The following is a 71,764-nucleotide window of genomic DNA, read 5'->3' on the forward strand; positions in this document are numbered from 1 at the left end:
TAGATGTTTCTCCTGTGCAGAAATACAAATATCAATGTCTTTGAGTAGGGATTTAAATGCCTGGCCTACTGGGCAGGAAATTACTAGAGATATCTAAGGTTCTTAATACAAAAAAACAATCTGGGAAATTGAGGAAGTGAGAGCCAGATGAATCAATGGGCTACTCTGGAGACTTGAATGGGCTGCAGCAGATCCAGCTGTGGATGTGCTCCTTGTTGCATCACATCTGAGCCTGCAGAAGAGCTGAGCATCCAAAGTACCAGCTCACACAGAAATCACTATTTACCCCTGCAAAATAAGGAAGGACCAGGGATTAAAATATAACTTGAAGTCCCCATATGCCACTGATGAGTCAGTTGGCTTCCAGATGCTTCAGCTCTTAACCTTCAGTGACACTGGCCTGTGAAGAGGGATGCTTGAAGGACTGGAAAGTGCTAATTATAAAAGCACTGTGTAAAAGTTTGCTATTGTTTTCCAATCTATTTAGGTATTGATTATGTTGGATTTATCCCAACAGCATTGTGGAAATAGTAGATCCACCCTGGGAAGTTCTGTTTTCAGGAACACTTTGATGTTTAAGCTATGGAAATGGAATCCCTACTCAGTCTTGTGAGTGCTAATTTGAATGGCAGCGGGGTGACAGGAATGGTGCAAGTTACTGGTAGTTATTTGCATCTTACATCACATCTTCACATTTCTGCCCTGTGCATTTCTCACCCTTTGCAAGGTTTAACATATCTAAAGGCTGGCTTCAAGCCAGACAGAGTATATACATTTGTGTACAGCTTTAGTGTTAATGAGCAAAGAAAGAGCAGGCATAATTAAGGATTGAACTTAGAGCTAATTTTCATTTGGATGGGCTGTAACTGTTATGGGATTTCAAAAGATTTTTCCATTTCAGATACATCTTGGCCTGATACCAAGCACTTTTGATTTCAGTGACAATGAGCTGTGCCTCTCAACACTCATCACTCAGTCAGACCATGACTGGATGCATGAGGAGTTCCACACTCCAGTCATGCCACAGATCTGGCCACACTGCCCTCTGCAATGGCTTGTCATCCACACTAACATTGCTCTCCCATGAAAAAGTCCTTAGGGAAATGGATCAGGCTGGGTCAGCCAAATTTGAGTGGTGACAGAGGGATCTTCGCTTTGCACTTTTGGTATGTGGAACAAGTGAAATAATGTCACTTTTGAACCCCCTGTGCTGAGGTGCAGCTCTCCCATGACAGCCCAAGCCTGAGGCAGAGGGGATGGGAGAGCCTCAGACCTATCTTTGTCACACAACCAGCTTGTGCTTTTCTTCTGGAACACAATTTCTGAATCAAGAGTGAGCCTTTCCAAACTAGTGAAAACTTCCTGCTGTTCTTTTTCCATTCTGCAAGCCATTTCTCACAAGCCATCTGCCTCAACTTTGGCATGAGGATAATCTGGTTAGGTCTGGGTTGGCACCAAGCCGGTTCATTAAACCGGTGCTCTCTCAAAAATTGGTCTGCCCAAAAGGCACTTTCCTGGACCATCCATAATTCAGGTTTCTTTTGCACACCTAAATTGCATTAGTTACTATATAGAAGTCACATCCAAAGACAGATGTACGACTACACCCTGGGACAAACTCCACCCTGTCACAACTACATGAACTTGGAGTAACTGAACATAGAAAAATGGACTGGGTTATAAAAGTTTGGGTTCACTGATTCCTCTGGAGAAATGGAGGATGGGATATACACCTGCCTACTGTGGCAGCTTCAGCAAGTATTTACCTTTTTAGCAGACCTTTTCAGGACAAGAGGATCCACAGGTAGCTGTACCTTCACCATTCATTAAACTCAGTGGGATTAATGCACACAACTAACTTCAGTCTTATGAATGTGCTCAACTTGCTTTTCATGAGATTGCTCACACCCATGCAATTTCAATAACTGAAAGACATCCCAGACATCAGAGACAAATAAAAATAAAATAAAATAACATTGTTATTACAAGTACTTCACTCTTCACACATGCTTACAAATTTAAAAGGTATAGAATTAAAAAATTACTCATTTCCTGTAGTTTTTATTTGTCACAAATTAATATGTTTGCTTTTATTTTCATTCTGAGCCCTTTACTCCCCTTAGCAGAACACAAATCTGTACAAAGGTTTCATGGACACATAAGGAGCATTGAAGCTCCCTCAGCCTTTTAGGATTAGATAATCAATTAAATACCTACTTAATAAAGATCAAAGCAACAGAAGTTTCTTTTTTTAAAAAAAGAGAATATTTGCTTATTTTTTTCAAGTTTCTCAGTTGCTCATCTAAACAAGACACGTGTCAAAAAGTAATGAGGAAAGGTGTGAAAAGAGACTATCTTGACCTCTACATTTTTCACAACCAAGAGATGTGCTGAACAAATTTTATCCGTGGAGCTGCAGCAATTACATATGAACTCACAAGAAGTGTGCTCTGCTCCCATTTATTTGACCCCAAAGCAGCTGAAGTGGAGGCTTAAAGCAACATCCCACACTGATACAACCTGGCCCCATTCTCAGCAGCTACACCAGGGACTGCCCCCATGACAGCAAAGAAAGATTAGGATCCTGTGTCCAGCCTGCCCTTGGCAAAGGCACATAGCACACTGAGAAAGAAGAGAAAAATGAACATAGGGGCAGATCCATGAAACATCTTTCTGATATTTATCCCACCCATATTCTTCTGCCTCATTTTATCTGGAAAACACTCTCCTCTGGCAGCCATGCACACAATCCCACACTTTCTCTGAGCCAAAAGGAACGAGCTGGAGACAGAAGAGTTGAGCCAAAGGGTGCTTACTGTGTGATCTGGGCATGCAGCAACTGCTGGCTGCCTAAGCCAGAGCTCTTTCCAGCTCCCCTTCACACACAGCCTCCATCTGTGCTCAGGGGAGCCAACAGGGGCAGCACCAAACCTACAGCTGGCAACACCTCTGGCTTCTTGGGCTGCTGCGGGGAGGTAGGAGAGTGTGAACAGAGCAACAATGAAAGGAGTAGGAAAGGATGCTGTGTGGGAGCTGGAAATAGGGAGGAAAAATCGAGTCCCCTACATGTCTCAGGGTGGCAGTGCCTGTTAGCCAGGCAGTGAACATTCAGGGAGAGCTCCCTGAGCCTTAGGGATCTGCTCCTCTGGGCACCTTGGGCTGGCAGGGCCAGGGCAGGAGAGGTGGGCCTGAAGAGAGCTGAAGTGTGCCAAGGCTTTCTCTGCTGGTACAAATGCCTTTTGGGGGAACAGGAAGCTCTTACAACCCAGAGGAGGCCAAGGGATGGGATCTGAAGCACATTAGGGAATACACTGCTGAGAGGCTGTACATGGGAGAACACAGCTCCAGAAAGCCAGTGGGACATCCCAAATTAACTTATAAAAGTAGACAATTACTCCAAATCCAAACAAGTAAATAATCAGAAGCACTGCACTAAGATATCATCTGTGGCCCTTCCCCACCTCATTGGGCTATGGTGATGTGAGCCACCATCTGAGGACTCGATTTCAGTCTCCTTTGGCTGGTATTCAAACAAGACTGGCCCTGGTGAGCCTGACAAAACACTTCCTTTCATCCACAGTAGGCTAAGCTCAGTGGGAGAGCAAGAGTGTGTTCTGATGAGAAAACAAGTCAAGAAGTGTTCCAGAGACAGCAGGTAGAGCACACATCTCAGAAGGACATTAGCAATTACAGTACATAACAGAGAAACACAATAAAGCCACAGCAGCAAAGACCTCTCAGTTAATCTGAATCAGAAATTGTAGAGGAAAAAAAAAAGAAAAGCAAGCAAAAGTTATAGCAAACTATAAAACATAAGAAAAATTACCTCTTACCTTCCTTTACTCCAGGCAGCAGCATGCAGGTGCTCAAGCCCCAACCAAGAGCTGCACCACTCATCTGGAAGGTGGAAGACACAAATCCAAGCCCCCTCTGATCAGGAAAGGCACCAAACCCAGGCTCCCTTCCCCTTCCAGGCAGCAGCATTTCTGCCCTTTGTGGAAGCTCTTTAAAAGAAAAGGATGAGTTTGCAAGGATTTTCTCCTCCCAAATGATAGGTGTAGTGCTTTGCAGCTCTGCATCCTGAATGGATGCAGCTGTTTGCCTCCAGGAGCCCAGCTCCAGGGTGAGCTGGGCTTCATATTCCTGCCTCTGCCCAGAGCTCCCTGGCTGACCTGGATGGCTCCTTATACAGTTTGCATGACTTGGGATTGCTTTTTTGGTGGGGTTTCATTCCCTCCATGAGCTTTACCAAGATGGTTACAGACCAAACCTTGGAGATGGGAGCTGATGCTGCAGTGGTTGGAGAGGTAACAGCCAGGCAGAGAATTTTGGTATCAGCCCCAGCTCTTCAGCCTCAGGTTGCTGTTGTCTTCTGCAAACACATCACAGCTAAGCCCAGGTACGAAATGAAATAATTTGGGTCAGTCATCTCCTGGAGTTGTTCCCAAGCATTACACTAACTCCTTATCCAAACCAGTGAAACATTACTGAAAAGAAAAAAAGCAATAAATGAATAGAAAAAAAGAGGCATATGAGGCTAATTACAAGCAAACCAAAAGTGCCTATCATTTAGATCTTGATTTCAATCTCACTTCATGTTGGTGTAAATCAAAATGTCTTCTTCTTGAATCTCTGCCAGCAATCATTAAAAGGTTTTACAGAATAGTCTTTCTTTAGGGCTACTGGGCTTATATTCAGGGAGATAATCTGGTTGACAAGATGGTTGAAAGCATTAATCTTTCTGGATTCTGGCCCGACAATACAACACACACATCTCCTCCAAAAACATAATATCTGCTCTAGCTCATTACCTAAACAGCTGACAGACTCCCATTAATTTGACATTGAGTTGGGAAAAAAAGAGCTGTATGCTTTGTAAGTTATATAAGGGCAAGCAGAAATCATTCCTACATGCTGTATCATTATTAATGCATTTTCTGACTGATGGCCAATTACACAAGGTCCTGCACCCTTGGAGAGGATCACCCTTGGAAATATTGACCTTGAAATAATGTAAGCCTCTTGGATGTCAGGGGAAGAGGTAAGAAAGTTAACAAGCTGAAGATGGGTAACACAACTACTTTTTGAAATGAGCACCAAGACTTGAAATTATTCTCCCTTGTAAGTCTACATATCTTTGTCTAACTCCAGAACTTCTATTTTAATGCAGTCCCAGGAAAAACAGAAGTGTTAACTGCTTTCCAAACCATTTAATAATATTACCAAAAAGAAAAAAAATTTTAATCAATATAGTACAGGCATTTCTGATTTTTATCAACAGTTTGTGAGCTATTATTTTTATGTAATGAACTTGTATTGACTATTAAACCAATATTTAATTATTGAAATCACTGCAGTCTTTTTAGACTGTCCCCTGTCCATCTCTGCATTGTCAGAATCTCACAAGCTGGCCTGCCTTATGTAGAAATTGAAACACAATGTAATTGCAGCCCTTTTGAACCTGAAAGTCCATGAAATACTTGAACCAAAATCTCAGGATCTAGGCAGCATGCCATTTTTTTTTTTTTCATTCAGTATCCAAATATCACGAGAATGGCAAAGTAACTCAGTGGAATTTTACCAATCTGGTCACATCTACTGATAGAATAAAAAACACCCTTTCTGACTAGGAACATTAAAAAGAGATCAAATGTGCCACAGGTATTTTTGTCCAAGGTGGCATCCCACAGCACAGAGCTTACATATGTAAGATTAACAAGGTTGGGTGCAAAACTCCCTTCTTACCTCATGAACTTTTTTTATTTCATTTGCAGCAATGGTAATCCAGAGTTCAATCAAATTCAAATTTATGCCATTACAAACATGAGCAGAATTTGGCTCTTAAATTATAGCAGCTAAGCACAACAGATTTTGTTTCCCTTGCAGTGTTTTTAAGCTCCTGATACAGAGACAGCTTTCATGTCTTTCATAATTCCTTCTTCCTGAATGCAACAAGGTAAGCATCAAACACAACCCAGAAAGAGCATGGCTCCCTTAATTTCTCATGATGGCTTTAATTTATTTTAAAATAGTTTTTAGATCAGTGCATAATATGTGCTAAAAGACACATATTATGTCTTATAGCCTGATAAGAATCAGGCTCAGACCTCACTGTGAATGGCTTGAAGCTCTGCAAAAGGCTGTACCACCCCCTTTTGACATTTTGAGATAGCAGACAAAAAAATAAATAAAAAGGTGAAAGAAAGTCTTAGGAAGAGTCTGTAAGACTATGCTGGCCGTAATTATTGGATTTATCATCCGACTGACACCTGGATCACCGGATCAAAGACACGGGGGTTTGTCATCTAGTGAATAAAGCTTACAACTCATCCTGCTTCAAAGCTTACCCAGCCTTTAGGCTTTGCTGTGTAACTGTACCTGTATGAATTCACAGCCTTCCCTTTCTGTTCAGTGCCCCTTTCAGGCACTCACACATTGGTACAGACGAGGAGCCCCGCTGGCCTCACTTAACACCTGCAAGTGTAGCTCACACACAGGTCCAGAAAAGCCAGACTTAACTGATGGCTCAGTCAGAGGACCAATACTAGGGCCCAAGTGGGAAGAACCCCACTCCCCTGACTCTGTTATTTACCCTCCCCTGCAGAGCTGGTCCCACTGCTGAGAGCCCAGGGTTTTCTCCCCAGTAACACAGCCTCCACAGAAGGATGCAGAACACCCACAAAATAGTCACAGTCCCCTAATTCATAAAGACATGAGCACTAATCCTGTCATGATATTCATGAAGAACCAACAGCTCTGGCATTACACTGAAAGCACACACAGTGAAGCCCTGAGGCACAGTAACAATTGTACACAGAGACCTGACCAGATTCAGATTATTTTCCAATTGCTTATAGACGAGCCACAGGCTTCTTTCTCTCTCAGCATCCTTCCTCCAGCCTTTACTGGAGGTAAATCACTGATTTACATTCCCAGGCCAAAGCCCTTCCCAAAAATTCAATATTATTTTGGTAGGGAAATGCCACAAATCACAGCTCAATGCTGCCAGACAAACTGGGAAGAAGGAGTCGATCATTAAGTAATTGGCTAAATAACAGAGACCCACTTTCTGTAAACAAACCCCCCATTAATCAGTACTCAGGAGGATGGATGTGGTCCAAAGTTACTTACTGCTCGGTGCTTTGTGTCTGTACTGACATATTTTTAACAGCACCTTTACAAACGCGTTTCTTTTTGTAGTTCTGGGCCTGGTTAAAGCCAAAGACAGTGAATTGTTAAAAATGTGATAAAAAAATTCAAGCAATGGAAAGGAACTGAAGGTTTGTGTTAAATGGGAAGCAGTACTTTACTAAGCTGGTTCAATCATTGTCAGCTCTAATTCACCTGTAATTAACACAGCTCAGCACATTGAGTGGTATTTTAGCAGCGCTTTATCAACTATTCTGGTCAAGTTAATCTATAGGACAGAAAAATAATGAGGCACTTTAGGTTTATTTCACTAAACAGTACACAGGAAAGCACTTCATCTTTCCAGCACCACAGCGAAAAAAGAGAGCTTCACACAGAAAGCAGTGAGCACAAACTCCTGTGATGTGCCACGCTGCCTGTTACCTCTGTGCTGCTCTTGGTGTGACACCGGCCCTTAGGATGAAGTGTGCACTCAGGAATGATGGGATCTGAATCACCACTGCATCTTCATAGGTCTGTCTGCATGTAGGAGACTGAAGCCAAAAAAACCCACCATAATTCCTCCTGACAGATGTACTCAGCATCAGACGTCTCTAACAGAGTCTGGGTAGAAGAAATACTGGAGCATCTGCGGGCTGCTCAGCTTTTCAGGCAGAAAGCACAGTCCATGGCAGCCTACACGCTCACTGTTATCTTCTGGAAACTAGAAAAGCATATGTTACAGCAGATGCTGCACTATGATTTCCCCCCTTGGACTCTGTTAAGGGCATTCAGCTAATTGTAGCACTGTAATTAGCTGTGTTCTGTACCTCAGAAGCAATTTTTTCTACACAGGAGTATTCCACTGGCACCACTTCTCCGAGGAACTGTAAAAAGGCACGTTATGGTTAATAAATGGGGAAAGAGAAGGAAAGATAGTAAATTAGAATAACTGGCCTAAACTGGGTCTACAATGACTGCAAGGTCTGGGTTACTCATGAACAAAGTGAGCTGACAGACTGCAGCCCTGAGTGAGAAACCTTGTAGCAGCTCCTCCAAGCCGGATCTGCCAGTCCTTACTCCATCAACCCCACATTTCAGGTCAGAGGCAGATCCAAAGGAGTATGGACTGAGGGGGTTTTCCTGTTTGCATTTTTTGCCTGTGCAGAGAAAACCTACAACCTACAGCTGCAGCTCTGGCAGCTGTTATCACTCCTACAATTCCTCTGTGCAGAAAGGCTCACGTACACTTCTGCACAGCGGCCTTGAGGCAAGGATCCGGGAGAGCACTCCAACATGTGTAAAGCAATCCCTGCCTCTGCCAGCACTTGAGCAGAAGAATAACATCAGGCATATCTTTAATTCCCTGTAACTTCAGCAAATCTTCAACCCATCGAACTCGAGCTCCCACTTAAGTACTGCCAGAATAAAGATGGTTCCTTGAACTATAAAATACATATATTGCCATTCATTATGATTATATAGCCATGTAAGAATGTAGGTGTGAAAATCTTTGTAGCAGTTTTGTAGTGTTTACAGGGCTGTAGAAGGCTCCTCCACGTAGAAACTGCTGTTACTCCTGAATCTGTCAGTTTAGGTTAAACACCTGAACACCTACACATGAATATATGCCTATACTACAGATAATCTCATGCTTCATCTTGAATAGATATTAGCTCAGGAACAGATGTGCAAGCAGCATGATTAATGATCGTGTCTTTCCATCAGAAATAAAGTTTTTGCTTACAATTCTAATTTACATATGTTAAAAAAAATTGGCACCAGAACATTTTGATATATATGGGTAACATTTCTCAGTTTCAGGGGGCACGGTGTCCAGGGATAGGTGCACCTTCAGGGGGTAAAAGTGGGATGAATGCAAGTCAGTGGGTTGAATGCAATTAAGTATGTTTTTCATATTACTACATGGCTTTTGCATTTAATCACAAGATATATACTCTTACACACATGGGCATAACAACACATATATTACAAATACAAGATTTATAATTACGCTGCTGACTGTGGTGCTCTGTCAAACCTGCTGAATGGGCAGGAGGAGGCTCAGAGATCTGAAATGTCTTGATATCAGCACAAACCCAGCCCTCAGTGAGCCTTACGTTACAAAACACCTCACAGCCACTGGTACTTTACTTGGAGATCAAAATGCTGAAGGCAAAAGAGAAGAAAGTAAGGACAGAGAAATTCCCCTGCAGCCTGTGCTACGTTGGCATTGTTGCCAAAGACAAGGGTGCAGCTCATACCGGAACCAGCTTGGGCTAACCAGCTCTCATACGGCTGCAGCACACAAAACCACCTTTGCCCAAAATGGTTACATCTCAGCGAGGCCAGGCTGTCCCTACAACTCACATCACAACCCAACAGCAAGCCCTGAAGGTCACAGAGGCTACTCACAGTGCCTTGTCTCCCAGCAGTGCCACCTCTCCTGGCAGGGACTCGGCTGAGGAAAGTAGTCATGTCCTCAAACACCACACACTGCTCTAACACCCTCAGTCAAAATATCCTCAAAGGCATCTGAGCACCAGTGAAACCCTGCAAACCATCAAATGTTGTGCATCATGGGGACGACCCATGACACCTGCCAGGCAAAGAGTGACAGCAGGTGTCACTCAGCCGTGCTGCTGCCCCATGCTCTTCCAGGATGGCTTGTCAAACAAATTTTCTTTTTCATTTTGTTGGGTTTGGGGTATTTTTTTTGATGATGCACTACTTTGCCTGACTTTGAGAGTATAGGCAGTTTTGTGGACAGGCAAACTGTCCAGCAGAAGAGAGTTTGTTTCTTCACATCAAGTGCATGTGCAGTCAGTCAGTAACCAAGCTCCTCCTTGGGACCCAAGGACTTGGTAGAAGAAGTCTGGAGATGGGACTTTCTTTCCTGCCCCCGACTGTCTCCTCCCCAAATCAATGTATGTGGGCACATGTAAATAATGCAAGAGTATAACCAGATTTTTCCTCATGGATTATTCCTCCTGTAGGAAACCAAGCTTCAGGAACCCAGAAACCTGCTACTTTCAGCCCTGGCAGCTGAGTGTGGGTAAAGAGTCAGCAGTGCCACACAGACAGGTCTCAAGGAAATTGCAGGTCCTCACAAGGGCACAACGCTATCCTACCTTTGCCAGCTGGCACAGTTCAGTTGATCCCTTGATTTCACAACCCCATCACTTTCTCTGATTTCAAAGATGATGGGGAGGTGGGGGGGAGGTGGAGGAGAGATCATTACAAAGGGAAGTGCTAGCTGGAATTAGGTAGACCGTCCATCAGAATAAGCCTTCTGCAGTGTTGGATGAAAGGGAGTGCCAAGCATAGAGGAATAAAGTGTCAGAGTGCACCTCATAACCATTGCAAGGTCAGGATAAAAGCTGACATCCCTATCAGCTAAAGTGGAGCAGATGACACTGAAGGAAGAGAGTTGAGTGGGTGGTGGGGCTCTTGGAAGGGAGAGCAAAGCAGGGCTTTGCCACCCTACCCTCCTGTGCAAGATTTGGTTCCGGCTCCTGCTCCAGATGGACACAGGTCACACTGTTGAGGCCGGTCCAGGCGAGTTCTTAGCAGTTGCTAGCTATTCCCCACGACTCAGTCCCTGCTGAGAGCACAGGGATGCCCTGAATCACACACGTCTCACACCTCCTTCCTCTCTCACATTTTATTCCTGAAATGTATAAGGCCTTATTATTTGATTCCATTATTTTAAAGTTGGAAAAACTGTTGTCAGGCAAATCCCCCGTGGTGCTGGGTCATTCCCTCCTTGACTCTGTCTTTTCCTGGATAAACTTGAAGAGAGGGATAGGATGATGTACCCATACCCTTATTTTACAAAGCCTGCTCTGGGGAGCAATTATCTTTTTGGTGGCTTGCTCCATCACTCGCCATAAATAAGAATAAAGTCCTGATTTCTAACTAGCTTCTAACTAGCTTCTTTCTAGGTTCTCGAAGCTACAGGTGTAGCAATAAACAATAATAACAAAAACAGCAATAATGATAGTTACGTGGAAAACAGTCCTTTACAAAATGGATGGACCTTTGTGAAGAGAAGTAGTGCTGAGAACATGATTGCTGCTTCCACACAAAAGGTATAATCGATCACAAAGTAACAAGTCACACACTCAGAAATGCCTCTCAGATCACCCAGCAGGCAAATTATAATCCTTCATCAGCGATACAGCTACTGTGTGTGGAGCCGTAAGAGAGAGTTTGACACGGACATTTGTATCCCAAACACTTCCATCTTCTAACGAGGCTGCTCTATCAGCACAGTATTTGACCCGTTAAGGGAAATGCGGCATTTTTCCTCCTGGCACGAACTCTCAAAGATGTTCACAGCCTGATAAATGGGTGCTAGCAAGGCCCACACCTCCTCACAGCTAGGAAGGGGGGTACTGGGGAGCTTTCCGCTAGGAACGGGCAGCATCGCTCGTGGTCCCTCCTAGGCAGCACCGAAGGGACCAGAACTTCTGACAATCCATGGAAACCTTCTGCCAGCCACCTGTAGGCTTTGCAGCCAACTTTCCCAGTCAGAGCAGCCGAGGAAGGGCGCTCCCCGGGGGCCGGAGCGCGGCATCCCCGCGGCGGCGGGCGGCGATCCCGCCCCGGGGCGGGCGGAGGAGGCGGGGGCGCGGGGCCGCGTCCCGCGGGCTGCGGGCGGCCAGAGGCGAGCGAGAGGCGGCGGGAGGCGAGCGGGGCCGGCCATGGTGCCCTGGCTGCTGCCGCTGCCGCTGCCGCTGCTGCTGCTGGCGGGCTGGGCGGGCGCGGGCGGGCGCTGCCCGCTGCGCTGTGCCTGCACGCACGGAGCGCTGCGCTGCCCGCCGCCGCCGCACGGAGCGCTGCCCGCGCCCGCCCGCGCGTAAGTACCGCGGGGGGCTCGGGTGGGAGCGCCGAGGGGGGACGGGGCTGCCCTGACAGCCGCCGCGCCGGCTTGGAGCATCCCTGGCCGCGCGGAGGTGCGGAACGTGGGGATGAAGTTTTCAAACTTTCCAAGTTCAGACAAACCCGGAGGCAGAGCTTTCCCCTTGGGAAGGAGACGCGCATCCTTTCGGGGCTTTTTCTCAAGGGGCGAACCGTCTCACGCTCCAGTAGCCTCAGTGACAGAGGAGCGGGGTGCAGGTGTCGGGGCTTTCTGTGCTCTCTCGCTGTGGCAGGATGCATAAACCGCCTTTCCTAACGCCTTGTGGTGGCATGGTTGGGTTTAAAGAAACCTGATTAAAATCTTGAGAAGTCACCTTGAACCTCCTGTGAGTTCTAGGGTTTGTTTTTTTGTTTCTCTGTTGGACTTCCTGTAACCTCTTCTCCCAAAGTATGTATGATTATTTTTTTCTCTATCCTAAAGCATCAAAATCCTTTCCACTGTGTTCATTGCATCTTCTTGAGGTTCAGCTCATTGACAAGTTATTGACTAGTTTGTTTTTCCCCTCTTTTAGTAAAAAACCTGCTGTGAGTTTGACAGCTGTTCAGATGTCTGCAGGGTGAGAGGTCCATCATAACCTTCTGCTTAATGCTTTTCTGAGAATTAGGATTAAATTAAAATAACAAGGCATCTTGGACATTCCCTTTCCCCACTCACACACCACAGTCCAAGCTCAAGATCTAGGAGACCAGACCAAATACTTGATACATGTAGGTATTCAAGTGTTGTGTTGTTTATGGGCTGTTACAGCCCTGATCTAAACAACCATGGCGTCAAAATACGGGATTAGAGGAGCAGCCGATAGGATGGTTGCCATTTCCAGGATCCCTTGGTTATCTCTGCATGAGTTGAGCTGGGGTTTTCACATTATGACCCTTTTGGTAACAAGCCTGTGTTTTCCATTTTCATCTGTCTTGTTTGTAAATTTAACTTGCTCTTGAAATTCCCTAGGGATGATACTAACCCTGATCTCCCCTTTCTCCCTCGCTCAAGAATGAAAATGAGCAAGAAAACCTAATTTGTAATAATCTAGAGCCATGTAAACCATTCTTCCAAAGGAAGAGATTTTAGAAAAATCTGTGCCTTGGATTTGTTCCCTCTCTATTTCCCTGTGTTACCTTACTGTCAGAGAAAGCAGAGCCCATGGGAGCAGAGACTCTCCCATCACATTTCTTCCCCAGTATTCACAGCACATGCAGAGCAGGCAGTGGACCAAGCATGGTTATTAGAACAATGCACATCACAGCCCAGAGAGGTTATCAAGAGCCCTAAATGTACGTGATTTTATTCTTTCTCTGTTTTGGCTTCATCTTTTATTTCTCCTTTTTCCATCTGTCACCCCAGGAAGAAACCACATCTCAACCTCAGTGATCACGTTAGGACAGATAATGGGTTTATGGCTGCTGCCAGTTCTGCCTCACTGAGAGCAACAGGGCTAGGTAATGGACAAAAAGAAGAGAAAAACATTTCCTTTCTACCTTCAATAGAACATTTAATCCTGATGATTGTACACAAAGTCCCACTATTAGGCTGGCTGTAGAAACCAACTTTACAGTCAGAAAAGGGTTCAACCAAGATTTAGCTCAATACTCCTATAGAGAAAATATTTACAATTAGAGATTAAAAAAAAAAAAAAATCCCTGTCTTTCACAGACACACTCAGCTCCTTCTGCTTCCAACCTGATTTATATTGAACCTGAACCTATTTGATTAAAACTTCCACTTCTTTGTATTTTTTTAATAGAAAGTTTGCATTCATCATACAATTACAAAGCTGCACATATGAATGTAGTCGCTGACCTTACAGGTGTACACTCTTTTGTTCAGTTGTTATTCAACCTCTTTTATTTTTCTTTCATCTCTGCCTTTGGTTTTCATACCAGTTTCTTCTTATACATTTAGCTGTTGTCTTCCCCTCTCTTACTCTTTCCCCTCTTTCTTATTCATACAGTTTTTGGAGCTTTGTTAGTGCCGGCTGCCTCTTTCCACTCTCCCTGTCCTCCTAGTTCTCTTCTTCCCCTGCACAGCTCTGTGTATGAGAGAAAGCAAGAGAATGTTGATTTGTCCCCTCATAGCCAGATCTGTACCCCTGTGCACCAGGGGAATTGCAGTGTGATGTTTGTGAGTGCATTAATAATTTGGTGGGGGGCAAATGCTGGTTTAGGTTTTTCCAGCACCATTCCTGGGATGCCCATATCCTTCCATCAGTGTCACTGTAACACAGAAACCAGACCTCAGAAAAGTCCTTCTTAATTGTATGGTCAGTCAAGAAAATAAGCTCCAGTATGTAACTCCAGCTATATCTGAGCAAAGTCTGATGCTGTAATGATCTGTGCTTCCAAACGTACTTTTGATACTTTGTTATAGCCATAGTATATACCCCATAGGGAAATTTCAGTCCTTTTTTTTACCAGAGTTATCCTTGCCATGTCACATTATTGCTTTAAAACTTCTTTCAAAATTATTAGGCCTCTGTCTGGTTGCAGAATGATGGGATTTATATAGTCCTGAATTGATTATATTTTTCTCAAATTCCCATTCTTAGTTTGGACATTACACAAACAATATAGAACCTCCACTATTCAGACACCTTTGAATGCCCTTTGGCTACATCAGCTATATGTCCTCTTAGTCTCAGCAGAAAAATAATCTTTAATACACCATTATATTTTGAAACAAAACACGATTTTCCTTCTTTTGAAACCTCACATGTACTTTTGGGTTTTTAAGCAAAGTCTGGTTGGATAGGCACCCAACTCCAGCTGTGCAGCAATGGGCATTGGATACCTTAAGAATTTTTGCTCCTTCAAAAACTTCATTTCACGGTAAGTTCCCTTTGCTGTACCTGAATGTGTACCCCTGTGCGCAGAGCTTCTGCAGTTGGGTGAGTGACATGTGGTGAGGCAACAAATTACAAAATATCAAATACAAAACTTTGTGGCAAAAGCCTGAAGAAGCAGACAGTTCTACCCTGTCTTCTTGGGGCATATTTGTCAAAAGAATTCAGTTTCAGGGAGAAAGTGTCACCCATAAAAGGAGATTATATCACCCATCATCAGCTAGTGACAAATGCTGTTTGGCTGCCTGTGTGATATCTCAGTTAACATTTCAGGTAGGTAATGCCCAATATGCAGGGCTTTAAAAATCAATGCCAACCCTTAACACTGCCCCCCAGAAGCTGATAAAAATCCTAGGAAAATAGTGGGTTTTCAGCTGTAGTTTCAATCAATATTCCAAATCCTCCCAAGCTTAAGGATGCTAAAGATTAAAATGCTTGCCAGCAAGAGTCTACCTTAGGCATTCACTTTCTGGGCATTAAAAATACAAGTAATCCTATAAAATAGACATATTAAAATACAGCAGCCAATCCAGCTACCATAACTCATTCATACCTATTGCTATTGGACCTCTGCCTTTTATGTTATTATTATTATTATTGATCAGTTCAACTAAACACTTTTTTGCAAAAGGTCAGTTCTGTAATACAGCAATTTCCTCCAGTGGTGTGAGTGGGCTTGGGCTTTGACTCCTCCTCAGCAGGACTGCAAGTGGTCCTGAGATCTTGGGGCACCCAGAGCTCTCAAAAGCTTTTCTTGGGGCTCAAGTCTATGTGGTGGCAGTTCCTGTCTTTCCCAGTCTTCCTGGATAGCCTTAAATGCATTTAGCTTGGCCATTTCAAACCTTACTGCCTAGAATTATGTAACCTGAAAACCAATCTTGATAACATAGAAATGCCAAGGGCTGCTGAATGCCAGGAAGTCTGTCTGGCTCTCCACTTCTTTCTGTATTTTTCCAAGGATGAGAAGTCCTGCAATTCTGTGGAGCTGCAGCATTGTCAGTGCTGAATGACAGCAACGAGTACAAGAATACAAGTTAGGATGCATTAGATATGACAGAAACTTCACAGGTTTTCTTAAAAGTGCAAACATTCATCCTTTAATAGTCTTCAAAACAGTGCAGGCAACTTGTATTAAAGATGAGTGCATCCATCCTTTCATGGGCTACAGAAGTCAATGTGGGCAAGTTAGATGCATAAAAGCTTTGTAGCTTTGTAAAAACATTTTTTGCCAAAAGCTTCCTCAGCTGAATGGCCATATCTGAGTGCTGAGTGCTGTCAGAAAGAAATCTGAACAGACCACCCCACCAGGAAGACTGAGCAGATGAGACATCTACAGACAGAGAGGAACAGCCTCACATTCATGATTCCTGGTCCTCAGGGGCTCTTCAACTGCAGCAGTTCATAAGCAATCCAAGAGGTTCCTGGAATCCTTTAATGATAAATTCTGTCTCCAAGTGATAAAGGAGCCAAGGAGGAGAGGTGCAGTGGGGGTCTTTTTCTCACCAACAAGGAGGGGCTGGTGAGGAATGTGAAGCCCATGAGCATCCTTTGCTGCCAGGACCATAAATGATGGAGTTGGAGGACCTCAGGACAGCGAGAAAGGCACATAGCAAGCTCATTATCCCTGACTTCAGCAGTCTTTAGTTTTTTCAGGCACCTGCTTGGCAGAGTCACAGGGGGTAAAGCCCTGGAGAGAAAAGTGGCCCAAGAAAGCTGGCTGATTTTCAAAGATCAGCTCCAGGTTCTGGAGTGATACATCCCAACCAAGCGGAAGTCAGGGAAATCACCAGGAGGCCTGCATGTATGAACAAGGAACTCCTGGACAAACTCAAACACAAAAAGAAGGACTAGAGGGTGGAAGCAGGTACAGGTAGCCTGGGAGGAACACAGAAAAATTAAGTAGATGGGATCAGGTTAGGAAAGCTAACACCCTGATAGAATTAAGAAAAGGGGAAACATAACCCCCATTTTAATGGAGGGAAATAAGGAATACCCAAAGAAATACATGCCACTCAGTCTCACCTTCATGCCTGGCAAGATCCTGGAGCAGATCCTCCTGGAAACCATGCAAAGGCACCTGGAAACTAAGGAGGTGATTGGTGGCAGCCAATGTGGCTTCGTGAAGGGCAAATCTTTTGCCTGAGAAAATGGGTGTCCTTCTAGGACGGGGTTACAGCAGTGGTGGATGATAAAAAGCCACTGACATCATCTACCTGGACTTGTGCAAAGCATTTTACACTGCCTGCACTTGTTAACAATTAACACTGCCTTGTGTTAAAATTGGAGAGAGGTGGGTTTGATGGGTGGGCCAGCTTGGTGGATAAGGAGTTGGCTGGGTGGTGGCACTCAGAGTTAGTCAATAGCTCGATGCCTGAATGGAGAACAGTGACAAGTGACATTCCTCAGGGGTCATAGTGGGTGGGACCAACTCTGATTTCCATCCTTGTCAGCAGCATGGTTGGTGGGACAGAGCTCATTCTCAGCAGGTTTGGCGATGGCACCAAGTTGTGTGGTGGGATCAGCACGCTGGAGCTGAGGGACCTTGAGAAGTGGGAGAGGCTCGAGGCCTTGAGACTGTGCAAACCTCATGGAGTTCAGCAAGGCCAAGTGCAAGGTCCTGCATGTGGGCCAGGGCAATCCCAAGCACAAATACAGGCTGGGCCAAGAATGGATTGAGGGCAGCCCTGAGAGCACTTGGGGGTGCTGGTGAGTGAGAGGTTGGACATGAGCCATCAGTGTTTGATGGTAGCCCAGAAAGCCAGTGGTATTCTGGGCTGCATCCAAAGCAGCATGGGCAGCAGGGAGAGGGAGGAGATTCTGCCCTTCTACTCTGCTCTTGTGAGAACCCACCTGGAGAGCTGCATCCAGCTCCAGGGCTTCCAGCATAAGAAGGATGTGGCCCCTCTGGAGTGAGACCAGAGGAAGCCACAAAAATGCTCAGTGGGCTGAAGCACCTCTCCTAAAGAGACAGGCTGAGAGAGCTGGGATTGCTCAGTAAATATTCATAGACTCATAGAATGGTTTGGGATGAAAAGGACCTTGAAGATCATCATCTGTCAAGCCATGGCCATTACAACCAGCATGCTCACCCACCAGCATGTCACAGGGAGGTAGTAGGCTCATGGCCTGATGTAATTGAAAACTCAGATTTGGTTTTATTTTTTGCACCTTCAGTCACATTTCTATTTCCTTTGTTTTTGCAAGCAGTTTCACAAAATGTATGCTTTGTTTTCCAAGCAGACTGAGCTGATGGTGCAGTTATAGGGTTATAGAGAAGGAATTTCTCAGCTTGTACTTTTTGTTTCTTCCTGAAGTTCTTTTCCTTTTGGTTCAGGGTGTTAAAACCTACGTCAGATTACTTCTACCTGTCTCTACCCTTCAGGGAAAAAATACATTCTTCAAGCTGCATGACTTAGTTTCATTTCTGATTTAACCAAACCTCACACACAGCAAAACATGCCAGCATCAATCTAGAGACAGGTATGACCCAATCACAATGGCATGACACACATACACCCTTATACCACCCTTCTTAGGTAGGGAAGCATTGTTATTCCCAGTTTACTGACAGGGAGACAAGGTCCAAGGGAACTAAATTATTTGCCACAAATCATCCAGACTTTTTGGAATATAGCTAGAAAATGACTCCCAGGCTCCTTGGTACATCCAGATTTGTAACCCCTAGACACAGTATATATGACAGCCTGCCTTTATAATGTGCAGGTATGACATCTTTTTAAATATATAAAAATACATACAAACACACACATATATATATAACCAGATGAACATTTAACATAAATATTGATAATAAACATATTTCTTCATGTAAAGGATTATGATAACAATTTTTAAAAAACAGGTTTTGTGAATAGCGCAGAAACATTTCAGTCAAAAAAGCCTTGAGAGGGTGAGTTTAAGGATGGGAAACAATGTCTCTGACTAGATATTTTTCATTCTAAAGCAAAATGGAACAGTTATCTGTTTTCACAGAGATAACATTTTGAAATATGTTAAATATTTTCCTATGGCCATTATCAGGGAGAGTGTGGTCATGGTAAATTGGTAAAAATACTGTGGTTCCAGTGTGGAGAATGGTAAAATATGGCTCTGTTAATTTCTCAATCAGAGAAATTAAAAAATTAAAAATTAAAATCCACACTTGCTTTGAATCAACTAACCACACTGATGCAATTTATTAAAAAAAGTGCTTCATTACACCAGCCTGATTTGAAGTTCTTCTACACTTTGTGCACAGCCACATTCATGATGCCACACTGCAACATTACAGGGATATTGCTGGGAGGAGAACATAGTGCAGTGAACACAAAGATACTGTTTTAATACAGAAACCTGTATATGAAAGCCACTACTGAGGATCTAACTTTAAATAGCCTGTACCTTCCTTTTACTGTGAACGTAGCAGCCTGCTTTCATCAGGCTATAAATTTACTTAACAGGTTATGATTATTATTGATTTGATGGTGATTACTCTCAAATTTATGCTGTTGAGGAACTGACCCAATATCTTTTGAACTCCATTTAACTAAGATCAATGACAAATGGATCAGGCCCCTGAGTACAGAGAACTGCAGGAAAAATAGGGTGGCATTATGCTTTATTGGTTTTCTCCCTACCATAATGGTACAATTATAAACAAGGAAACCCCATGCCTTACAGCCCTTTCCTCCCTCTTTTCTTTTTTTTCAGATCATTTACTCATCTCCCTGTAAAAGTAATCCCATCCCATGCATTTGAAGGACTTCAAGATGCCTTCATCATGTAAGTTGTCAATATTTTCTATTAATTTCTTACAAAAACCATCCTTTTATAATAATGTCAAAGTGTGTGGCTAATACACTCTACTGATGAAAAAAAACCACAGGGGAAGGATAAACATAGCATTCTTTTTCATGTAAACAGTATACAAAAGATCTTTTGAAAATGTGTGATTTTTAACAGCTGTTTAAAGATCAAACAATGAAATATTAATCATGTCAGAGAGAACTGGATACAGCTTACTAACTGATGAGAGGAGCACTTGATTAGCAGAGGAGATGGATTTCTATCATCAAACATTACCTGTGCAGTAACAGCCATGGCACTCTCTGTTATACATTTATAGAAGACCCAAATAAGACATTTCTTCATCATTCTGCAGTGAGAGATAAGCTTGGCAGGGGATCAGTAGGACTGAGCCCTTCCTTTGATCTTTCCATTTGCAAATGCTGTAATTTTGCACTCCAGGTCTGCGCTGCTTCTTGACCCTCAGCACTGTACCTATTTTCCATCAAGGATTCAGACCACAAGGCTCTTCTCATCCTTCTTGCCCTCATTTCTGCTGTTATTCCAGCTGAAATGGCATGTTTGAGTCTCCATTATTTATTATTTTTTGTTTTGTCTGCATTGAGTGGCCTCTAAAGGACAAAGTTGATGACACAGCAGTGCAGAGAAGAACAGGGGAATGACCTCCCTCAGAACTTAAGCAGCAGCACAGAAGATGTTACTTTCTTTTCAAGGTGCACTTTTTGTACCTCTCTGCTGCACATATCCAACTGCACTACAGTACTAAAGCAGATCCAGTGGTGCTGTATTCTGGCATTCATTTGCATCTGAATGTTTAATGAGAATTTACTCATTTCCACACTGGAGACCAACTTAAATCTACAAAATTTCTCCTACCTGCATGACTTGAGGCTACACTTTCTCAAACTGTACACATGTCATATTCTCCACAAAGAATGGATTTTTCTTGGATATTTTCCCTTCCATAACAAGAATGTAATTGATCTTTTTGTGTGCTTCTAATGACTCTCTCCAAATTAACTGTGATAATCAATGTATTTTTCTGAAGTTATTTTGTAGAACACTTTATAATTTTATTGAGATTTAGTGTTACTTTGAAAAAAATTTATGATTATAATTTTATAATTATAAATCTCTGAGTCAGCTATTTGGAAACTCATCACTCTCTGAAAGATGATAAATTATTCTCATGCCATAAGTCATTCATAAGTCATCCATATGTAAATGGAAAAACTGGCTCACATGGGAGGATCCCATGGAAGAATCATGTTTCAAACCCCAAAAAAAGTTCTGTGAGCAGTCACTGATCCCTCTCAGCCTGTGGATCTCAGAGGATCAGGTGCCCTGCATGCCACCTACTTTACATCCATCTTTCATTTAAAAGTAACCAGTGCAATACCAAAAATAACATTCTCATTGAATTAAGATGAAGAAAAAAATAATTTATAATTCTTTAAGACACACATACACATTAACTGTGTTATCTCCAGTGTGCATCCCCCTTTGCCACTACAAATGAAGCACTGAATTCATACTGGTCTAAGAGAGTTTTTATCAGCAATAGAGTTGTATTCTTATAATTGTAATTGAATTATGCTAACACTCAGGACTGTGACAATACTGACTCTGATGGTGTAGATGCATTCCAGTTGTTTGGAAAATATTTTTTCTTGAGAGTGCATAATCTTAGGTTTATTTTGTGTACCCTTCTAGTCAATTCTGATGAGAAATTTTGAAGATCTTTCCCTTATATATGCATATATGTATACTATTTACTTTCAGGACTCAGTTTTGCATAGCCTCCTAGATCTTAATCTAACAAGCATTTAACAAGCATCTAAAAAGTGGATTTTGCTTTTCTATGTCAGTATTAATTAATCTTGAGTACACATGTGGAACAGCAGCATCTGTATATCACAATCCAAGAGTGGCACCAAATACAGTCGTGTTGGTCTGTGTCATGATGAAAAGAGCCACTTCCTTGCAGTTTGCATACATGTAATGAAAATGGCATTTAAGTCCAGAAACTGTTCATAAAGTATGCTGAATCTATATCTGTGTATTTCTGTATCTGTGGTTTAGATGACCACAGTTCTGACTTGATGATATGATATGAAGCACCATGAACATTTTCCATGTCCTCACCCCACAAATAAATTCACTAAGCAGAACCAATGATGGGAGGGAGGAAAAGGCTCACAAGGCTTGGGCTCACTCTGTTTACATTAGTTCTGACCCTCAGAACTTGCTTACCTGCAATTTACTGAGGAAATGGAGATTGGCTGTTACTTATGCCTAAAGGATGGCTTTCCCTTTTGCCAAGACAGAAAAAGGCTGATCCTCTCTGAAACCCCACTGGCCAGGATGTCTGAGGTGAGGCACAGACAAGACTGATAGGAGGGGTTGAACAAGTGTGCATAAAAGGAGGAAATACGAAGTGGAAAGCCAATTGCTGGGGTCTTTTCTGGTAATGTGTTGCTTTGTGTCTGCTGTTTTCATTGTAGTGAAATCTCTCAGAGCGACTCCCTGGAGAGAATAGAAGCGAGTGCCTTTGACAGCCTTCCCACCTTGTCTGAAATGTGAGCACCTGTTAAAAAAAGGCATTCCTGTTGTGGTCTCGGATCATCGAGGAGTAAACAGTCTGCAGAGAAGTATTCCTGGACCAAATCTGTTACTTTGACTGGCTTTGACTGAGACCTTTGATGAGAAACATTTCTCTCCAAAGTAGTGTATAAAATAGTGAGCACTCTGTAAGGCCTGGCCTTGAAGATCTAGCTCATGCAGAGACATCCCTGCACCGAGTCCCACTGCTTTCAGTGAGCTCAGTGGCAGGAGTGGAGCTCTGGCACTGTCAGGTTTTCTAAGCAGGGAAATGATTTGAGATGACAACAGATGAGAAAAATCTTTCTTTTTGAACATGCCGTTTTCAAAGCCCTACATTATTTAAATAAAGCTGTTTAGTATGCATAGCTCTTCTGTGGAGCACTAAAATATTACTCAAACAGAACACACACTGATTTTAAACTTGACCTGCATAGCACAGGCATCTGTGAGAGAGAGTTAAAAGCAATGACTAGCAGAATGCTCTGAAATATTTAGTGAAACTGGAAACTCTAAATCTGATTCAATACCTCGTTACTGCTCTTTTTGCACAGCTTGACCAGTGAGTGGCTGAAAATTGTGCAACTGAGTGAGGACAAATACTTTTTCTTTTTTTTCTATTTTTTTTTTTTTAGTATGTGAACATCACTGAAGCCAGTTACTCACATAAGGGATACAGATTAGTCAACCTCTAATTGAGTCCAACTTCCACTAGAATCAGTGGTGTGTTTAGGGAAGAAATTAAAGACCTCATGCATTCACCTGCAGTTTATGGATAGCTTGTCTTATGCCTGTCTTCCAAAACCCAAAAGCTAGGAAAGACCATTAATGAGCTAATTAATGGAATTCCAGGAAAGTGGAAAGGAAACCTCCTTGAATCTTGAGTGCTGTACAGGACTCACATTACAAGGGCTTGATGTCCCAAGCTGCACTCAAGTCCACATTAAATGGATGATCAGGGTAGTAAGTTCAATGGCATCCCTGAATTTCAGTTTTCCTTGCCATTTCACATGCTAAGACCTTTGTATTTTGTAAGTCATGCACAGGGAGGGAGCTGGGCTGCAGTTATTGGCCTTTAGGGCAAACAGAGCTTTACCAGACAGTTCAGCTGCAGAGAGTGCTCCTTGATTAAGAGATCTGCCCACTTTTTGAGTGACCACTAGCAAACAGGACTTCTCTCACACTTCTCTCCCAGTTTCTGCTGATCCCCTCCTACCAACCACTGCTCTAAGGAAGTCCATGGTGTTCCTAAGAGGTTAAACTATCTGAGGAACTGCCTTTCCCAGCTAGGAAGAACATTTGTAATGTAATTGAAATGACAGATGATTTGAAGGGATCTGATGATTGTTGAGCAAGGACCAGGCACACACACACACACACTCTCAGGTCCAGGCTTGGCCCCATGTCCAAGTCCAAAGTGATAACTCCCACCTGTGACCAGGATATCCAAACAGGACCAGCTCAGAGAACCATGAGATTTCAGGCAGTGTTATCTTTTGTTGGCTGCCTAAAACTCGCAGGCCATTTTTATTACCAGCAGTGCCTCAAAATGCATCCAGCAACATATTTGCAGGCTGTTTTCTGAGAAAGTAAATCACAAGCAAAACTCAGGGCCCTCCTAAATCTATAGTTAGTGATTGTAATACTAAAATATTTTTCTCCTCATTGCAGATTAATCCTGAACACAAAAAATCTGTTGCACATTGAGGACGGAGCGTTCAGGAATCTTCCAAGGCTAAAATACTTGTAAGAAAGAGTTCTATTCCTTTATTTGTCTGCTTTATTTATTCTTTTCTCCAAAGGAGTAGGCAATTCAAATTAAGGAGTGTAAGGAAAAAGGTTTTTCATGCATTACAGTATCCTAGAAGTACATACATTGTTTACAATAGCTTTAATCTGTAATTAGCCAATAGTGAGGTTTTTCAGTATACAAGGGCAGGGCAGTGATGGACAAAACAGAAGTCTGCAAAGTAGTTCTAGTAAGTGCTTATTTCTAGAATAAAGCTTTCAGACTAACAGGGTACTAAACAAAAGTTGTAACTAAAATCTCTCCCTCATGCTTAATGTAGTGAGAACATATGCTGCTCCTTCAGGACACTACTTGAGAATTCTAAAAAACTTGCTTTTTACAGGACTTAGAAACACCTTTGGAGCCTACTTAAAAATATATATTTGTCAGTCACTTTTTAAAGCACTGTTAAACCTACACCTACTAAGTTGGCTTCTTGTTGCATCCACTCTGGTAATATTTTCTTCTATAAATAGAAATTATGCTTTTCTCTAGGAGCATTTGTAACACTGGAATAAGACAATTTCCAGACTTGACACAAATCTTCTCACTGGAAGCTCATTTTATTTTGTAAGTAGAGACCCATCCTAACCCAGCTGTGAGTGTTTTCTATCTTGTTCCTCAGTCACTGACAAAAATGCCTTTTTTCTTTCCTTCCATAGGGAGCTCTGTGATAACTTGCGTATGACAATTATACCACAAAATGCTTTCCAAGGGATGAACAATGAATCACTGACACTGTGAGTAAAATAATCCTAGCTCCAGTTCCTTCTGCAAGGATAACACTTCTGCTTGAGGAAAGTGTGTTGACTTCATGAAAATCTTGACATTAAGCCCTATAAAATATACATACATATTGTGTGTTGAATTTTAAATGCCTAAGAAACATAGGGATGTTCTTCAAGATGAAGAGCAGAGTTTTATCCAAAAGATAACTTCACTTAGGAAGAAAAACAGGACCAGGGATCTAAATCTTCCATCTGATGTTTTTAAAAATGCCATCAGCAGGACATAAACTACAAAAAACTGCACTGGAGGCCAAAGTCTCTGTTCTTACCTCAGGGATGCAGTCTCTTGAAGCAGTGCTTTCAGGGACCAAGCATGCTGAGGGAGCTGAGCTTCAGCTGCACAGGTTGCTCTGAAGAGGAGGGCTGGAGACACAGAAGAAATTGGTACAAACTACGGATGCCACTTCTTACCCTGATTTCTTTTGCCTCAGCTTACTTTCCTATGAGATCCCCGTAAGTCTCCACACCCAAGACTTTCCTCTTAGCCAACAGTGGGTTCATTGCTTCAGCCCCCTGTGAGGTGGGTGGTTTGATGCTAGGAGATGCCCCACCTGAGGAATGCAGGAAGCAGCAGAGAGCCAAGGTGAGATGTCCTCTGCCAGCATAGAAAGAATTCTGTATGGATTTCACAGCTCACTTGTCTGCAGAGCAGCTTCCACAAAGTAGTGTTGGAAGAGGAGAAATCACAAAGATGTGGCCAAAATTTGGGTTTCCCAAGGTGGGACCCTCTGAGCCACAGAGAGCAGCAGCAGGCACACCCACTTGGTGTGGTGGCCACAAGCCCCAGGGAAGCCCAGTGAAGGCAGCCTTTGGGGGCCAGGCTCCAGTACACATCCAACAGGATGTGTCCAACAGGTCATCCTGCACAAAACTCCATGGGTATTTGCACCTGCAAAGGAGCCCTGCACATGAGCAAGAACTGCAGCTGATGGACCCTTCATCAAGCTGATGTGCCAGCATAGCAGTAACTTTAACCCAGATTTTATGTATTGACCAATACCTTCTGGAAACGAGAGAGGAACTGGGCATAAATGTGACTGAGTGCTACTCCTACGTGATGCTAAAGAGGAGAAATTGCTTGGATTAGTGCATCATTTCATCTTATGAGCCTCTTTCCTCCCAACAGGTTCTCAAAATAACTTCAGCAAAATTATGATTCTGCTAATGGTGCAAGAAAATGAACATAAAAGAGATGGAGAAAGGTGCTTAAAGCCTTTACTGTAACCCTAAAGTGTATTAAATGGGAGGGAATCTAAGCCAGGAAACAGTCAACAGTCATTTTTCTCCCATCCTTTTGTGATTGGGAGCTCACCACAAAAAGAAAAGAATTATCTTATCAGCAGCTTCCTAATTGTAGAGCTACATGTTAACTCCACCCCATGTGGTTAGCTGTAATTAGGTGGAGTAATTCCTCTTGCTACAGCATGGTCTGGTGAAACACAAGTAATCTATGGAGGTGTAAAGTCACCCTGCAGCCATACTTTGCACTGCAAATAGCTAATTTAGCCTTTCCAGCAGTTCATGTTTCTTATGGATTGGGAAATGGATCCTACATATTGTCATGGTCTTTAAGGCTAAGCATTGTGCTGAGGTAGATACCAGCTATCAAATGGAGCCAGGTGCTCCCCACACTTGAGCTCTTGGTTTCATAGGGCTGTTTTGTGCTATCCCAAAAGCAAGTGGAAAAGCAACGGAAATGTTGTTTAATTCATAAACAGTTCCAAGTTTGCTAATAGGGCTTAATATTAAAGAAAAAATAATATATACAAGTGATTATATTGAATTTCTATTGGATACATGAACTTAATATCACAAATGGATATTAATAGACCCATGGGTTACATCTCCTAATGAAGGAAAAGAGCTGGACCTGAGGTGCAGCAGAGCCCAGGCTTTAGGTGTCTGGCTCCAGGGTAGGGAATCAGGAGATAGGGTAGCATCCAGTGTCCCTGTGCAGGGCAGGGGACAGCAAGGATTTCACAGCACAAATCAAGCCTGGCAGCAGCACTTTGGAGAAGCTGATAACTCACTGACTGCTGGATGATGCACAACTCACCCCTGCCTCTCTGCAAAGCTGTCTTTTGGAAGATTTGTCCATCCACACAGGATCTGCAATCCAGCAGCTCCCTCCAGGCTTTATAGTTGTTTTCCACCTGACATATCTCTAGTGCTTGCAGTCTTCCATCTGCACCCACTGACACCCCAAAATCCAGGTCTTCTGCCTCTGGGTTGTGTGTGTGCCAGGAGCTTACCTGGACTAATGTCTTCTTTCTGGATCTCAGCCCCAGGTAGGCACAGGTGAGGATCTGTACCTTAGAGAAGTTCTCTTCAAGAGCTAAACAGGAAGGAGCTTAGAGAATTTAAACTGCATCTTTCTTAATTTAAGAGCTATAGTTACCTTCATTCTTTATAAGTAGAACCTCTAATCATTAAAATGAATGCAGCACTGAGGTTTGAAACTTGTAGTACATAACATCATCTTTTCCATATCTTCTTCCCCTATGTTTAATCTCCAGCAAGTTGTATAAAAATGGATTTGAAGATATCCACAGCCATGCCTTCAATGGGACAAAGCTGAATCAATTGTGAGTATGCTATCCCTTCTCAGTAATTTAAACAATAAATAACAATTTAAATACAATCAGAGGTTCTTTCATTTTAACTGGCTGTGTCTTCTGTTTCCCAATACCCATGAGAAAACTGCATCTTTCAGTGTCATTGTGACTCATTCGTTAATCCTACAGCTCTCACTGCTTTTCCTGAAACAACATCCCTAAAAATAGTATAGCTTTTGTGACAAAATCTCATCATTCTTAAGAAGATTTCATAATTTAGTGTAAAACTTGAATCAGTAGCCCAGACTAAGGAATCTACAGTTTATGTCTGGAAACATCAATAGTTTTTGATCCCTCTCACACGCTGGTGGACTTGTCTCTTGGTTTTGGCAAAATGTATATTTGCTACTCTAGTGAAAGAATCAGCCTGGTTTCTCCTGGTTTAATTCAGAAGAATTTGGAATTTATCATATTTAAGTGTAGATGATAATGATCTCATGGCATCAGAGGAAGTAAAATTCACATGGGAAATACATGTACTCCCCAGCCAGGCAGTGCAACAGCCACTGCTGTGGTGGGAGAAAGAATTGAAACAGGTGTGAAGAAGAAATTAAAAAAGCTATTTTTAAAATACAGATGTAAAGAGAGTTCATTTTTGGTTCCACAGAATCCTGAAAGACAACAAGAACCTCAGGCGGATACACAACGATGCCCTGAGAGGGGCCACAGGGCCAGATGTCCTGTAAGTATCCCCAGCTCCATTACCTGAGTGTCCTGTGGGAACAACACTGTGCCACCAGAGCTGTGTCACCACAGCAAACACAGGCTTCGAGGCTGGAAGGAGATCTGATCTCTTACCCTCTGTGTACAAAGTGGGAACGTGTCAATGAGATGCCATGAAATTAGAAAGACGCCAGAGTGGAAAGAGTTTGCACCCTGGCAAACACATATCAGTTCCAGTGTTGGCATTGATTTCCACCTCTTAGACATTTTGGCTTTTGCTTTATTTGTGTCAGATTCTCCTGATCTTGTTCCTGTATGTTATATTCTGACATTGTAAATATTGTCCCTTGGTAGGATGGATATGTTTTGGCAATATATATTGGTTTAGAATTTGTTTATAAAAGCGAGCTAGTTGATTGCCTGCTGTAAGCTCGTGCTGAATAAAGCTCATTATTATCATCCTCATGATTTATTAATCAAGGACTTACTGGAGGGCTCTAACTGGCTCTAACTCCATGCAATAAAACACAGTGTGGTTCTGTAAATAGCACTCTGTGCTGCATGTGCCTTTTTTGTGCCTTTTATTGGTGCTTTATGGAACATGGCATTACTGATATCACTTTCAGAATTGTGGGCCTATTTTTCCATTGTTTAATGTCCTGACTCTGAAAATCCTTAATCACTGATGGACTGTTTTCACACAAACAGCCCCTCTGAAGTTGCTGTAGGCCAAACTTCTTAAGTTTGTGTTGGCAAGAATGACAGATTCTTTTGAGGTTTTAATTAATAGCCATTTAATTAAAGCACCTAGAACAGCCTTTCAGAGCCAAGCACAAACCAAGGAGGGTGTCCTACCTGTTAGCTGGCTGGAGTCACTGTTGCCCACCTTCTTCTCTCCCTGTCTCTGGCTTAAACAGGCATCCCTCACCCCAAGCATGGATTTCAAATGGAAAGGTCAGGACAGAGCCCCTGGCATGGTGGGTTTCAGTTTCCCCAGGACCAAGGGAGCTCCTTGCCTGGCTGGAACTGCTGAGCCACAGGGATGCTCCTACCCCGCTGCTCTGTAATTTCACAGACCATGTCTCTGAGCTGGGCATCAGGTGCCGAAGAAGCTTCATAGATCTCAACCTTTGTGAAAAACCAGTTGCTGTTACCTACTGTCATGCTTCGGTGGCATTTTTATAGGGATGAATAGAAAAATGAATGCTCTCTTTGTTTTGCAGGGATATTTCTTCAACAGCGCTGGAGTCCCTGCCTAGTTACGGGCTTGAGGCCATTCAGGTCTTAAATGCAACGTCATCTTACTCATTAAAGAGGCTGCCACCACTGGATAAATTCAGCAGTCTTCTGGAAGCTGTCCTAACATATCCCAGCCACTGCTGTGCTTTTCGAAATCTAAGGACAGAAAAGTAAGTCCAAATTGCTCATTATTGTACCGCGGTGCTTCAGAAGCTCCAAAATGGCAATTCCGCTTTATTCAGCTCACAAGGTTTGATTATCTTTATTCCAGTTACAGGGAAGCTGTGGTGTGTTGCAAGGTCTTGCAGGAAACAGCAAATTTCTGCTAAGGCCAGGAAAATTATGTCCATTTATTTTAGAGCAGAAATGGATCACATCCTGTGCCCTGGATCTGCCAGCAGAAACATTATTCTAAGTTTGCTTAAAGCTTCTATTTTTCTTGTAACCTCAATTAAAAGCCTACTGGTACACAGAAGACAGACCTTTATCAATAGCATGTTGCCCTAATTAAAAAAAAAAATTAAACCCTTGTAGCATTTAGCTTAATTAATACAGGTGATATGATGACATAGTAGAAAGGGCAAGCTTTCAATTACCCACCAAAATTAGGGCCTGCCACAAGCCTACGGACAGAGGTTACACGGTTTAGTTCCAACCATTTCAAGCAATAGACAGTATTGTTCACCCCACAACTGGAAACAGGGAGAGCTTTGCATCCACAAACTTGGGACAGCTAATCCAAGACAACTGGAGCTCCTTTTTCAGCATTTATGTTTCAAAGAAACCAAACCCCAGTTGGCTTAAGGCAGCCAAAGCAATCCCAAATGAGTCTAGTTTGAGCCATGGAGGTGCCTCATTTCTCATCCATCTCAAATGAAGGCCACAGAAATGATGTACTGAGCAGGCAGTTGTGAGAGGCTTGATTGCTGTCACTCCCATGCTTTTGCTTCAGGGATGTTCTGGAAAGGCAGGAGTAGATTCCAATTCTTTACAGTAAAATTCAGGGTTAATCTATGCTTTTTCTGCCTACCTCGTTTTACTAAGGGGTTCTTGATTCTGCACGAACAGAACAAAGATTCTACTATCAATCATTTCCATTGCTAATGAACTGATTCAGTCACAGATCACATCTCTGAGTGTATTAAATGCAGAAGCAACTCTAGGAGAGAAAAAAGGTATATATTCTGATAAAGATAACTATATTTCTAATACTGTATTATTTTTTGGGTGCTTGACTTTGCATCATAAGCATGGTTTATAAAACAGACGTGCCTTAGTAAATCACTTTCTTATATTAAGTGACTGTTTTCTTAATGAATTGCTGGGGAGAAAATCCCATGCAAATTAGGAAATGACTGCTCTTCTACCAAGGCCATCAGCAATGAGGTGAGATAAAGTCATTTCCATTCATACTAGTAGAGTACCTGGCTGTTCCTTTCAAAGCCTCAGAAACAGAGATTTTGCCAAATGAATCATCTTTCAAACCTGTACCATTCAAACTACTTTACTTCAAGCATGCAAAGTCTACCTGCAGATCCCAGACAGTTTTTAAAATAGGGCCACCTGGGGAAGATTCAAGCCATGCACCAGTATGGGCATGGTGGAAAATGGCTCTGCAGAGGACCCAGGGACCTGTCCCTGAGCCAGCTGTGTCTCCTTGTGGCCAAGCAGGCCAGTGGTGTCCTGGGATGTGTTAGGAACTGCATTGCAGTCAAGGGAGGTGATCCTGGCCCTCTGCTCAGCCCTGGTGAGGCACATCTGGGGTGCTGTGTCCAGTTCTGGGCTCCTCAGTACAAGAGAGACACAGAGCTCCTGGAGCAGGTCCAGTGGAGGGCTATGAAGATGATCAAGGGACTGAAGCATCTCCCTTCTGAGGAAAGGCTGAGGGAGCTGGGGCTGTTCAGCCCTGAGAGGGAATCTCATCAATGTCAGCATCTGAAGGGAGGGTGTCAGAGGCTGGACCAGGCTCTGTTCAGTGGTGCTGGGCAATAGGACAAGAGGCAACCGGCAGGAAATGATGCACAGGAAGTTCCAACTGAATATGAGGAAGAATTTCCTTTTGTGCAGGTAACCAAGCAGGGTAACCTGGAACAGGTTGCACAGAGAGGGTGTGGAGTCTCCCTCACTGGGGATATTCCAGAACTGTCTGGAATGTGCTCCAGGATGATGCAGGGAGGTTGGACCAGATGCCCCACCATGGTCCCCTTCAACCTGACCCCTTCTGTGGTTCTGTATCAGGCCAGTTTCCAGCAGCTGTTAATAGGCACTTCTCCAAAAGCCAGCCTAACTGCTTCCATTCATCCTGGTGGAGAATCTGGCCCACTTCAATATTACAAAACGCACAATTTAATTCAAGTTTTTTCACTATAAAAAAAAAAAATACAACCTACACAACAAACAAGCAGAAAGACCATCCTTACACACCTTACACTGCCTATTTTCACAGCATTTGAAGTCTCCTCCTTCCCACTTCCAGGTGTCTGCAGGAACATTTGTGTTGCCTTGAGGCCAGCGCTGGCTTACCTTACACATCTGTGGAGATCACTTGCAGAGAAGACAAGGCTTTGGCCAAAATGCAGCCTGAAACTTAACTTTCTTCTCATCCTTCTTGCAGACAGAATTTGTTGCTTTCCATTTTTGACAACTTCTCCAAGGAGTGTGAAAGCACCATGAGGAAACCTACTAATGAAATGCTGTAAGTACCTCTCTGCACAGAGATTATGGAAGTGGCAAATACAGACCTTGTCCTCTTTCTGCTGTTCTAATAGGCAGGTCTTTGCCTGCCAATTCAGTCACCCCTACAAGTTGCACAGTGGTAATTTTACTATCATTAAACCAAGATTGGGATGTTCAAAAGGAAAGGGGAATAAAAAACCCTTGTGATTTCACAAGCTTTATGCATTCCAGTTTGTCTTCTGAATTCTGAAAGGATTTCAAAACAAAGATTAAGTATTTACATAAGTTAGTGGCCTACATGGAGACTTTCCATTCCCTGAAATAAATGCAGTTGTTGGTGTGATTCAAAGAAGAGCTGCTATTACTAATTTTTTATTTCTCCTATAGAAAGGGTAATTAGAACTCTGCATACCAATATTTTCCCATGGTAGCATGGAGTCCCTGAGCTAGAAGTGTGATGACCCCATGTCAGTGGTTTACTCCATCTAAACATGTCTTTTCATATCATCACAGTTTTGCTTGACAGTGTTCAGTGTGACAATGAGAAAGGCTAATATCAAAACTGTTGTGTTTGCTATCCTGGATGACACAGGCTCTAACTCAGCTTTCAAGAGAGAAGTTTAAAGATTTGCTATTCTTCATCCCTCTGCAGCTAAATGGGAGACCTTGGGACTTCTTAGCAGCCCTGACGTGGCGTCAAAGCATTCTAAAGGCTAGAAGAAACAAGGTTATGGTCACAAAATTCCAATGGCTAAATAGAGCTGAGATGTGATTGATTCATTGGAATAATTACCTCCTTGGACATTATTTTATTTGCTGGTTGGTGAGGCCTCCTACACTTAACCATTTGGTTTTATCTGTCTGTTTTGGATTAGCATCTGTTGCACTCCAGCTGTGAATTAAATAGTCTGCCCAGCCTATTGGCTCCTGAAGCATTTTGCTTTGGCAAATCCCAATCCCAGCAATTCTCTGAGCAGGCATTAAAATAAGCAAGTGAAAGTAAGGTTATGGTTCATGAGCCTAATGGCTACAGAACCACAGCAGAAATCATCTGAAAGTCCCAAGTTCTTATTCTTTTTAAAAAAACCCCACAAAAATCCAACTTTCACATAGCAGCACATTCACACAGCCTCTTAGAAAATCACAATTATTTTTATAAGTAAATAGAGTCAAATGCATTCGCTGCTCTTCCAGTTTGAGCCAGGCTAGTAAATGCAAGACATTGGGCAGTTTTCCATATACAGAGAGAGGAGTTAGGATAATAAGTTTGGGACTTTATTTGCCCCACAGGAATAGCTGAAAAGCAGCTTAGTTTCATTTGCCAGTTAAGACCCTACTCCAGAAATATCATTTAATGGACATGCTTCAGTAGATGTGAGAGCTTAAGCATGTATTTAAATTATCCTAAAGCTACCAGTTTTCTCAAGAGTTGTCCTCAATAAAGATGTTTTCTAGGACTCACACTGCAGATTGTTTTCCCACCAAGCACTCCCAGTCAGGATGATTGGGAAGTTGGGAAATAGGCACCTGTTATGTCAGGGAAAGACAGTGTTTGCTTTTAAAACATTTCTTCTTTGGTAGGCTTATCACACTCTTGATGACCTAGAGATTTTAGAAGTCTATCTTAAAAACCTACAACGTTTTTTTATTAGGCACTGGGTGCAGCCTAAATTTAATAAATTCCTAGCTGTCAATGTGATTTAGTTAACCATGCACTCCTTGCCCTATAATACTGCGAACAACAAATTCCTCAGCACCTCCCAGGCCATACATAGTCTCAGGAATTCATTTTCTAAGTGCCTTTCGTAAGGGGAGCAAAGGTGCACAGTTAAAATCCATAGGTTATTTTGGTATGGCTTCTACAACTGCCTGAGAAACCTCTGTGCATCAAACCCGTAATCCATCAGCCCAAGTGTTACTGTAGCTTGGACTGCAGCCAACCAGCAGCATGAGAACGATGGCTCCTTCACAAAGCAGTAAAAGTGAAGTACTTACAAATAAGCAAGTTGTATAAGAGAGCATTTCTGTGGATAGGACTGTGACCCCTGCTGCTCTCCAAGGCTACTTCCCAAACACAAAGCATTCTTACAAGGCTTTGTTATTTGTAAACACTCTGTAGAAACACATGGAGGAAGTCACTGTTTTAAAACAACTGTTATCTGTTGCCTTTTGCAAAAGAATGAGAGTAACATGTAACAAATAATTCACTTCTGTTTGGGGGGGTGGTTTTTTCATGGTTACAGAGAGGACTCCAACAACACATTGCTGTGGTCTGTGGAGAGGAACACTCACCCCTTTGTGACAGATGATGAAAGTTCTCCCTACAGCTACTCAACCATTTTCGATGACAGCGAAATGGCCGGCTTTGACTTTGAGTACGACTTTTGTCAGCCTAAAGTCCTCACGTGCACTCCAGAACCAGATGCCTTTAATCCCTGCGAAGACATCCTGGGATACAGCTTCCTCAGAGTGCTGATCTGGTTTATAAATATCCTTGCCATCGCCGGCAATTTCACCGTGCTCCTCGTTCTCCTGACCAGCCACTACAAGCTCACCGTCCCTCGCTTCCTCATGTGCAACCTCTCCTTCGCCGACTTCTGCATGGGGCTGTACCTCCTGCTCATCGCCTCCGTGGACGCCCAGACCAGCGGGCAGTACTACAACCACGCCATCGACTGGCAGACGGGCAGCGGCTGCAGCACCGCCGGGTTCTTCACGGTGTTTGCCAGCGAGCTGTCGGTGTACACGCTGACGGTGATCACCGTGGAGCGCTGGCACACCATCACCTACGCCATGCAGCTGGACCGCAAGCTGCGGCTGCGGCACGCCGTGCCCATCATGCTCGGGGGCTGGCTGTTCTCCATCGGGATAGCCGTGCTGCCTCTCTTCGGGGTCAGCAGCTACATGAAGGTCAGCATCTGTTTGCCCATGGATATCGAAACGGGCCTGTCCCAAGCCTACATCCTGCTGATCTTGGTGCTGAATGTTGTCGCCTTCGTTGTCATTTGTGCTTGCTACATCAAGATTTACATCGCCGTGCAGAACCCGGAGCTGGTAGCTGCCAATAAAGACACCAAGGTAGCCAAGAGAATGGCAATTCTGATCTTCACGGATTTCACCTGCATGGCCCCCATCTCTTTTTTTGCCATATCCGCTGCCTTCAAAGTTCCTCTCATCACAGTGACCAACTCCAAGATCCTGCTGGTTTTATTTTACCCCGTCAACTCCTGCGCAAACCCCTTTCTCTATGCGATTTTCACCAAAGCATTTCGGAGGGATTTCTTTCTGCTGATGAGCAAGCTTGGTTGCTGCAAGAGCCGAGCAGAGCTCTACAGGATGAACTATTTCTCTGCTTATAACTCCAACTGCAAGAATGGCGGCGCAGCCACAGCCCCCAGCAAAGCCTCTCAAGCAATCCTGCTCTTGTCAGCCTTAGAGAAGCCCTATCCTGCACCACGGGACAAGACATCTCACAAGGAAAATTAACCCGGAGTGCCAAGAGATGCAGCACTTTGCAAAGCCAGTTGTGATTATCTTAGTGACTAGGGATTGTTTAAGACTATCTTGAACATTTCATAATAAATAAAAATGCCAGTCAGTAACTCTTATGCAACATAACTGTTCTGAAGTTCAAAGTGGTGTTTTTCATTCTCTTCCTTTGTGGTGATAGGTGTGGAAGGTGGCTATTAGGCAAAACTTCTCTGTGTGAGGAACCAGAAGAGTCCAGGAGTAGTCAAGTTACTCTTGAGGCTAACAGCTACTGCAGTGATTGTAGCCGGGCTTCTTTTTCTCCAGATCGGCTTCCCTGGAGTATTTAAAGCCTGTTTGCTACCTTTCATGGCTTCTTTTTTCATTCCTATCAGCTGTGCTGGCATTGTTGGTTTAAAGAAAGAGGCACTAAACTAGCTGCCTCCATTTCATCAACAGAAACTTCCAATTACACAGCCACCTACACACAGTTAAAGAAGAGCGTTCAAGCGATAGGCTGTAAAGATGTCACCAAGGAGGAGAGTTGATCTATTGAACTTTTGTCACTGGCAATTTTGCAGTTTACATTCAATCTCAGGCTGAGCTGGTGGGCAGTTTACTTAAATTATTAACCCATACACGGCCATGTTGGTCTGGAAAGCACAAAAGATGCAAAACCCCCACTGCTGCAAACAGGACTCAATTTAGGGCATCTAAACATCATTTAGCATCATTTGTGCACACACACAAATCAGGTAAACTGTAAAGGCTCCCTCTCAGCAGCAGGAGAGCTGCTTCCTGCACAGGCAAGGAAGTGCCACCTTGTTTTCCTCCTGGAACAGTCTCAGGAATGATTTCCACCTGTCCACTCTCTGACATCACCGGGGCCAGTGGCACTCAGGAATGCACCAGGGCCTCTTCAGCACACACAATCCAACTCTATCCCCAGGTGATGAAGCAGGGTAGCAGAGTAGCTACCTTTTTGTGACAACATTCTCCCATTAAAATCTCCCTTTCACTATGCATTGCCTGATACTAAGTGATCACACTAAATGCCTGGTCCAGATTTGTGACTGCACTGCTAATTTAAGTAAGTGCAGAGTCTCATACATAAGAGAACAGTACTATTGCAATCACTTTAAACCTTTCATATTCTCCTTTTCAGCTGACTCCTTTGCTTTCAAGTCTGTGACAGCAACTGAGTTCCAAAGCCCTCCTCTTGTTGCCAAAACACTGCACTGCAAGCTAAATTTGCTTCACGTTAATGAAAGCAAATCTTTGTACTAGTGACTGCTCTATCATTAGTTCATAATTGTGATAATTAGAAATAACATCTCTGACCCACTCTTACCTTCAGCATAATGCCATGATTTCCATCAGTACAAAAGCTCTGGATGTAAGCACAGCTGTGCTCATGAGCAGTTCCCACAGGACTGGAATGAAGCAGAACTGAGAACAGGAGACTCTTAAAACTCTGTGGTTTAGCAATCACAACAAATTCCCTAGGATGCACCTCTTTACATACACCAGCTCCTGAGCTTAGCCAATGATCAAATAGGACTATGATAGGATATTTAACTATAATACAAACCAAAGGTACTGGTGTGAAAAAATAGCTACTGGGCCTAAAACTTCTCTGTCACCTATCCCAAAACTTATTTTTGAGACTTAGTTCTTCTGACATCCCATAGAAGAGTCCTGCACATGATTTAGGACATGACAGCACAATATCTTAAGTGAGCAATAACTGATTTGCTTGCATCATGTTTCAACAGGACAAGAGCTTGTCAGCACACCCTCCCCACCACATAACATGGTCAGGAAGCTACAGGCAAGGGAGATGAGTTAGGATTAACAACTGATAGCATCTGCCCTACAGCTGCAGAGGTAACAGCCAAGCAGCAAGAGTCTCTATGGGCATTTTTCTTTTTGTACCTGCTGTAAGTGGAGTGAAATCCACCATTTAAAAAATTGCTGTTAAAAGAGAAAAAAAAATAAAATTACAAAAACATCAAATGTAACTTATATACTTAAAATTTGTCTACACACAAAAGTAAGCAAATAAGTAAAATTTCAGTAAGAGATTTAGACTCATGCCAGAGCTTCTCATACAAGTTACATTTGTTATTCTATCTCATTATTTTCACCTTCTTTCTGGTGTAAAGTTTTAGACAGCCTGAAGTATCTCTTTACTGAAGTATCTCTGAAGGCCATAACTGGCATTGCACACCTCATCCTGTCAACATCTGCAGCAATGTTTGCTAAACTGTAAGTAGCAGCAATCAAAAATATTAATTCATAAACTATTCAGATCAAAAGCACTGATTACTGCTCACAGGCTAGAGTTTACATTTTAATAAGAAGCATTTTTTTTCAGTATAGAAATTCCTGACTTCAGATGTATTTAGTTGAAAATGTCTTGTTAAAAGCTGTAATTCTTTACTAATGTTATCTTTAAAACTAGCTAAAAACTAAGTACTCTTTAGCCACTTTATTTCACAGTGACCAGGAAAAACAGGTCACATTTAGAAGCACCATTCAAAGCCTGTGTGGTACTTAGTGGATGGTGCATATTCAGATCCAGAGAATCCTGTGCCACTACCTCTGCTTCCAGTCTTTCCTGACACTGGAAATGGTCCCACAGTTCATAATGTGCACATTTACATAGCATAAGCACCTCAGAGCCTGTGACAAAGTGCTGAAACCTAAAAGCATCTATCATGTGGTAAGAGCTGCATTTCTTGTGCATTTATGGGTCTGAAGTATAGCATCAATGCAGCTACAAGTCATCTGAATGGGGGAAAAGAAATAATACACTGGAATATTTTAACTGCCTATGAATACACAATTCTTCACATACCAGCAGCAGCATCTTTAAAAGACAAAAGAAACATCATACTTGGTTCAAGTTCTCTAGTTCACAGTCCTGTCTTTGATACTGGAGAGTAGCAGATGCATCAAAAAAAAAAGCATGCAATAAACTCAATAATTGTTAAAAAACTACTTCCTGCCATCTGGCATTAGCAAAAGGGTTTGCACTATTATGAATGAGGGCTGGGGTTTTTCCCTTAATTTCTTCCATACATTCATTCTCTCATTTTTACATTTCTCCCCTTCTCCCAGCCTCTGCCCCCTCTCAGAGATGAGAATGCCTCACAGCATCTCATTCCAGCAGACATGGGAGCAGCATCCAGGGGGGAGGCATGCCTTAGTATAGCACTGCCCTTTCAAGCAGGGTGATCCTGTTCTGAGGCAGCCTGGCTCTAGCTCTACCATGGAGTTTCCCATCTTGCCCTGCAAGGAACAGGAGCCAGCCAGGAAAAAGCTGCAGCTCTGAAAGACAAGGACCCAAAGCTTCTTTTGGACCTTTGTTTCTAGAAGAACTAACAAAAAGTTGATGTTGAGGACTGGGAGGAACATAGTTCTCACAGTAGGGTGAGCTACTGCCATGTGCATGACTTGTACCCATTTCTCTAAGCAGAATTTATACTGAGGGAACACAAAAACAACTCTGTGCTAGAAATGTATATAAGATGACATTTTTATTATTATTATGCACAATTTGTATCATTCACAGCTTACTGGTCTGTAGTCCTAGAATGAAGTGGAAATGTACAGTAGCAAACTTAAATGACTTTGCATTGACAGTGAAAATAAATCACATTTTAATGTTACATCACACTACTCATTGCATCCCAGTAGTCATAGCTAGTATAGAATAAACAAAAATAATTCTCATATATTGAGAGCTCCACAGTCTTTCCCAGACACTTCTCTTCTTGCATCTAGAGTGCATGTCTTTAAACTGAAGTCCAAAACCACAAAGCAACTACAAAAATTAAGAGAAGTGTGCAGCTGAAACAGCCACAGGTTTCAGTCTTGCACAGATATTGCTTTTTTTTTTTTTTTTTAACTCAAAATTCTTTGAAAAGAATAACACAACAGTGTAATTGTATATTTCAAGTCATACCATTGAAATCATGAGATTTTAAGAACTGGAAATAAACCAAACATAACTAAAATTTATTTAATTATAACCAATAAGTATTTCTTTACTAATTCCTAAGTATTCCTTTACTTTCTTGAATTAAAAACAGATAGAACATTTCAAACTTTAAAGCTGTTCATTCCAATGATGTTTCTTCATTGGAAAAAATTAAATAATCAGAAAAGAACAGCAAAGACAGCTGAGTAGCTAACAGTACAGTGGTTCCATTTGCAAACTAAACCGATTAACAACACAAATTAACATCAAAGATTTTGCATATTTTTTATCACAGTTTTGCTGGCTTGAGTTTTGTTTTGTTTTTTTGGGTTTTTTTGCTTGGTTGGTTTTGTTCTTTTTTGTGGGGTTTTTTTTTTGTTAGTTTTTTTTTTTTATGGCACAACAATAGAAAGTCCAGCTGTTTCACAGAAGGCTTATAAGGAAATAATGCCACAGCCTTCATGGACATACTGGAATGAGGTTTCACCACTCTGCATCTCCAGTGGCTTTTGCAAAAACATGGTCTTTACCCTCAATGGACATCACTCCATCTTTTAAGTAGAACTTCCATTTGTTCTTAGTTCGATGTATCTGATGAAAAATAATAATCAAAATTAATGCAACCACAAATATACATTAGACCATTTATTAAAAAAGAAAAAAAAAAACACGAAGAAGGTTTAAGCACAATCTGTTTTACACACCTGGTTTTTATTTTAAAATTCTTATGGCCCAAAATATTCAATGGAAGCATTATACTTCAATTGTTTTTAAAGAATTCCCTGCCCTCCCAAGAGAGAAAGAAATCTGCTGAATCTTACCCCATCATGTCCCACTCTCCTATCCCACAACTTCCCCCCAGAAAAGTGTTACCTATGACAGCTCAACACCAGCAGGACAAGACAACAGTAATGGGGAAATCCCAAAACACATCACACCTTGTAAACCAGTGTAGCTTAACTAAAATGCAATGTTTTCCTTTTCACATGGCAAAGCAATGTTGCATGCAAAGAGGTGTCAGGAACAGGCTAAAAAATATCAAAGCTTGGACTAAAAGCAAATACTGTTATTTAAAAAAAAATTTAAAAAAAGTAAGAAAGAATTTGTATATTCTGTTTCCTTTTAAAGGCCTGCAAGGAGATCCCTACTGCAGAAAGTTTTGTTCAATACTAAAAGAAGGAATTTTAAATATCTCTAGAAAATTCCTTGAATTGTGAGCATCGATATATTTTCAATTCCAGAAAGAAAAGAAACAGGACAACAATTTTACCAACATTGTCTTAAAAGTAACAAGGTAATTTAAGACATAACTGTTTTAATCTACTTTCTACTGGGCCTACATGTTTTATTAAAACCATATTGCAAAGGGGAAAGTTACCAACATCTTTCCCCAGTTTCTGTAACTCTCAATTTCTAATACCATTATTAGATGATACTAAATTTCCTATAAGACAAGCCCAATACTAACCTTCCTAGTAGTTTCTTTTACATTTTCAAGCAATTTTTCAGCTTATTTCAGACAAAACTTGCTCCAGATAACAGTATGCACTACCTATAGCAACTGTAACATCTGAGTTCTGAAGCTGCAAAACTTGGTGCACCTTTCAATATGATACACACATCGATGGCTTCATTTCAGAGGCATTTTCTATGCATATCCCTATATCCCTATAACTCTCCAAAATAACCAGCCTCAGGAACAGTCAATCTGTCATAGTTTTATAAAGACAATTTTCTTAGCACCTGTATGTTTCCTAACCCACAGACAACCATTAGACAGACCTAGTTAGACACACAAAAAGTTATCACTAGTCACTTTTGAAAGAACTTTAAAAAAAAGTCAAGACACACTCTTAAACAAACTACAGCCACATTTTCCATATTTGCTTTAAAATATGCACTTTTTTTATCTTTTAAATTACTGACATCTGAAACCTCACAACAGCTAAAAGGACTTAATTTGATCTTCAGGAGTTCAAAATAAGGTTGCATTTTAAACATTAAAATGAAGGAGGACAAAAAGGCACTTAACTACTTTGTTTTTCAGACACAACAAAATTCTGGTAGGAAAACCTCTCAGTAAGCACCACAAAGACTAATAAAAAAAAATGTAAAAAAGTATACCTCTCTTTCTGTTATCCATTTTAAAAGCCTTAATTCACAGCTGAATAGGCCTACATACTTCCACAGAGATGCTGATCTTACTTAAAAGTTAAGGAAATAAACAAGCTTTTGCACCTTTACAAATCATAATTTTTCCAGACTTGTTGTTCCCTTTTCCTTTAATAGGCCATTATGATTAGCCTCTTTTCAGAAAACAGCAGGAAAGTCTTCAGACTACTGTCAGCTAAACACATCATTTAAACACTATTACAGGATTAGAGTTTCTTCAAAAGGCACTGACAAGAGAGCAGACATGGATTTGTGGAAGATATTATTTAAGATGATTAAAGAACAAAGATAAAAGTGTATTACTGTACCTTTTCATACTGGCAAACTATCACATTGTCGGTGTCAAACAAGTCTGCAATGTCCTGTTCACTGACATCATCACCTGAGTTTAAGGGGTCCTAGAGATGAAAATTCTGTTTTATACTCTTTCAGAATAGCATTGAATATACTTGTAATTAAACATACCCAGAATAATAAAGTTACCACTGCAAAAACCAAGACCTGGAGGCTGTGAAGACCATGTTGCAACAACCTCATTTACAAGTACCTTTTACATGTTTGCATTCTCAAAACCCAAAACACACTAAACAAAAGCACAGGTCAAAGAATCAAAACTGATAACACAGATCCCAGTAACTGAAATACTGATCAAATTGTTTTTATGTGAAGTCCAAGTGCTGCAAGTTGATTGTCCTGTGAATAAACCCATGGGATACAAAATTGCCGATCTTTAAGAAAAAGAAAAACCTAGGAGACACAGGGCATTAAACAGAGAACAATGTTCTTGTATCACATTGTTCACTCTCTAATTCCCTCTGGTTCTTCAGAAGGAAAGGAAACCTAGATTTGTATCCTGATCTTGCTTAAATAAATCTTATTTAAATCTAATTATTTAAATAATAGCATAAGTAAAAAGCAGAACTCCATTCCACTGAAGCCAGGGTTTTACAATAAAAGTTTAATTCTGATACCTAAGTATTTTATTTCATCCAACAAACAAATTACTTTCCAACAGTTCTTTCATTTGTCCACACTTCTCATAATGAGCTTTCTCTGCAGTACCTCCTGTCTCCAGAGGTTTGTAACTTCATTGTGCATGCCCTGTATTAAACTAACCAGTAACTATTCTAGGTCAAATAATTCAACAGTCAGGAGAGATCTAATAGGGTTATGTATTCTAAAGGCTTAAAAGTAAATTACCTCCTCAACTATATCTATCTGGAGGTCTTCATTGTCCCCATCACTGCAGCTGGACTCCATGTTTGAAGAACTGTCACATTCTTCATCATAGTCTTCCTCATCATCCAGAGCTCTTAGATCCTCTGAATCAATAAAGCCAATGAATTCATTCTCTTCTTTGTCTTTTGTATGTGGTATTTGTTCTTTGGAAGAAACATCCCCAGTACCATCGAGCTGACTTATTCCTTCAATGTCACTGCAGAGATCTTTCTCTAGTGGCAAATCAGATTCCGTCTGCTCCGTGGGTTCCATGGGACAGGAATGAAAGAGACCAGGGACAGCTTGTCAATCAACACCACAGTGGAAGCCATGTGCAGCACAAAGCCCGAGATTTTTGTTTAATAAATCAACAAGCCTGGAGCACTAATATGAGAGTTTCAGGTCCTACTGCTTGTAAAACCTGAGTACATTTCCAAATACTGTGTTGCATCTAACTAAAATGGAACCCAGGTCAAATATTCCTCAGCAATACAGAAAATAATTTCTTACACTTTTCCCTAAACACCCTTGTACTCAAACAACTCTAAAACAAAGGCAATCAAGTGGACTCTTACAATTTCTATTGAGAATTAAAAAACAACTCCCATAAAAACAAAAAAGGAAGCTACTCCACCACCCCCAAAAACAGCATTTTTCATTTTTGAAATAAAAGTCAAGATGAACTGATCCCTCTCCCTCAACTCATTCAAAATGCTTTGTTTAAATAAGATATAAAATGCTGGGAGAGACAGTAAATATTTCAGTACTTCAAGTTACTGTTCATAAAAGTGCTAGAATTCCTAAACAGAGCATTCACAGGAGCATAAAAGGTCTTTAAGGTTTCAGCCATCTTCAGTTTCTCATTAAATCTTTATTGTAGCACTTAATTCCCATCCACATACACTTTCTAGCTCAAGAACATAACACTTTGTTTTGACCTCCCATTCCCACTATAGACAGTCTTCACCATGCTGCCATCAGAGTTCAGATGAACAACATAACATGCTTTCTATTTACAGACATTTGGCAGTACTGTTGTCAAATTTGCATTTAATAAATTTGCCTCAATCACATATGAGCACTATAACTCAAAGTCAGCCAGCCAGCCTGAACTTCAAACATCTGCAAATAATTTCTGGAACTAAAATTAGATGAGGTCAGGAAAGTGGCCTGTTAATTAAAATCATTCAAGTTTGCCATACAGCTCTAGCTGTGTTCGAACTCTAACTAGTTAGTCCAGGACTTTTCCCCCAAGGAAATACGTTTTCTTCAAGGAGATTTTCACTTATCAATTTTGACTTTTTATCCTGAATGCATTCTCAATACAACTTTAATGCTCTTCACACATTACAAGTTAAAATCAATTCCAGCTGATCTTGCAAAAGCGCTTTGCCCACAACTGACCCGTATCCCTATGTGGATCAGCGTCAGAATGATATGGAAGTTCTCAAGGAGTCTTTCATGTCTGCTTAGTCACAAAAAAGCCCCTATAATTCTCAGAAGTAATCAATAAGTCAAATACAGTCTATCTATCCATTACATTTTTCAGTATTTTTAAATTGATATTCTCTTCAGTTACAGTATTTCAGCAGTAGTTTTGACAAATTCTTAATGTAAAAGCAAGCAGTCAGCTTGCTATTCTAAACAAGCTTAAGAATGAACAATAAAATCAAAATAACTTTTGTTCTTCTCATTTAGAGGTGCTAGCTGTCATTCAAATGTGTTCAAATAACCATCTCTAGCAGATGTACTTTCATTAGCTGAGAAACAAAAGGCCTTACCTTGTCAGAGGAAGCAATGCTGCCCTGATCCTTTAGAAATGCACTTTCATCCAAACTTTCCCCTGCAATAATCAGGTCAATGATATCATCAGACACCTGCTGCTGCAGCAGCTCCGGATGCTCCATGTCTGGCTGCCCCTCCACATCCAGCAGGACACTGCTTGAGCTGCTTGCCAAGGATTCATCAATAAAAAGTCCTTCTGAGCATTCTGGAGTAAACACAGCTGTGTGAAGGCTGTCATGCTGGAATTTTTCTGTGGATTCACTGCACTGATTCAACACTGCATTGATTTCAAATTCCTGCAGACTCACAGAAGGCTGCTGGACCAAGGTAGCAGAGTTTTCCAGGTGTTGTTTTTCCACACTTGGTGTAAACAGCACAGCCTGCTGGACAGCGGTCTCCTGGGGCTGCATTACTTCACCAGCTGCATGGGCAGCAGATGCATTGACCTGTGCAACACTGGCAAGGCTGGCCTGCAGAACTGAAGCTTGCTCCAGGGGATGAAACATCTGCTGCACAGGGTAATGGAGAATGCTTCCATCTCCTGAGGCCTGTGAGACCACCACAGGCACATTCACCTTGTAAAGTTGTCCTACAGAGAGAAGAGTTTAAAACTGCTTCAGCAGATGCAACTACAGGATCATCCAGGCCACTAACTTGTCACCACCAAAAACAAGAGCAAGCACTTGGGCAAACTATGAGAAAAAGGACATTTGCAAAGCAAAACTTTCCTCAAGCACAATTCCAGCCCTTGAAAATCAGGCATTCAGAAGCTTTCTGAATTATGGCTCCCATCCAATCCATCATGCTTAATACCTCTTTTTGGGTTTAGCCTACACAGTACCCTGTGACAGTAAGCTCAATAATTTAACTACATAACTCATTTAAAATAAAAATATACCCTGTTTTGATTTTTTTCCATGTCATTTCAGAAACTAAGGAATACAACATAAAAGAGTAAACTAGTCCATAGCTACAGAAAGTTCATTCCTTTAAGGGCCTTTAGGTATTCTTTCTAAAAAACCTGCCTATTTCAGTATAAAAAAACCCCCAAACAATCCCTCAGTTATACATCTTTTCTTAAGAAAACCACTCCAAATACTGAATGCTTAAAGTTGTTATTATTATCAGTGTTTAGAATTAAGATGCCAGAGCAGAGTACCAAATTTCATTTGATTTTTCTTCTCCCCACACACATGCTTATACAGACAGAGTCACTGGTACCAGTCTATAGATCTCATGACATCAGGAATTATACCTGAAACAGATAACTAGAGACATCAGTTTTCATCAAAGAACAGCTGTCTGAGGGAAGAGTCAATGACTGAACTAAGCCTTCTACAGATCACACATAAGCAGTACAAGCAGGTTTTGTACAAGCAATACAGGCAGTGTTATCACCGAAGCAATGGGATCAAAAAGGTTAATGGAGAGTTGGATTTTATTTGAATAAGAAATCAATTTGTCTCTGAAGCAACACAGTGCCTTTAGCTTTTTGAAAACATAGAAGATTGTCCCAGAGAGACAGGGAGGAGGAGATACCTGTGTCTGGGCTGACAAAGGAAAACAGTTGTTACAAGTTGTAAAACTGACACACCAAATAATCAATGCAGTTATTTCCCTCACACAGCCACTACAAAAACAAAGAAGAGGTTAACTGGCTCCTACCCGCTTTACCTTCATATCTGCTTCACCTACTGTCCCTGGGACTGTCTTTCAACTTCCCCAGGGAACAGCAAGGTTCGATATGTTCTCCCTTACCTGGTGCTGGCTGCAGCATCACTCCAGCTGGCATCTGTAAAGGATAAGCAACACACGAAGGGAGAGCAAAAGTCACACCCACTCGTGGGGGCCCCTGCAACACAAGAGCTGGGTTTAGGCAGGAACAGGGCACTGAGTGCCACACCTGGAATATCCATGGGAAACACAACTGAGGGACTCTCTGTGGTCATTTTCACTGGAAACTGCATCATGTTTTTGAGAGGTAGACAGATGAAGAGTGTTCTGCACTGACAGAGTAATGGCTTGCCCCAAGTTTCCTGCTTTCCAACTATCACACTCCGTTTTTGTTAAGGCAACATTTTCCATAATCCCCTCAATGTACCCACCATCCAGAAAGGTATTTTTCTACTCATTTTTACCTAAGTTTATGCATAGTCCACACAGCACAGGTTTCTTCCCTAGACCCATGAAGTTACTTCATATTATCTTCTCCTCCTGGGAAGCAGAGTTGGATATACAGCTCTCTTTCAATCTAGCTCTTCTGAGGAAATCCAACTTTTAAATCAGGAAACTCACATATTACACAAACATCTTCCCAATATTATATTTCAACTTGACAAGCTACTTAGCTTGAGGCTCAGGAGGCACTCGGTAAGTTCATCAAGCTCTAGCAATTAGTGGCTGCTCCCCAAAGAAATTTTGCTATGCCCAGAGTTCTGAGCTTGTCAACTATAAAAACATTCATTTTCCTTCTGGATGATTTCTACACCTCAGAGATAATGCTGCTCCCAGCTTCACTGGTGCTAGTATTTCCTAGCCATGCATTATTTTAACAACCAGTAATAATTTATCTTTCTTTTTAAAAAGTATATGTAGCTGTGCATTTCCACTACACTTATATTCTATGGGCTAAATACATGCAGCTTTGTCTTTCCAACACTTCTGGCTTCACTTCTTGCAGAACCAACTGGTATATCCCATCCTTTTTCACTGCTCCAACAGAAGCAGCAGTGTTACAAGTCTCCCTTCTAAAGCCTATTAATAACTGACAACCAGTTTAAAAATTTTAGGAGTCCAACATAATCAAAATTGGAGTAAAATATAATTACAGCTACATACCAGTTTTGCTGCTGTGAAATGCTGAAAACCTCTGCCAGCTTGGATGACAAAAGAAGCTATATAAAAAAAACCTACATTAATTTCTTGGATACAGTTATCTTTCAATAATTTATAGAAAACATGGGTAAAACTAAAGCAATCTAACTTCAGTTCAATCTCATTAGTGAGCACAAGTATTGCCTTGTCAACTTGAGGAAAACATGCAAGTATTTTTTTCACAGCAGAGAAAATCCAACGATGGTAAAAGTAGGAACAGGAGGATAACATTTTCAAAAGCACACAATACTGACTTCCATGGGAGAAAAAAAGGGCAAAGGGAAAACTTTCCCAGGCTTTTAGAAGCAAGCAATTTAGGTAGCCCTTAACTACTTTGAAAATCTCTAGCCATGGGGCAATTCAAATCCCCTTTTTAGGAAAAAATAAATAGATTTACTCAGACTGCTTGGCCTTAGTATTGCTGTTTAAAAACTTAAGAGTAAAAAGGTAAAGCTCATTAAATATAAAACCTCCACTAGCCTGCAAACAGCAAAGTGTATTCCCTTTAGTCATGTGAAACAAATAAAAACACCTGCCTCCAAAAACAGTTCATTCCACTAGGAAGACTGTAAAAAAAAAAAAAAAAACACAAACAAACACAAAAAAGGAAGAAAAGAAAAAGAAAAGAATCCCACAGCTCTACCTGTGGGATATACAGGTAAAGAATACCTGCCCAAGTACGCTTGAAATACACTACAATACAGATTTTCATTAAATCATCTCATATGGGGTTTGTCCTTCATGGGCAAAAGTCTAACAGCCTCTCACTTTGGGATAAGTCTCAGCTGAGTACTACACTCTACCACAACAACACCAAAGTGGCCAGCTGGACCTTATTGAGAGTAGGTCCTGATGTCAGAGGCTGTGTGAAAGTCACGTACTCCTCTGCAACAGGAATGCTGCTTTTAGGAAAACTACCTGAAAGAAAAACTAAAAAGATTCCTCTCTTCTGTTTGAGCAAGGGATTACATTTTAACAAATTGAGAACCAGATTAAACCCCAACCTGACAGAAGTGTGCCCACTGCATGGCACAAATGAGCCATAAAACCTCTGCACACATCAGGACACATCAAAAGGGGAAGCAGGAGCTTAACCCTGCAGGTAAATCTGCAACTGAAGGGCTACACTATTGGACTGCAGACAAGAAACCTGTAACTCTCAGCATGTTTTGTTACTGGAAATGAGCAGCGGATCAAGAGCACGTAGACAGAATTCTATTAGTCTATTAAAGTTTAATTCATCATTTACTGGTCAAATTCTGCTTTCAAATAATTACTGTTCCTCATCAAGCTAGATATATGGATAAGATATATAGACAAAAGATTGTTGTAAGTCTCCCAGAAAAATCCCTGAACCACTGAGTTATTCTTAATTACATGTATTGTGTCCAACAACATCTGACCTGCTGAAGTCTGCAAAATGCTATGAGATCTGTGTGGCAGCTGCAGACTGAACCGTGGAGAACAGTGACTGTGCTTGAAGAAGCCTTCTGCTGCTTTAGACTGTGCCACCTTCGTTTCCCAAAGCTGCAGGAAGATTATTATTAAGGTCAACAAATATCAGCTTTTAAAACAAACTGCATCAAAAAAGATAACCAGGTAGTCCCAGCTTTTCCAAAAGTAAATTGACTGATTCAATCCAACAAACAGGGTAGCAATAACTAACCAATTTACACTCCCAGCAGCCCCCACATCACTCATAGGATATTTGTAACTCTAAGTTAGGGCAAAAGTTTGCATGTTTTGGAAGGCAAAGAAATGCACAGGTCCATCATCTCAAAAGAAAAACACAAACACAACTGCTATTAATGCAAGGTAACCCCACAAACCTGCTTCAAGTCTTTCAGAACCTGCTCCTCTACACCCTCCTCTGCAAAGAGTTCCCGCACACCTTCAATCACATCTTCGATAATGGACTTGTATAGTTCAGACTACATTAGAAAAACAAAAAGTATTTTCAAGGTAAAATGAAGATAAAGTTATTTGAAAAGATAGCACAAAGTCTAATCTCACTTCATAAACTGATGTTACAAACTGAAGACCATAAACAGATCAGTTTAATAAACTGAAAGTCAAATGCAAAGGTCTGCAAGTCCACTCATTCTTTTAAATCCAACATCCCTAAAATGTACTGGATTTGAGCCTCAAATTATTGCTTAGGCAAAAATAAAATAATAAAAAAATAATTTGGTAAATGCTTAAGAAAATTCTAGAAACATTCAAAAACCATTGCTATCCTGTATTTTCAAATAAGCTTGTCTAACCCCATTGTAATACTAGAATCATTGCTCCTAACCTAAGGGCCAACCAATAATACAAGCTATTAAAAATTAACTGTGCCAGTTCCCTCGGAAGCAGAATGTAAGGAACCCACAGAAGATTTTTCTTTTTCTTCTTTATGGAAACAGTCTGATGCTGTACAGCACCTAGCTTTGGAAATTTGAACACTACTTTTATCAGATCATTCATTTTACATTATAACAGGACTCCAACAGAACATCTCATTACTTCTTATGCCCATGTCAGTGATTAAATCCTAATCCTCCAGTCAAACCCGGACTGACACACATGAGCTTCAAGATTCCTACACTCCAATGCAAATGTAAGATAATGAGCTTTTAGCAATTTAAAGCTTATTAATCTTGACTATCATTACCACCAAAATGGCCTACACAAGGTGAAAAATGAAGCGGAGATATTTTAGAAAGCCTTACAAGATTCTGGATTAATAATTTATTTTTTTTTAAATATCAAATTAATCTTTTTTTTTTTTTATCCCAAGATGTTCTAAAGTGCAGATGAAAAACAATTTCTTTTCAAAGAAAACAAGATATTAAGAAGTAACATGTTAGAATTTATGGAAAAAAGCAATCAACTCAACTACTTTAAAACGACCATACTAATGTAATTTCTTATCAGGGGTTATCAATTTCCAAAGATTCTCCTAGCACTTTTTCAGGACACTAGGAAGATGAGGAAGGGGAAAAAAAGGATTTCCTCTTGTATCACTACACTAAAAGCTGTTGATCAGCCCATATGTCAAATGTTCTGCCTTCACTGCTAATCCAGAAGAGAATCTGAATGTAAATCTTTCAATGGGCCTATTCCTCTCCCCAGGATTGCCAAGCTACAGTGAGTACAAATATTTATTGTGCTATATAAAAACTGCACACAGCAACTGTAAAATTCAAACACCACATGCTTGCAAATTAGAGAAAAATGGTTACAGCACAGACACTTTTGTACTCCAGCTTAATCCCTTTACACTCAGGCACTCCTTCACCAGAACCAGGCCATCCATAGCGGGAACTGTCAAACTCCTGTTTTATTCCTGTGCGGTGGGGTGGCAGGAGTGGTTTATCCACAGCCCATGCCAGCAAAGCCTCCAAGGCTCCCCTGGGATTCCCGTCCTGTGAGGGAGCCCCTGGAGCCCCAGGCAGGGAGAGGCAGCAGCGGGCACGACCCGCCCCGGGCCAAAGGCCGCCGCCTCCCTCCCGGCACAGCCCAGCTGCCGCCACAGCGTCCCTCGCAGCCTGCAGCTGCCCACTGCCAACCCCTGCTGCAATACTTTTGCACACAGGCGGTCGTTTTCAACAAAAAAATTTAAAAAAAAATAAATTAATTAATAAATAGAAAAATCTTTCGATGTTGTTCTTGGGCTTCCCGCGCCAGCGAACGGGCGGGGCGGCTCCTGGCCGGGCCGGGCGGCGACTTCCTCATCCTCATCACTCTATGTCCCGCAAGGAGGAGAGGAGAGGAGCGGAGCGGAGCGGCGCGGCCCGGCCCGGCCCGGCCCGGCCCGACCCGACCCGACCTGACCTGACCTGACCTGACCCGACCCGACCTGACCCGACCCGACCCAGCCCAGCCCCTCACCACGGGGCTGCCGTGAGCCATGGTAGCGGCCGCCGCCACAGCCCCGCCCGCCCTTAAGGCGCCGTTGCCGGGGGGACGCGGCCGGCCCCGCCTGGGCCCTGCCCGCCGGCCCTCAGGGCTCCGGTCCCCGGCCCGGTCGAACCCCGGCGGCTCCGGGACGCCTGCTGCTAAAGCCGGGCCCTAAAAGTCAGCGTGAACCGCCACTGTCCTCTCTGGACTCCAAGCTCCAGCCTGAAATATCGCCTTGTGAGCACAGGATTTATCCGGAGGGCCACAGTTGTTCCCGTGGCGTGGGAATGCGGCTAGGAAAGCTGGCTACAAAAACGTACCATTTTTGCACTAATAAACCCTGAAGTCGTGATTACCTCCTAAACGGAGATAGCTGAAGCTAAGTGTTGCAGTTAAGCAGCAGCAATCTGGTACAACTACTCAATTATTGCTTACATTTGCAGCAATCTGTTCATATGTTAATGCAGAGATCTACTAATTTAGCAGTTACTAATCTGGAAAAATGTTCATTAATCTCGTATGTGTATGAGAATATATACTTAGGTCTTTATGCACCTTCAGTCAGTGTTGCCCTGAGGGTTCTGAGAACATAAAAATATAATCTCTTTTTCCTTTCTTTTTCCTTTGTTTTTCATTTTTTAGGTAGCTATGTCGTTACAGTGCTGTTTGGCTTGTGAAAAGGAGACTCACCCATTAAGCTTTAATTTTTAAGGCTTACACATCCTGAAAAATGAAAATATTTTAATGAAAATACTGTCAGACCCTTAATTAAATAGCCAGACTAACACCTACAAAACAGAAGAAGCAACATCCTTAATAAGCTCTGTTTTCACAGTGAGACAAATGCAATTTGCTATTGAAGTAATTTTTCTCTGCAAGAAAATATGTTTAATGACACTGCTTAGGTCTTGAATTAAACAGCAGTTGCATATTCAGCTGTTCTGTATGCCCTCCATCATTGTGAGGAAAAGGCAAGCCATGTTGCTTTGCTTACAGAATAATTTAAATAATAAACCATATTTTTTTCTTAAAACACAGTGCTCACTTGAAACTGCCCGGGCTTGTGCATACCAAAAGTGTCCTTATTCTTTTCCTGACTGGTTTTTTCCTGTCTTGTTAGCAGAGATAGCAGGAAGGAGCTGCAGCCTTGAGGATCTCGCTGGGCCCTGAAGGTCGCAGATGGGGATCCTGCAGCTGGCTGCCACTTCCTCATCAGGCAGCCAGACCTGACATAGAGCCATCGCCCTGCCAGCACACTGTACAGGGCTTCCAGAAAGGTGCAAGTGCAGAAAGATTCATAAATGAGCTCTTGCGTTCTACCTCCCTCTGTTTATCTAGGGGTTACAAAGTGCCTTAGAAGCAGAACAGTCTGTACACCTAACTTCAAAAAGGAGAGCTGGGGAGCTTGATACCAAAGGACTGCTCAGCTGTCTTGGTGGTCAGGTGATTTTGCCTACATCCACGGGAAAATTTGCAGACCAAAGCAAATTATCCTTACCTGCACTTGAGGTGGATAGCATGTCTCTGTATTTGCATTCCCACAAGGCACTGTGGGCATCCCCCACCTGTTCTAAATTGTACCCTCTGTATTGTGAATAACAAAGGGCCTGTCACCAGGTCATGCCAGCTCCCTTCGTGCTGGGACAGCAGATAGACCTATTTATAGTACACAGATATCACTGGGGATTAAGTAGAAATGGGAATGGGAATACAACTTTCCAAGCTGCACAGGAAGGTTGCAGAGGGCACTTCCTGCTAACCAACACACTTCTGTTTTCATCTGCGGACTAGCAACATACCTTATATAATTTCTTTTAGAAATTCCTAGGGAAGGTGTCTTTTCATCCAAGCACTCTCAGCTGTATGCACAGAAAAAATTCAGTCATTTCTGAACAAGGGGGAAAATATAAAAATATCTGTGACTATCATTACTCCTACTGACTGGCTAGCTTTGATATGAGCTTAACATACTACCCATGTCCTGCCAACACTGTTGTCATTTTCATGCTTATGGAAGTTTTTAACATTTAATCCCACTTTTAAGGGAAGAAACTGAGGCACAGACCCACCCAATATCTTGCCCCAGCTCACAAATGGCAGCTGGGAACAGCATCAAGGTTTCAGGTCTTGGTTCAGCTTCCAGTCCAGCTCTCCCCATTGTAGTCTCTTTAAGAGCTCACAAGAATTTTGGAAAGGAGACCACGGAAAAGATTAGCATGCTGCTCAAACCCTCCTGATTTTTCAGGGGTTTTGTCTGCATTTGGGAAAGTGCTGCTTGAGGGCACCTCAAATATTTGTTTACTAGACAGGTTTTAATTTGTAATTATTTATACTCCTTTTGGTACATGATGTCTAGAGAAGATTTATTTTTGGATGATAAGCCTTTATTAATCATTAAAAAAAAAAAAAAACTACCGTTTTCAAATGTCTTCCCTCCAAGAAACAGAGAGCCCTCAGCACACTCAGATGCTTGGTCATGAATGCCCTCTCCTGTTTAAATCCAGCATTGCTGCTGGAGAAGAACACGGCCACAACTGCAGGGCTGCAAAATTATTTCTCAAGGCATATTATACAAATATCTTCTTGCCTTTTCTTTCCAAGGAAAGGTAATCATTCTTTGGAGGAACTGGTTGTAGAACCCAGGCAGTCCTCATGGAGATAACATGACACGAGCAGAGGTGTAATTTCATTTTAAAGATATCCTCTAACGTGTTCCCTTTGTTTTCAGCTGTTGACTCATAGATATATGGCACTCCAGTCTCATAATCAATTTTTTTAACAGCGTGATTTTGTTACAAGCTCCATCATTTCCCTCAGAGTTCTGAGACAGATAATACTGGGACCTGTGATTTGTTCCTTTTTCATTTATCATGTATGAGTCTTGTTTTCTTGTTTCTCCAAGAGCCTCTTTTTTTTTTTTTTTTGCGTGATTTAAGCCACTTTATCAGAACTATAGAAGGAGCTCTCCCTTAATTCAATTTAATGACAAATTTTCAGGACATTGGGTGGTTTATGAAGGGCTCTGACCTGTACAAACTGCTATATAAAAATGGCAGTCTGATGGATTGAATATACTGAATAGTACAGTATATTTCAGCTCCTTGATAAGCCCAAAGACTTGTGTAGTATCAGTAAGCCTAATTAAGGATGAAGTAAGCCTTGCCTCTCCTAAATACTCAACCTGACACATGTGCCTTATGTGGACAGAAAGACTCAAAGGGAACAGCAGCCGCCTGGGCTGTGGATGGGCCATTTCACTCTGCTTGTTCTTGTGCCCTTCTATCACACTCCTGATGTTGTCAGGCTCAGTGCTCAGTCCCTGTTCTCTCACTTCCTTTGCTGTCTGCCTTCTTTCCCTGGGTATGATGTACCCTTTTTTCCCAGAGAGACCCCAACCTCCTGATGTGCATCCAAAGAAAAGCTACAGTTCTTTTGCCCATTGTCTTTGCCTCCATGGCTCTTTAAGTCCCTTCCCTGCCATCTGGTTTTGTCCTTCTTCATCAGTGGATGAAATCTCACCTCTTCCTCACCTGTCTGTAATTGCCACTCATCTGTTCCTGGCTCCAGTGGGGAGGGATTAGCTACCGGGGGGTGCAGAACCACACAGAGGCATGGTGCAGTGTGAGAATGAATGCCAGGAATCATTTCTCCTTATTTGAATTAGCTGCTGGAAGTTCATTGTTGAGCAGATGATGGCAGAAGTCTGGCAGCTTTAGTATGATGTTAAATAAGAGCAGAGCAGCATGTTTTGGTCAAGGCCAGTTTGCTCTGCGTAACTTTGAATTTGGCAATTTCAAGAGGAATAAAGCTGAGTGACTGCATCAGGCCTTTGCACCAGCAGTGGAATTTGCAGCACCAAGCAACTACTAAAATCACCCAGCAAGTGACTTTGAGAGACAGGCTGAAGCACAGCTAAGCAGTCAGGCTGTCCTTCTTACTGCCTCATTAATACCAATTTAACTCTGCTAAAGAATATCTCAGATGTATGGAGAGTAACCTTCATTGCCATATTGGCTGTGAGAAGCATTTCTACAAGGACCCCATTTTCTGCTAAACGTCATATTCCTGAGCTTCCTTTTCTGAGAAAATAAGAAGGGGCTCCTGTTGTCCTAATACACAACCGTACACACCTTTTCATTTTTCTTTGTTCTTTTCTTTTTTACCCCCAGCTCCACTTTTGTGCAGACCTACCCTGAGCAGATTTTCTGCCCTCTCATTTTGACATTCTAATCTCATAATTAGCACCAAAGATATTCAGTAATAGATTTACATGGAGGGGGCTAAAACAGCCTTTTCCCTTTTCTCTTGAGGCAGCGGTTGGCTCCCTTCACTTCAGATGAAGTCTCGTCTAAATCCCGGTGTCATTACTTATATTTAGACAGGAACATGTGCTCCATGCTACAGATGACAGATGGAAGTCCCTTCCTAGATGGCAGTCCAAGAAGGTTACAGTGGTAATCCACCTCTGGATATCACCGGGGTAATGCCTAAATTCTTGCTCCCTGTTTCACTGTTGGGTTTTGTTTGATGTTTTCATTGCATCCCTTACAGCATTGACCTTGTCATTTCCATGGCACAAGCAAGATTGCTGAGGACAGGTCACCATTGCTGAGAGCGGTGCAGATGTGAAGCAGGGATGCTCCAGGCCCAGCAAGTTCTGCTTGGTGCACAATGGCGGGATACACAGTATGAAAGCAGTGCTCCCTGCCTGGCCTGGCACTGCCCTGCTCGGCTGGGCAGCTTTCACTGTGCCCCCCCATCAGCCTCACAACCTCCTGCTGTGCCTGCAGTGGCTCTGCCCATGCTTCCCCTTCTCCTTTTCCAGCTGCTTCAGCTCCTCCTCCCCACCCCAGGAGACCATCCACTCACTTTCCCCACCCAGCCACCCGCAGCTATTCCCAACTTTGTTCTCAGCACCTTCCCTTGAAGGCACTTCTCTGCATGGATTCCCTCGCACTTTTCTGTTTCAGTCCCTTCCCTCAGTAAACTCTTCAACTTGACTTGGAGAGGCATCAGTTCTCCTTAGAGACAGCTCCGTGCAAACACGCTCCACTTGCTGCCCTCCTCTGCCAGCTCCTGGCTCACTCCCTGCTTCCTCTCTCTTATCCCCATTGCTGGTTTCTCTGCACACATCACTTCTACTCCCAGCACATCCCTATTTCTGACTGTTTCCCCTTGGACTTTTATTGCGGGGAATGGAAGTGAAAGTTATTCTCAATTAAACCAAAAAGGCCATCACAATGCAAAGTAATACTAGATTGTACACACCCACTACCAGAAATACCTAATCACACTGGGATTTTGGGTGGCAAAGCAGAATTTTGAGACAATGCTTTTATTTTATTTTTATTAGTGAGGCTTCAGCAGGGAGCATGAGCACTGCTTACAACATGTTATGCTTGTTATTACAAAAAATTACAGGTTGTTTTTGCTAAGGAAAGAACAGTGCTACAAAATAGCAAATATAAGGCATTGCAAATGCTAGGAAGCTGTCCCAAAATAAATGTTTTCACGTTTTTATTTATATTCTAGCAATTTGCCATCTCATTTTTTCATGTCCCTGAATCATTGTTGTTCACTGATACTTTTAAACATTGCACAGCGTTTAAGCTGTGTAAGGGAACTATACTTTTGCTAGATACCTGCTTTCCATTTGCAGGTGCTCACTGAAGGATAGCACACCACTGAAGTGAAAATGGATGTAACTCTATTTCCCGGTGTTTCCCAGAATAGCTGATTGCTTTGCTACAGACACCATGGCATAGGACAAGTGGCACAGTTACTTTATTCTTTAAGCCCATTCTTTGAATGCTGCCTCATAAACCTCTTGCCTCATTCCCATATTTCCCCACAGAGGTCTCGCTGTTGCCCTAGTAACAGAACAGGCTTTGAAATTTGTGGAAGTCTTAAACAGTTGTCGCTACATTATATTCAAATATCCCAGAGAGACCAGAGGGAGCACTCAGTAGGAAAAACCACAGCATTCTTTGGGTTAGTGCGGCTATGAAATAAGGCAGAAAAGGGTCTGCCATAAATCATTGTGAGAACCCCCCAGAGTGCTGCATCCAGCTCTGGAGCCCCCAAGATGAGACAGACATGGATCTGCTGGAGTGAGTTCAGAGTGTGGCCACAGAGATGCTCAGAGGGCTGGAGCACCTCTCCTGTGAAGACAGCCAAACCGAGCTGGGGCTGTTCTGCTTGGAGAAGAGAAAGGCTCCAGGGAGACCTTACAGCACCTTCCAGTGCCTAAAAGGGGCTACAAAAAGCGGTTACAATTAGTGATAGGACAAGGAAGAATGGTTTTGAATTGAAAGAGTGCAGGTTTGGATTAGAAATTATTTACTTTGAGGATGGTGAAGCACTGGCACAGGTTGCCCAGAGAAGCTGTGGATGCCCCACTCCTGGAAGTGTTCACAGTTGGCTGGGACTTTGCACAACCTGGCCAAGGGAAAATTGTCCCTGCACATGGCAGGGGGATTGAAACTAGATAATCTTCAAGGTCCCTTCCACCCCAAACCATTCTATGATAAAAGTGATATAGTGCATCACTGAGCTTTCTGCAACCAGCTTTATCTGAGCGATATTCCCCACTCACAGACTAGAAATGTTCTTTCTAATGAGCTGCAATACCTGATGATCAAGATCAACCAGTTAATTATAATAAATTCAAAACTAGCTTGATAAATTTCTAGTGAGGGGACAAGAAACTGCTAGTTTGAAATACAACTTTATTTTTTTAATCAATATGCAATCTACAAAATGTTATTACAAGATTATCAGCATGATCTCTTTGCACTTATACTGACAAAAGACCCAAATAAAATTATAGTTTCCATTAGGAGTAACAGCACTGCTTCAGAGTTATCAAAATTATTGCTAAGAACTACTAACTGCAGCAGTTAGTTACTGTGTTAAGTAACAAAAAGACAAATAAATGCAAAATAGAAATATGGACACCAGTACCGCAGCAAAGAAGTCTGCCAGGTAAAATAAACACAACCAAAAGTAACATGTGAAAACATGTGTTCAGATGTAAAATACTTTTGGACAATTAATACAGAATCTGGAAGAAAACAAAGCAAGGAGCATAAGGATGACAGTGGCTTGGTATCAAGTTCAATGGAGTGCATCATCATCGTCATTTCTTGAGAGTTTCTGCCTAGGAGCGACAGAACCATTGCTCCCAGTCACTGCAAAGCTTCAGCTGTGGCATCCAGTAACACCTCTTTTCCTACCCTTTGTGCTTTCTTCTGGTTGGAATAAGCAGGCATTGCAGGTTTCTTACTGACATAAAAAATCATCTACAGACCATTACCACTACTCTTTTCTTCTTCTTTTTTGCCTCTCTTTTATTCTTAGTGACTTTGATGCAGATCCCATTTTGTCAGTTAAAAGACTTCCACTGACTTCAATGGGTGTTTGAATCCAAAATTACATCAACTACCATTTACTTGTAGTAATACAATTAATATGGGAAAGATGAATGCAAAGATAAAGTTGGTCGGTTTTAGAAAATACACTTTGTAAGTAAGGCAAACACACTACAAAAATAGTTGTTCTCATTGATTTCTGTTTTAAATATAAAATCTCCCAAACCCTGCTGGTCCTTTGTGAAGGAAACAGAGATAACACCTAAACACTGCCCTGAAGTAAATGTTAATGAAATGTCAGTTTCTTTAGTGACCCAGACACTTGGAAGCATTTCAGTGACTGCAGGCGCTCACTGAGGGAAGCGGAGACCAGACACGTGTGAAACCTGGTTCCTCACACCATGCCAAAACCTCATGGGTTATCTAAAGCTCCAGTCCTGCTAGCTGGACACTGCTTATGCATCACAGCAGCTTATAGCAAATGTTCTTCATCTCCATTCCCCTTCCCAAAATTACAATTAGACTACTTGTAGCCCAGATTTCTAAAGAATTCAGAGCCCATATTTTTACTCAGTATCAGCTGCTGTAATATTCATGGAAAATGCTAGCAATGAGTCTTAGAGTTAATAATATTTGTTCAGTAAGATATGCTCAAAACAGCACAGAAGAAAGGAGAAGCCTGGTTATTTCTGGCTTGGCATGTTGCAATATAGGAAGCTCGAATTTGATGGCGGGGAAAAAAGTCAGACAACCCAAATTTTTTTTCATTAAACTGCAGCCTATTTTTAAATATTCTGACATCACGGCATACAAATATCAGTGTGAGACTGAACAGAGCAATTATTCAACCTTAGGCTGCACTAATTGTCAAGTTGAAACCGAAATTCATGTATTAAACAGAATAACTTTCTTTCAGTGTAGCAGTATATCTGTGGAATTAATTTCCCATTACCTTGATTCAATTCTGATTAAAGTTAATCATGAGTCTTGCAAGCCTCAGATGAAAATCCAGGGGTTTGCAACATATATAAAGCTGTATCTTTACCCTTTTATGTTATTGAGTTCAGTAAGTCTGAATGATCATTTGCACCATAACACCTTAATACAGCTCTCTAGCAGGAATGGTGACTTGTAAGGTAGTCATTCCTTATTTAAGCTACTCACTGCAAAACAGTAGCTTGTATCTTGAAGGGCCAACGCTACACAGGCTCCTTGAACATACCCTGAGACACAGCAGAAACCTGAGAGCAGAAAAGCATCCATAGCTTCTGCAGGACTGTAACACCACCAGGTACCCAATGCCCAGGAGGTGAGTGCTGTGCATGGAGATCCTAAGATGAAACAGAGGTGGAATGGAGATATTCAGGTTCCTCTTTCTTAAAAATAGAAAAAGAGGGGCCAGCTGGACAACACAGACTTCAATCACTGTTAGTAGGTTTACTGAATTAGCTGTTCACTGCCCATCAGAACAAGCCAGCTTCAGACAAAGATAACTGCAGGTAATTGCAATGCATATTTTGCTTCCTCTACCTCACTGAGCAAAGAGGTTAATAAATATTTTAGCTGTAGTACAACCATGTGAGACTTCAGCAAACTGCAGAGCTTACCAAGTTGCCATGTATAAACACTTTGCCCAGGTGGCAACACTGTGCCACTTAGTTCAGCTGAGCAGAATATAAACCAAAATGAAATATTAATGAAACACACCAAATATGACTTGAAGGTGCTAATGGCTTCTCAAGTCAAAACACAGATGGAAGATGCAACAGCTGAGACATATTTGGATCACTACTATAGTCCAATGCTTTCTTAGATTTAGAACAATATAATCTGCTAATAAAAAGGGATATATAGAGAAGCCCAAATACCATAATAGTCTACTTGGGGCTTTGGCAATGCAATACCCATAAAAAACCTGCCTTCAGGACTTACTATGGAATCTATTACCCATTTCATTCTCAGCTTCTGGATGGGGGGGAAAAGTTTATTGTGATGAACTAGGTTCATATTATGGTCTTCTGTTTCCTCAGACTAGTAATTTTCTTGGTGTATATCCCACATATTTCTACTGCTGGGGAACACCATTTATCTGTATTTTTACACAGTGTTCATATAAACAGTTACAAGCTGTACAAAATATAAAGTGAGGCAGTGCATTACTATATTTTTGTTCTCTACTAATTTTAGTTTGAAGTAAGGCTAATTTTAAGAAAACTGCAGCCAAAAAAAAAAAAAGAAAAAAAAAAAAGAGGGGGTATCATGAAGTATTTTTTAAATTTATCATATTTCTTCAGACCTGGAATTGCAGCCTGCAGAAAATGACAAAGGGGATAATGGCTGAAAGGAAGTATTAGAACTTTTCCCTAAAGGCCAATTGTTTGTTGAAAACACAGTTAACACACTGACATTAGTGATTAGTAGCTCAGGCTGCCCAGTGAAGCATCACAGCTTCATGTCTCTTGTGACAGCCCATTCCTGCATTATTTCCCCATGGAAAATGCCTTTAGAGCCAGGAGCATGAAAACATCTCCCTTTCCATGCATGTTTTGAAATTTACTCAAAGCCATAGCTCCTGCAGTTTCCTTACCAGCATCTGGAACTTGCATCCTAAAGGAGACAGAGCAAACAGCAGCAACCAGTCTTTTTTCCAGCTTGTGGGGAGAAACCTCCTCTGCTGTAAATTCTCCAAGCCTCATCAGATGAAATGGGTCTGGACTGATTTACCCTCACTGAGAATCCACCCCTTATCTCACTTGCTACAGTAGTGAAATGGAACTGTCTAATGCTGGCACAGAAACTTCAATCACATCTGCCATTTTTTTGCCCAAGAGATTACTTTAAGTGAACCTATAAAGTGCAGGGGAGTTGCAGCCACAGGAGAATAAAGAGTATTATTGCAGAGGACCCTTTTTCCCAAAAAATCACCCAATTTTCAACTCATTACTTAAGGCTCTTATTGAGGATATTATTTGGACTTGCTCTGCTCACATACATCAAGGGGAGCCAAAACATGAGGGACTTCAGTTTTCAAACAGCACTAAAAAATGTAATTGGTCCTTCTGGACCTTACACAGGTGCTGACAGATCATAAGCACTCTGGAAGTTTTTATTACCAAATATTATATGTCCAAGTGACATGAACCCTTTGAGTAGTGCCATTAGGTTTCAATACAGAGTATGAGATCATTCCCAAGTCACAGATACACAACAGGAAAATAACACATTAGAACCACTCAATGAAGTGCTCACATCCTGCCACTCTGACAGGGAGACCTTTACTCATACCAGGACTCCCATGACAGGAAGTTTACTTGAATACAGGCCAGTCAGTCTGCAATGGATTTGCAGACTCAAACCCATAAGCACTAAAAAAAATTCAATGACCATGTTTACCCTAAACTAGGTCACTGCGCTTCTTCTAACAATAGAATTTCCTATGCAAATTGATTCCTACTAATATCCTATGACAGTGTCTCCTGTCCTCTTTCATTGCATTAGGCAGTTGCCAGCCTTATCTGGGTCTTCTCCATCAAGCCTAATCCACTTCTTTTCAATTTCAACCTGTAGGTAGAAAACAAAAAGCAGCAGGTAGAATTAGCAAATAATTGGATACCGAAAGTGTGAACTGCAGCAATAGCATGGAAAAAAGCTTTGACACAAAATCAAAATATTTCCAGACCCAACGGATTTCAAAACCACTACTCCCAAAAATAGCTCAACTGAGGGAAAAAATAAAAAAGTTGCATTCACAGTTCTACTTTTCAGCCTCATCTTTGATCAGAAAAGGAATTATTATTTAATGATCCTTTTGCTCAAAGTCATTATCAAAAGTACGTGCAAGAATGTGAAAAGCACATTTGCTTTTCAAATACTGTATGAGGGAGCAGGGAGGGAGAGGAGGAGGAAAACATGGAAAGCATAGCCCTGAGCATACCTGGCAATTGTAAAAAGCTTTCTGAACCACATGTTTCTGGGGCTGCAGATCGCTCTCTATGCCCAGGGACTTCACTTCTGTTCCCGAGGCACAGGTATCATGAATAACAAACTGGACAGTAGCAAATGGGTACCAGTCAGATGGTATCTCCTGGTCTGATCCCAGTTCCAGTTTGTAAGACAGGCTGTGTGGATGATCCAAACCTTGGAAAAGAAAAAGAAATACAACACAGCATTAGCAAATTATCTTTTCTTCATTTAGGTTCATCTCCTAGCAAAAGGGCACAGCTTTGCCTCTTATAAACACTGAGCTGTTGTTATGATACAAGGTTTTTCTATCTATAAACTTTTGCTACTTGGGCATAAGATGGACCCTTGTTCATTTTCTGTCTGCTTCAGCACACTTGTCACACTCATTGCAATTTTACAAATTAATTTACACAAGATTTATCAGATCCTTTCAGCTTCTCATTGAGAGAAATTACAAATGTATGGCTTTGTTACTAAATTCAAACTATTTGATGGAATCTCAGTTTTCCCTTAAAAATGCATTTCTTACTTTCACAGAAAAAAACTAGAAGATCCCTGTGTAGCCAAGGCAGAGATGCTGCCCTGTGTCCAATAATCCCCTTTCCAGATCTCTCTGCTGTAGAAATTTTACTGCAGTGCTTATTTCAAGTAGTACAGCTATCTTGTGTGCTATCATTTATTACAATATGTCCATGGCAGGAAGATAAAGGTGCAGCTCAGAGTGCTGCTCAAACAAGATACATCCCACCCACCAGGATAAAGGCTACCTTGAGTCCCTATCTAGTTTGAGAAAGAACATATCCCATTTACTAAAAAAAAAGTACTTCTAAAATAACTGTGATTTTATAAAGCAGAGTCATGAAGGATTTGTGCAGCACATTCTGAATTACTTTAATCATCCTAGGGATGATCCTAAGGATCATTTGCTTCAGCATTTCTTACATGTGGCAATGATAAGGGCAAGCACTTCTGGCACACAAGAACACCAAGGTGAAAACCTGCTTCCCAAAGCAACTGGAGTCAGCAGACTATGTGTGTGAAAGCAGAATAATACATTTTAATAAAATGAAAAGAATCCTCTCCAAATTCTTCAGGGCAAAACGTAGCAATCCTGCATTTCTCCTTCTCTCCAGGATTTTAATCATCTGCATAGACAACTAACTATGCTTTGGCTGCAGGCAGGGAAAAAAAAAAGAGGAGAAAAAAAAAATAAGAGAAAGGATTGCCTGTATTTTGTCAAAGGGAAGCTGGCAGTGTATATTTGGTTTTCATCCATTACACTGAATGGAATCTCGAAGTTCAGGAAAAAATGTCCCATTCTTTATGCACTGGCTTCCTCCAGTGACAGGAATCAATTTCATATCAGAATGAAGGAAACACTGAAGATGGAGTAAATATAAACTGAGCTTTATCCAACACATGGGAAAAATCATGCTAAGATTCCACATCCACAAGCTCACAGGCATTTTGTATGGCAAAAATAAACAAAAAAGCTGCATCTCCATTGCTCCTAGGGGGCTTGGGCTGGGTGCCTGTCTGTGCTGCAGGTTTTCCCTGTAACATTACACGGACCCCTGGGCACACCTCAGGAGAGGGTCCTGCAAGATACTGGAGCACAAACATCCCCAGCTTGCAAGGAGTGCCATGCCAGGGGCATGCAACACGCAGCTGAAGTCTCAGGACAATAACACAAAACACAGAAACAAGTAGAGCTGTAGCATCAGGGATTTTATTATGGAAATGGAGGGAACAAAGTCCAAAAAAAGGATTACAACCACCTGCCAACATTGTGAGAATTAAACTGGAGCATGGAACAAGTGTGAGGAGGATATGGTGTTCCGTCACTCATGTACACAGGGACAGGCATCTCTGCACCTCTGTGATGTGAGCCTTTTCCATGATCTGCTGCTGGTCACCTCTTGCTGTGTCCAAGCCCATTTCTGCTGCACTGACACTCTCTTGGTCCACAGTCCCTCTTCCAGACTGCCTGGACACGGTGGAATGAGCCTTTGTTGATGGGGGCCTCTCCATCCTTGAATCCTCCATCATTCCAGGAACAGGACACCACAAGGAACGTCCTGTTCCAGAGCCACACTTCAAGTTGTCATCCTATCTGAACTTTTGGCTCTCAGGACCTTGGTGGTGCCAGGATGCAGCTTAGCAAGACACTTACTTGACCTGCTCTTTGTGCTTTGCTGCACAGACTGCACAGTGCCAGCCACAAGTGAAGGATCTTGGAGAGGACAGCAGGAATTTCAGCACCAAGATGGCATGGCATGTCTTGGCCAGGGAAAAGGCACTCTCTGCCTCTGCAGCTGTGGTTAATCAAAGATCTGAGGAAAAAGGGTTTGTTGCTTGTAGTTAATTTGTGGTAGAAGGCCACCAGCATAGATCTAAGGGCTTTTGGAGATCAAATTCAGAATCTTCCTGGGGTTTTTTTGTGGGGAGTCCTATGAGGAAACAAATAGCAATGGGAATTGTTTAGCAAATTATTTTGTCTTCTGAGAAATGGAATCCAGAAATAATCACTGCTTGGAATTTTCCTGGGGATATATCAGATGGTAAATGTTGGATAACAGACACCCACTTGAGTCCAGGCACAGATGAGGCATACCTCTTGGGCTGTTGCTGGTTTGGTTTGGCTGTTGAAGGTTTTCCTGCTAGACATGGCATAGTTGTGATTCAAGAGGACCATCCAAAGAAACCTCTGGGTTCATATTCCAGCTGACCTACAGCCATGAGGTGGTCTTGGTGTTGGAATGCAGTGAATTCTGGGGTACTTCCTTACCTTAGGTGGTAACCTGCAAAGGCAGAGACAACAGCTTTGGGATTTGGATAAGGATACTGCCTTGGGTCCTCTGGAGCAGCCTCCATTGGACCTTTTTGCCTATTCCTGAAACACAGGGTTCCCCCCAGCCCATCTGTCTATTGTACCAACACCAATGCCAAAGGGAGATACTCACCCCTTCACTTTTGGAGAAATTCTGCCACTGCTGGGCTCTGCTAGGAGTGTAGAGCAACTTCTTCCCATCAACTGTCAGACAACAAAGTGACTGACCAGAATTTTGGAAGACTGTGACCATCCCCTTAGTTTTCACCTAAAAATGAGCTGGTTTTGTCATCATCTCTGTCCCATGAAACCACTGCTTCCCAGGCCTTGTGTTGCACTAGAGTCAGAAGAAGAGGGAGAGGCTGTGTGTAGAAGATCCATTTGCAAAAGAAACTGTAATGCTGAAAAAAACAGGTGTTGGCCAGGAGAGAAAAGGTGGTGCTGTGGAAAGACAGGTGAGTTGGAGTAGGCACAATGTGCTAAGGTGACATATTCAGAGCCCTGACATTTCAAGATGACATTTTCAAGCCCAGCTATCCAAAACGTGTCCCATCAGGCACTGTTGAGACATGACCGCCTGGACTGATGAAATCAAACACTCGGAAGAGTCAGGAAAAGATTTGGAGAGATTACTGAGCTTTTACTACCTAACCTATGAGACAGAAACCCTGCAGTTTAGGTGTCTATGCAACTTGTTAAGACTCCTGTGAATTGAGAGATTTTAGCCTGCCCTAATCTGAAAATCTGGCTCTTGTTTCCTTAAAAGCATTCCAAACTCTTGCTCTCTGTCTCCAATTAATACCAACAAAAAAGCCAAAACAAACAGAAGATCAATAAATCTATGAGACTAGATTCCAAATATCATTTAGCATTCATATAGTGTTTCAAAAGCAATTAATAATTTAACATTGCACTTAATTAACACTGTTTAGCCCTTTTTCACCTGTGTAAGTAGCATTCAAGCAACCTTGATCTGACAAAGGCTCGTGAAGCAAAGCAATTAAAGCCAAAATAATGTACTGGTTATCTTAGTTATGAAATAACTCTATTTTTGCCAAGCTAGGTCCAGTTCTAAAACTCTTACTTTGAACATGAAAACATAAACAATTACTAAGAATAGATTTGCAAAAGTTAGGGTTGTTAGAAGTTAATAACTCCCTCAGCTATGTCTAAGTGGGTACAGTTATCCAACTGGCTGGGAGAAGTGTATAGGAATACAGGAGTGGGACAGTACCACCACCAAGCACCAGTTCACACTGGTGCCAGTGCCAGGAGGAGGTGGCTGGGCAGGAAGGGAGCCCACCTGACAAAGCCATGGCCTTGAGTTTCCACCTGGGCAGTTTAGCAAAAAAGAAAAGCAGCACCTGTTGATTCCTGGGAACCACATCACCTCCCACAGCAGAGTCCCTGCACAGATACTAAAGGCAGTAACAAGGCTGCCAGCAGCCATAACCTCCTCAAGCTCCAATCTGCTGTGCTGTTCAGTCCCTGCTTCCTCAGTGTGGCTCCATGATGCAGAATAAAAGAAGAAATAATCAGCTGAAGAGCTGTTGCTTTACACAGTGGCTCAAGGATGGAGGAATTTTTCCTAGCAGGAAAAATCACCGGGCTCAAATTTACACAGCAAGTGATTAAAGCACAGTGCTTTGCAGTTTAGTCTCTCCCTTGCTCCCTGGGAACTCCCTGGGGAGCAGCTGACACAGCTTCCCCACTGCAAAGTCTGGCTCCAGTACCGTGCAAAAATCATAACAAATTCTGCATTTCCTTACACAAAGCCCCAGTTTCACAAACATAGACTCAGTTTTCAGAAATTTCACTGGAGCAGCCCTTCAAAGCCTATTGCTTTTTTCCTTTTTTTTTTCTTTTTTAAAAAATAATGCTAAAATTCTGACTTCTAATGCAACATCTATATATCTGAATAGGTAGAGGCAGCTTTTGAAAGTCTGGTGTTTCTTGCAGCTCCTGCTGACTTCACTTGGCCAGCACTTTTCCAAGAAAACACTTTAGTAGAATCCAGTGGATATTAACATATTTCAATGTCTATAAATGGAGCTACAATAAAACTGTAGGCAACCTTTCCTTTTCCCTTCCTTTTTTTTTTTAAGAAACCTTGGACAAAGGCTTTTTGAAAGCAAAATCCTCAGCATATTTTTCTGCCTGCGGTAAACATATTATGAAAGTTTACATATTTCTATTAGTTTGACTGTCTCCAGACGTTTGGCACGCCTTGGGACAACTCTATTTTTAAACTCTTAACTGTGTACAGAGCATTTGATAAAGAGGTTTAAAATTTGACTGGGCAGTATTACTACCAAAATGTTTTTTCAAATGCACGAACATTTCACAGAGACAAATGTTTCTGCAGATCTCAGCTACAGGAATTATTCAAATGTCAAAAGTTTAAGCTACTGGTAGAAAATGATGTAAAGCTGTGGAATGCCTAAGAAAAAAACCCAGTTTGCTCTTTCAAATAACTTAAATCTGAGGTTCATTGTGCACATCAAGTCTTCAGGTGAAGGAGCTTCAGGAAATTCAGAAGATTTATAATCTTTAAAATTGCCTAAACTGCTGACTTGATTTTACAGAAGCAAACCTACATTAAATAGCAAAGAATACTACAATCTACCCAAAGGGTCCTGTAAGCCTTGGGAAAACACATGGGTCATAGCAATATGGTGTAAATCTCTGAAACCTGGAGCACAGGACAGGGATTTTGAAGAGCTGAAGAATCATCTTCTGCCTTCTCATTCTCTTACATCTCTCCATCAACTCCTCTGCCCTCCCTGTCCATTTTCCAGTCTCCCCAGCCATGCCCTTCACTTCCCTCTCTCTGTCATTGCTCTTTCCCCACATTAGTCCTGGCTTAGTAGTAGAGTGCCTGAAACAGGAACTTAAGAGGATAAAATCTTTTCTGAATATTCTAAAGAGGCAGTTAGCCCAGACAGGATAATACAAGACTAGGAAAATCCAGATGTTAGTAACATACACTTACCCTCTTTTTTTAAAAGCACAGATTTTACAGATATTTTACATTAAATGCTTTAACAGGTGCCCTTGTCTTACACAGATCCCCAAAGCTTCAGGTACACATAATGCAAAGGATCAAATGCCTTCACTCTACAGAACTGGAAGCAGGATACTGTATTCCTCAAGAATTTTTACTATGTCTTTAGAAAGGTACTGGCAACATGACTAAAAATTGGAATTTTAAACCCAAATATTTATATTTTGTTTTTCTTCAAAAATTCATACTTTCTCCTTTAAATTAAATTCAATTAACTACTTCCATGTGTACAATTAAAAACGTAGCTGCTTTTACTGCTATAAGTTTTCAGTGAGGTACCACCTCCAGAAAGAAATGGGAATAAAGTGGGAGGCATTTTTTATCAGTGCAGTTATTGCCATGAATGTACAACCTCAATGCACAAACCCATGAAAGAGGTAATAGAGCCCAGCCTTTGCAAAAGCACAGTTCCTACAGCCTTTTTTCTTCTTTCCTACAGCAAATTTAACCATAGCACCTTCTAGTTCTGTGTCATACCTACCATTTCGTAAATGATGCTCGAAAGCCAAGACCCAGCAGTGACAATACCACCTTTCCTATTAGCTGTGTGATATTGGGTGGACAAATCATTTTACCAACTTCTGCTTCCCATCCCACCATTGCCCAGCTGGTGCACAGGAAGCATAAACCCTTCCCTCAGCCTTACTACTACAGACTAGAGGTTTACTCAGAATGATAACGATACCACACACTCAAAACGGTACATCTGCCTCCGTCAAGTTAATTACAAAAACATGCTTTAAAGATATTGGTAAGTCTGTATTCTCTTTTTCCTAAAAGATTACTCCAGCTTCTACCAACAGATAAAAACCCAAACCATGACAGCTGATGGAGGTACACAAGTATAAACCCAGCGAAGACACACACCCAAGCCCATAGCACAAATTATTTACTTGAATTTTTATCTGGAAGCCTGTCAATCTTCCACACCACGGCCCTGTAGGCATTCTCGTATTTTGCTGTTCCAACCGAGACTTGGATTACAGGATCAGATTCAACCTCATGCAAAGCCCCAAGGCACGCTCTCCTATTCATTTTCGCTTTTAGGGACTTCTGCCTTTGGAGGTTCATGGTCCAAAGCGCTTTGATCCACTGTGTGGGAACAGGAAAGCGTATCATAACATTTTCACAGTATTTCACAGAGGATAAACGTGTTGAGATCTGAGCAGTTGAAGACATGTTTATGAAAGCCTGAAGTTCAATGTATGCCCCCTGAACCACCACTGCAGCCTTCACAGAAAAGGGAAGGTCTTGCCCACTGTAGCGTGTCCTGAAACGCATCAGTTCCAGCCTGCAGGCATCCGGGGGTGTAAACTTAATAATCCGTGATTGCTCAAATTCCTGTGCTTTGACACAGTTATGGAAATGGCACTCGAGAATATCGATCCACTTCTTCTCCTGCTCCTTCTCAAAGTAACGCTCATCCCTCTTCTGGAGTTCCAGGTCGTTCAGGGTTAGAAAACACTCGGCACCGCCATTCACAAAACACAAGCAGTAAATGTGTGTGATGACCGCACTTTCTACGAGTTTTCCTTCTGCCTTAGTGACTTTCCCCCAAAAGTTATCCACTATTTCCAGAGTCATTTCTTGCTCTTCATAATTCCTCTTTTGTCTGGAAAGAGCAGGAAGTTTCATGAGCTCCTCCTCGACCGTCACGAGGAAATCGGTGAAGTCGTTGTAGTCGGTGGTGCCCAGCTTTAACATCTGCTCCACCTCTGGCTCATGGATCACCTCTACTTTGGGGTGGTACCTCCTCTTCTCTGTGTAAGACACGCATTCAATCTTCACAGTGTGGATTTTTCCTGAGACATTGTAGCTCTCCAGTTTGGGTTCCGACAGCTTGCACTGCGGCTGCAGCTGGAATTCCTTGAAAGGTTTCTCCAGGCCCTTTTCGTAATACATCTGCAACACCCCTCCAGCCAGGACACTCAGGTAAATAGGGCCCCACTGCCGAGATGACATCATGTTCTTCTTTTCAGGAATCCTCAGCATGAAGGGCCACCCATCCGATTTCTGGCTCCTGAAAAGGCTGTGTGGGATGGCGGGGGAGAGCTTGTGCCACGCGTGGGTGCTGGAGATGGGTGAGTTTTCCATGGCCTCACAGCTGTCAGCTTGCAGGTGTTCAAGCCTCTCACAGATGTAACTGAAGGAGCCCTGGTTAAGGCTTTTCTGATCATGACACGTTTCTTTGTCTCTAGGATGACACCCGCTCCTGTCAAGCACTTTGTCCTTCCTGTGTGCACTAACATTGGCTGGCAACACGCTGAGGGAGGAGCCTTCCTTCCAGAATGGACTGGAAAAAGCACAGTCACTGTGGAAATATGGGAAGTGTCCTGGAGCCAGCTCCTCACAGCTTCCTGGTGGGTTAAGGCTTCCTTCATCTGCAGATTTGGAGACCAAGGTCTTACCTGGATGGTCATTAGGTGAGGGGTTCAAAGGAAGGCTGCTCAGTTTCTGCGAGGCTAGGGATGAACAAATCCCAGCGGATGGAGGAGGGTTAACTTTTGAGGGCAACTCAGGGATGGGATAAAGCATGTGAATCCCAGACTTTGAAATGCAGGGGTTTCCCGGGTAGTCTCTGGTCGGTGTAGTAAGTGGAGAGTTGCTGGGGGGTCCAGGACTTAGGTAGAAATCAACTACAGGAGATGAGAGTGGAGTGCTGCCTGTAGAGGAGGATCTGCTTGAAGACTCATGAACACTGGACAGATTGAGCTTAAGGCCATTCGGTTTGCAGCCACTCTGACTGTCAGCCAGTTTCTGAGGTGACTGGAAGAGAGGCTCATCATCAAAGGTGACCCAGTTTGCTGGATTTGGGGAACACATCTTTCAAGAGAAACTTGAGGCACTTGCACAACGCATCACCCACAAGCCATCTATGAACAAACAACAAACATGATTCAGATCAAACTCAAATCACACAAAGCTCAAATTTGCAAGCAGTTCACAAATCCAGTGTATTTTGTTTTACATGTATAATCTGAGATAGCTGTGTAGAAACAGATAAACTGCCCATGAATCCCCACTGCTCTCCCAGGTAGGGGGTTGAAGGGAGTTCTAAGCTCTATGAGCTGTTCAGAGCATCTGG

The 71,764-nt window shown here is 42.0% G+C and overlaps 3 protein-coding genes across 7 annotated transcripts in view; 1 reads left to right on the forward strand and 2 right to left on the reverse strand.

Moving 5' to 3' along the window:
- Positions 1-17,986: 17,986 nt before the first annotated feature.
- LOC107201154 (lutropin-choriogonadotropic hormone receptor) lies at positions 17,987-37,549 on the forward strand. The gene is made up of 10 exons (XM_033513255.1): positions 17,987-19,670; positions 22,199-22,273; positions 23,967-24,041; positions 24,580-24,654; positions 24,747-24,824; positions 27,389-27,457; positions 28,095-28,169; positions 29,374-29,559; positions 32,004-32,084; positions 34,309-37,549. Exons 1-10 carry the CDS (start codon positions 19,558-19,560, stop codon positions 35,549-35,551), a joined length of 2,070 nt encoding a protein of 689 aa, XP_033369146.1. The 5' UTR covers positions 17,987-19,557; the 3' UTR covers positions 35,552-37,549.
- Positions 37,550-39,056: 1,507 nt separating this feature from the next.
- On the reverse strand, positions 39,057-51,523 carry GTF2A1L (general transcription factor IIA subunit 1 like). The gene is made up of 9 exons (XM_015622945.2): positions 51,444-51,523; positions 49,397-49,498; positions 48,971-49,094; positions 47,532-47,587; positions 46,452-46,545; positions 44,690-45,282; positions 42,891-43,163; positions 41,999-42,088; positions 39,057-40,109 (listed from the first exon to the last, which is right to left on the reverse strand). The coding sequence occupies exons 1-9, from the start codon at positions 51,462-51,464 to the stop codon at positions 40,002-40,004; spliced, it is 1,461 nt and encodes a 486-aa protein (XP_015478431.1). The 5' UTR covers positions 51,465-51,523; the 3' UTR covers positions 39,057-40,001.
- A 6,637-nt stretch (positions 51,524-58,160) lies between these two features.
- The window catches only part of STON1 (stonin 1), a 25,859-nt gene continuing 12,255 nt past the window's right edge, over positions 58,161-71,764 (reverse strand). For 2 of the 5 annotated variants that reach the window (XM_015622941.3, XM_015622942.3), the window contains exons 2-4: positions 69,573-71,552; positions 62,757-62,959; positions 58,161-62,383 (exon numbers count right to left, since the gene is read on the reverse strand). In XM_015622941.3, the coding sequence (XP_015478427.1) occupies positions 62,309-62,383; positions 62,757-62,959; positions 69,573-71,502 (2,208 nt within the window). In that variant the 5' untranslated portion in view covers positions 71,503-71,552 and the 3' untranslated portion in view covers positions 58,161-62,308. Of the gene's footprint in view, positions 62,384-62,756; positions 62,960-64,492; positions 65,236-65,399; positions 65,587-65,748; positions 66,057-69,572; positions 71,553-71,764 lie in introns of those variants that run through there. The other 3 variants (XR_004496690.1, XR_004496689.1, XR_002001576.2) reach the window with 3 other exon arrangements.

This window comes from Parus major, chromosome 3, assembly GCF_001522545.3.
Source record: "Parus major isolate Abel chromosome 3, Parus_major1.1, whole genome shotgun sequence".
NCBI classification, from domain to species: domain Eukaryota; kingdom Metazoa; phylum Chordata; class Aves; order Passeriformes; family Paridae; genus Parus; species Parus major.

Coding starts and splice junctions, on each gene's coding strand:
- LOC107201154 (XM_033513255.1), top strand. CDS start 19,558: ATGCCTTACAGCCCTTTCCTCCCTCTTTTCTTTTTTTTCAGATCATTT. Junction 19,671..22,198: donor CTTCAAGATGCCTTCATCAT/GTAAGTTGTCAA, acceptor TTTTCATTGTAG/TGAAATCTCTCAGAGCGACT. Junction 29,560..32,003: donor CGAAATCTAAGGACAGAAAA/GTAAGTCCAAAT, acceptor TCCTTCTTGCAG/ACAGAATTTGTTGCTTTCCA.
- GTF2A1L (XM_015622945.2), bottom strand. CDS start 51,464: ATGGCTCACGGCAGCCCCGTG. Junction 46,546..47,531: donor ATTTCACAGCAGCAAAACTG/GTATGTAGCTGT, acceptor CTTGTGTTGCAG/GGGCCCCCACGAGTGGGTGT. Junction 43,164..44,689: donor GCATTGCTTCCTCTGACAAG/GTAAGGCCTTTT, acceptor CCCACGGAGCAG/ACGGAATCTGATTTGCCACT.